General features: G+C 42.6%; 4 protein-coding genes across 11 annotated transcripts in view; 1 reads left to right on the forward strand and 3 right to left on the reverse strand.

Moving 5' to 3' along the window:
• Positions 1–28,842: 28,842 nt before the first annotated feature.
• On the reverse strand, positions 28,843–33,982 carry LOC125552303 (peptidyl-prolyl cis-trans isomerase G-like). 2 transcript variants are annotated; one of them, XM_048715799.1, is made up of 6 exons: positions 33,828–33,982; positions 30,305–31,015; positions 30,105–30,173; positions 29,685–29,785; positions 29,346–29,414; positions 28,843–29,211 (listed from the first exon to the last, which is right to left on the reverse strand). In XM_048715799.1, exons 2-6 carry the CDS (start codon positions 30,996–30,998, stop codon positions 29,047–29,049), a joined length of 1,098 nt encoding a protein of 365 aa, XP_048571756.1. In that variant the 5' UTR covers positions 30,999–31,015; positions 33,828–33,982; the 3' UTR covers positions 28,843–29,046. The 2 variants fall into 2 exon arrangements, with proteins under 2 accessions (XP_048571756.1, XP_048571755.1); XM_048715798.1 differs by having other exon boundaries at positions 28,843–29,239.
• Positions 33,983–61,409: 27,427 nt separating this feature from the next.
• LOC125552304 (vegetative cell wall protein gp1-like) lies at positions 61,410–63,041 on the forward strand. Its single transcript, XM_048715800.1, has one exon. The coding sequence runs from the start codon at positions 61,803–61,805 to the stop codon at positions 62,529–62,531; it is 729 nt and encodes a 242-aa protein (XP_048571757.1). The 5' UTR covers positions 61,410–61,802; the 3' UTR covers positions 62,532–63,041.
• Positions 63,042–64,388: 1,347 nt separating this feature from the next.
• LOC125552307 (small GTPase LIP1-like) lies at positions 64,389–67,941 on the reverse strand. 2 transcript variants are annotated; one of them, XM_048715809.1, is made up of 7 exons: positions 67,566–67,941; positions 66,509–66,600; positions 66,282–66,401; positions 65,615–65,890; positions 65,424–65,477; positions 65,212–65,339; positions 64,389–65,040 (listed from the first exon to the last, which is right to left on the reverse strand). In XM_048715809.1, exons 1-7 carry the CDS (start codon positions 67,669–67,671, stop codon positions 64,848–64,850), a joined length of 969 nt encoding a protein of 322 aa, XP_048571766.1. In that variant the 5' UTR covers positions 67,672–67,941; the 3' UTR covers positions 64,389–64,847. The 2 variants fall into 2 exon arrangements, with proteins under 2 accessions (XP_048571766.1, XP_048571765.1); XM_048715808.1 differs by having other exon boundaries at positions 65,615–65,919; positions 66,282–66,423; positions 67,566–67,934.
• Positions 67,942–68,283: 342 nt separating this feature from the next.
• LOC125552305 (cell cycle checkpoint protein RAD17) overlaps positions 68,284–71,665 on the reverse strand; it is a 10,253-nt gene continuing 6,871 nt past the window's right edge. For all 6 annotated transcript variants that reach the window (XM_048715804.1, XM_048715803.1, XM_048715802.1 and 3 more), the window contains 5 exons: positions 71,386–71,665; positions 70,415–70,540; positions 69,281–69,494; positions 69,148–69,208; positions 68,284–68,769 (listed from right to left, as the gene is read on the reverse strand). The exon at positions 71,386–71,665 is cut by the window's right edge and continues 90 nt beyond it. In XM_048715804.1, coding sequence (XP_048571761.1) covers positions 68,539–68,769; positions 69,148–69,208; positions 69,281–69,494; positions 70,415–70,540; positions 71,386–71,665 — 912 coding nt within the window. In that variant the 3' untranslated portion in view covers positions 68,284–68,538. The remainder of the gene's footprint in view (positions 68,770–69,147; positions 69,209–69,280; positions 69,495–70,414; positions 70,541–71,385) is intronic.

The following is a 71,665-nucleotide window of genomic DNA, read 5'->3' on the forward strand; positions in this document are numbered from 1 at the left end:
ATATTGTAGCAGTGCTTAGGCGAAGCCTTGCGACGGTAGTACATCAAGATCGTCACCACGCCGTCGTGCTGACGGAACTCTTCCCCGACACTTTGCTGGATCGGAGTCCGGGGATCGTCATCGAGCTGAACGTGTGCTAGAACTCGGAGGTGTCGTAGTTTCGGTGCTTGATCGGTCAGGCCGTGAAGACGTACGACTACATCAACCGCGTTGTGCTAACGCTTCCGCTGTCGGTCTACAAGGGTACGTAGATCAGACTCTCCCCTCTCGTTGCTATGCATCACCATGATCTTGCGTGTGCATAGGAAATTTTTTGAAATTACTACGTTCCCCAACAGTGGCATCCGAGCCCAGGTTTTATGTGTTGATGTTATATGCACGAGTAGAACACAAGTGAGTTGTGGGCGATATAAGTCATACTGCTTACCAGCATGTCATACTTTGGTTCAACGGTATTGTTGGACGAAGCAGCCCGGACCGACATTACGCGTACGCTTACGTGAGACCGGTTCTCCCGATGTGCTTTGCACAAAGGTGGCTAGCGGGTGACAGTTTCTCCGACTTTAGTTGAACCGAGTGTGGCTACGCCCGGTCCTTGCGAAGGTTAAAACATCACCAACTTGACAAACTATCGTTGTGGTTTTGATGCGTAGGTAAGATTGGTTCTTGCTTAAGCCCGTAGCAGCCACGTAAAACTTGCAACAACAAAGTAGAGGATGTCTAACTTGTTTTTGCAGGGCATGTTGTGATGTGATATGGTCAAGACATGATGCTAAATTTTATTGTATGAGATGATCATGTTATGTAACCAAGTTATCGGCAACTGGCAGGAGCCATATGGTTGTCGCTTTATTGTATGCAATGCAATTGCGCTGTAATGCTTTACTTTATCACTAAGCGGTAGCGATAGTCGTGGAAGCATAATATTGGCGAGACGACAATGATGCTACGATGGTGATCAAGGTGTCGCGCCGGTGACGATGGTGATCACGACGGTGCTTCGAAGATGGAGATCACAAGCACAAGATGATGATGGCCATATCATATCACTTATATTGATTGCATGTGATGTTTATCTTTTATGCATCTTATCTTGCTTTGATTGACGGTAGCATTTTAAGATGATCTCTCACTAATTATCAAGAAGTGTTCTCCCTGAGTATGCACCGTTGCGAAAGTTCTTCGTGCTGAGACACCACGTGATGATCGGGTGTGACAGGCTCTACGTTCAAATACAACGGGTGCAAAATAGTTGCACACGCGGAATACTCAGGTTATACTTGACGAGCCAAGCATATACAGATATGGCCTCGGAACACGGAGACTGAAAGGTCGAGCGTGAATCATATAGTAGATATGATCAACATAGTGATGTTCACCAATGAAACTACTCCATCTCACGTGATGATCGGACATGGTTTAGTTGATTTGGATCACGTGATCACTTAGAGGATTAGAGGGATGTCTATCTAAGTGGGAGTTCTTAAGTAATATGATTAAATTGAACTTAAATTTATCATGAACTTAGTCCTGGTAGTATTTTGCAAATTATATTATAGATCAATAGCTCGCGTTGTTGCTTCCCTGTGTTTATTTTGATATGTTCCTAGAGAAAATTGTGTTGAAAGATGTTAGTAGCAATGATGCGGATTGGATCCGTGATCTGAGGTTTATCCTCATTGCTGCACAGAAGAATTATGTCCTTGATGCACCGCTAGGTGACAGACCTATTGCAGGAGCAGATGCAGACGTTATGAACGTTTGGCTAGCTCAATATGATGACTACTTGATAGTTTAGTGCACCATGCTTAATGGCTTAGAATCGGGACTTCAAAGACGTTTTGAACGTCATGGACCATATGAGATGTTCCAGGAGTTGAAGTTAATATTTCAAGCAAATACCCGAGTTGAGAGATATGAAGTCTCCAACAAGTTCTATAGCTAAAAGATGGAGGAGAATCACTCAACTAGTGAGCATGTGCTCAGATTGTCTGGTTAATACAATCGCTTGAATCAAGTGGGAGTTAATCTTCCAGATAAGATAGTGATTGATAGAATTCTCTAGTCACCATCACCAAGTTAGTAGAACTTCGTGATGAACTATAATATGCAAGGGATAACGGAAACAACTCCCAAGCTCTTCGTGATGCTGAAATCAACGAAGGTAGAAATCAAGAAAAACATCAAGTGTTGATGGTTGACAAGACCACTAGTTTCGAGAAAAGGGCAAAGGGAAGAAGGGGAACTTCAAGAAGAACGGCAAGCAAGTTGCTGCCCAAGTGAAGAAGCCCAAGTCTGATCCTGAGCCTGAGACTAAGTGCTTCTACTGCAAAGGAACTGGTCACTGGAAGCGGAACTACCCCAAGTATTTGGCGGATAAGAAGGATGGCAAAGTGAACATAGGTATATTTGATATACATGTTATTGATGTGTACTTTACTAGTGTTTATAGCAACCCCTCAGTATTTGATACTAGTTCAGTTGCTAAGAGTAGTAACTCGAAACGGGAGTTGCAGAATAAACAGAAACTAGTAAAAGTCAAGGTGACGATGTGTGTTGGAAGTAGTTCCAAGATTGATATGATCATCATCGCACACTCCCTATACTTTTCGGGATTAGTGTTGAACCTAAATAAGTGTTATTTGGTGTTTGTGTTGAGCATGAATATGATTTGATCATGTTTATTGTAATATAGTTATTCATTTAAGTAAGAGAATAAATTGTTGTTCTGTTTACATGAATAAAACCTTATATGGTTACACACCCAATGAAAATAGTTCGTTGGATCTCGATCGTAGTGATACACATAATCATAATATTGAAACCAAAAGATGCAAAGTTAATAATGATAGTGCAACTTATTTGTGGCACTGCCGTTTAGGTCATATCGGTGCAAAGCGCATGAAGAAACTCCATACTGATGGACTTTTGGAACCACTTGATTATGAATCACTTGGTACTTGCGAACCATGCCTCATGGGCAAGATGACTAAGACTCCATTCTCCGGAACAATGGAGCGAGTAACAAACTTGATTGGAAATAATACATACTGATGTATGTAGTCCAATGAGTGTTGAGGCTCGCGGCGGGTATCGTTATTTTCTGAATTTCACAGATGATTTGAGCAGATATGAGTATATCTACTTGATGAAACATAAGTCTGAAACATTTGAAAAGTTCAAATAATTTCAGGGTGAAGTGGAAAATCATCGTGACAAGAAAATAAGGTTTCTACGATCTGATCGCGGAGACAAATATTTGAGTTACGAGTTTAGTCTTCAATTAAAACATTGTGGAATAGTTTCACAAACTCATGCCACCTGGAACACCACAGCATAATGGTGTGTCCGATCGTCATAACCGTACTTTATTGGATATAGTGCAATCTATGATGTCTCTTACCGATCTACCACTATCGTTTTAGGGTTATGCATTAGAGACAACTGCATTCACGTTAAAAAAGGGCACCATCTAAATCCATTGAGACGACACAATCTGAATTATGGTTTGGCAAGAAACCAAAGTTGTCGCTTCTTAAAGTTTTGGGTTGTAATGCTTATGTGAAAAAATTTCATCCTGATAAGCTCAAACCCAAATCGGAGAAATATGTCTTCATAGGATACCCAAAGGAGACTGTTGGGTACACCTTCTATCACAGATCCGAAGGCAAGACATTCGTTGCTAAGAATGGATCCTTTCTAGAGAAGGAGTTTCTCTCGAAAGAAGTGAGTGGGAGGAAAGTAGAAAACTTGATAAGGTAATTGTACCTTCTCCCTTATTGGAAAGTAGTTCATCACAGAAATCTGTTCTTGTGACTACTACACCAATTAGTGAGGAAGCTAATGATGATGATCATGTAAATTCAGATCAAGTTACTACCGAATCTCGTAGGTAAACCAGAGTGAGATCCGCACCAGAGTGGGACGGTAATCCTGTTCTGGAAGTCATGTTACTAGACCATGACGAACTTGCGAACTATGAGGAAGCAATGATGAGCCCAGATTCCACGAAATGGTTTGAGGCCATGAAATCTGAGATATGATCCATGTATGAGAACAAAGTATGGACTTTGATGGATTTGCCCGATGATCGACAAGCCATAGAAAATAAATGGATCTTAAAGAGGAAGATGGACGCTGATAGTAGTGTTACTATCTACAAAGCTAGACTTGTCGAAAAAGGGTTTTGACAAAGTTCAAGGTGTTGACTACGATGAAATTCTCTCACTCGTAGCGATGCTTAAGTCTGTCCAAATCATGTTAGCAATTGCCGCATTTTTATGAAATCTGGCAAATGGATAAACAAAACTACATTCCTTAATGGATTTAAATAAGAGTTGTATATGATGCAACCAGAAGGTTTTGTCAATCCTAAAGGTGCTAACAAAATATGAAAGCTCCAGCGATCCATCTATGGACTGGTGCAAGCATCTCGGAGTTGGAATATACGCTTTGATAAGTTGATCAAAGCATATAGTTTTATACAGACTTGCGGTGAAGGTTGTATTTACAAGAAAGTGAGTGGGAGCACTACAGCATTTCTGATAAGTATATGTGTATGACATATTGTTGATCGGAAATAATGTAGAATTATTCTGCAAAGCATAAAGGAGTGTTTGAAAGGATTTTTTTCAAAGAAAACCTCGGTGAAGCAGCTTACATATTGAGCATCAAGATCTATAGAGATAGATCAAGATGCTTGATAAGTTTTTTTCAATGAGTACATACCTTGACAAGATTTTGAAGTAGTTCAAAATGGAACAGTCAAAGAAAGAATTCTTGCCTGTGTTACAAGGTGTGAAATTGAGTAAGACTCAAAGCGCGACCACGGCAGAAAATAGAATGAGAATGAAAGTCATTCCCTATGCCTTGGCCATAGGTTCTATAAAGTATGTCATGCTGTGTACCAGACCTATTGTATACCCTACACTAATTTTGGCAAGGGAGTACAATAGTGATCTAGGAGTAGATCACTGGACAGCGGTCAAAATTATCCTTCGTGGAATAAGGATATGTTTCTTGATTATGGAGGTGACAAAAGGTTCGTCGTAAAAGGGTTACGTCGATACAAGTTTTGGCACTGATCCAGATGACTCTTAATCTTCATCTGGATACATATTGAAAGTGGGAGCAATTAGCTAAAGTAGCTCCGTGCAGAGCATTGTAGACATAGAAAATTGCAAAATACTTACGGATCTGAATATGGCAGACCCGTTGACTAAACTTCTCTCACAGGCAAAACATGATCACACCTTAGTACTCTTTGGGTGTTAATCACATAGCAATGTGAACTAGATTACTGACTCTAGTAAACCCTTTGGGTGTTGGTCACATATCGATGTGAACTATGGGTGTTAACCACATAAAGATGTGAACTATTGATGTTAGATCACATGGCGATGTGAACTAGATTATTGACTCTAGTGCAAGTGGGAGACTGAAGGAAATATGCCCTAGAGGCAATAATAAAGTTATTATTTATTTCCTTATTTCATGATAAATGTTTATTATTCATGCTAGAATTGTATTAACCGGAAACATAATACTTGTGTGAATACATAGACAAACGGAGTGTCACTAGTATGCCTCTACTTGACTAGCTCGTTAATCGAAGATGGTTATGTTTCCTAACCATAGACAAAGAGTTGTTATTTGATTAATGGGATCACATCATTAGGAGAATGATGTGATTGACTTGACCCATTCCGTTAGCTTAGCACCCGATCGTTTAGGATGTTGCTATTGCTTTCTTCACGACTTATACATGTTCCTATGACTATGAGATTATGCAACTCCCGTTTGCCGGAGGAACACTTTGTGTGCTACCAAATGTCACAACGTAACTGGGTGATTATAAAGGAGCTCTACAGGTGTCTCCAAAGGTACATGTTGGGTTGGCATATTTCGAGATTAGGATTTGTCACTCCGATTATTGGAGAGGTATCTCTGGGCCCTCTCGGTAATGCACATCACATAAGCCTTGCAAGCATTGCAACTAATGAGTTAGTTGCAAGATGATGTATTACGAAACGAGTAAAGAGACTTGCCGGTAACGAGATTGAACTAGGTATTGAGATACCGACGATCGAATCTCGGGCAAGTAACATACCGATGACAAAGGGAACAACATATGTTGTTATGCGGTCTGACCGATAAAGATCTTCGTAGAATATGTAGGAGCCAATATGAGCATCCAGGTTCCGCTATTGGTTATTGACCGGAGACGTGTCTCGGTCATGTCTACATTGTTCTCGAACCCGTAGGGTCCGCACGCTTAAGGTTTTGATGACAGTTATATTATGAGTTTATGCATTTTGATGTACCGAAGTTTGTTCGGAGTCCCGGATGTGATCACGGACATGACAAGGAGTCTCGAAATGGTCGAGACATAAAGATTGATATATTGGAAGCCTATATTTGGATATCGGAAGTGTTCCGGGTGAAATCGGGATTTTACCGGAGTACCGGGAGGTTACCGGAACCCCCCGGGAGATATATGGGCCTTAGTGGGCTTTAGTGGAAGAGAGGAGAGGTGGCCAGGGCTGGGCCGCGCGCCCCTCCCCCCCTAGTCCGAATAGGACAAGGAGAGGGGGGCGGCGCCCCCCCTTCCTTCTCTCTCTCCTCTTTCCCCCTCCCGAATCCTATTCCAACTAGGAAAGGGGGCGAATCCTACTCCCGGTGGGAGTAGGACTCCTCCTGGCGCGCCCTCCTCCTGGCCGGCCGCACCTCCCCTGCTCCTTTATATACGGGGGCAGGGGGCACCCCTAGACACACAAGTTGATCCATGTGATCATATTCTTAGCCGTGTGCGGTGCCCCCTTCCACCATAATCCTCGATAATATTGTAGCAGTGCTTAGGCGAAGCCCTGCGACGGTAGTACATCAAGATCGTCACCACGCCTTCGTGCTTACGGAACTCTTCCCCGACACTTTGCTGGATCGGAGTCCGGGGATCGTCATCGAGCTGAACGTGTGCTAGAACTCGGAGGTGCCGTAGTTTCGGTGCTTGATCGGTCGGGCCGTGAAGACGTACGACTACATCAACCGCGTTGTGCTAACGCTTCCGCTGTCGGTCTACAAGGGTACGTAGATCACACTCTCCCCTCTTGTTGCTATGCATCACCATGATCTTGCGTGTGCGTAGGAAATTTTTTGAAATTACTACGTTCCCCAACACCTGCTACCTTTCAAAGATGCATGACTGCTATATTCTCTGACTTTTGTGAAAAGATTGTTGAGGTTTTCATGGATGATTTTTCCGTATATGGAACTTCTTTTGATGATTGCTTAAGCAACCTTGATCAAGTTTTGCAGAGTTGTGAAGAAACTAATCTTGTCTTGAATTGAGAGAAGTGCCACTTTATGGTTAATGAAGGTATTGTGTTGGGGCATAAAGTTTCTGAAAGAGGTTTTTTTTAGGAAACACAGTGGGGAAGACCCCCACTGTAACTCATTTTCTATTAATTGATGGAGCAATTACAGATGGTTATACACATACACATCAAGAAGTGTATAAATGGAAAATTACAATGTGTCTAGCCAAGTTTGCCTTCTTAATGATAATGCTGATGTGCTCCTTGAAACAAGATATGCAGTATGCAATGTCTTTGGTCTTGTTGTCAAAGATGATAGCATTCCTGTGCTTCCATATGCTCCAACATCCTGTCATAATGCATTCTTTAAACCCAATTAGATTGGTTCTGTTTTTGGCTTCTATCATCATATCATTTATATTCAGATCAGCGTTCCACTCAAGGCTCAAATTCATCCCAAAAAATTGGCTGAAATCATAGTTGAAAAAAGATGTTAGAGGTATTCATTGGGCTCCTCATCACATAGAACACAACGACTATCTTCAATGAAAAAAATCCTCATCAACATGTCTCTAGTATTGAGTCTATCCAGTAGTAATAACCAAAAGAAGAACCTTTGCTTTGGTAGACAGCATGAATTCCAAATCCATTGGAAAGGTTTAGGAGCCTCAGGTGGGTTTCCAATAAGATGCAGATATATTCTTTTATTAGAGTAGTGCTTAGATTGCCACTTGAACTGCCAGGTATCATTATTGTCTCTACAGATGTCATTTCTCAAGATGTTATACAGAACTTGACTTTGTTGCACTGCAATCGAGGACATTGGTAGGTGAAACATGCTGTAGAAATCATTCTCAGTAGCATTTATTGCATTGGCAATGGTGATGTTATCCTCCTTTGCAAAAGAATGAAGCTGTGGGAAGATGTTAACTAGAGTATCTTCCTGCCAAATATCCTTCCATAACAAAACAGTATTACCTTTAGCTGGTTTACAGATTGCCATCTCTTTGAAATCATCTAGAATAGCACAACAATCCCTCCACCAGAATGATCCTACTCTGGTTGGGTAAGTGGGAACAGTACCATCAGAGTAGTAAGTATCCCATATCATTTCAACCCATGGTATATCATGTTTATTGGAAAATTTATATAGGAATTTAACTAATAAAGTTCTGTTTTCCTTTCCGAGATCAAGAACTCCTAATCCTCCTATTTTTTGGAAGGCATACAGTCTCCCAATTAAACAAGCATTTACCTTGTTTGTTTATTTCATTACCATACCAAAGAAAGCTTCTTCTAGATTTTTCAAAATGATCAAGAATTGTGAATGGGACTTTGATGGAGCACATAGCAAAGATTGGAAGGGCTGCTACAATTGCTTTCAAATGAACCAATCTCCTTGAGTAAGTCATCATACCTGCTATACCAGATAATCTTTTGTCAAGTCTTGACACCATAGGCATGAGATCATCAACTTTTGGTCTAGTTGATCCCATAGGGAGGCCCAAATATGTAAATGGCATATTTTCTTTCTTGCATCCTATGATATTGGCCAAATCATAGGCAATGGTGTCACTGATGTTAATGGGGACAATTGATGATTTGCTATAATTTACCTTAAGACCAGTAAAAGATGAAAAGATCTCAAGTATCTCTCTCATTTTTATCAATTGTGTTGGGTCAGCTGGCATGATAATTAAAGTATCATCAGCATATTGGATGGTATGATATCTTTTGGCCCCAGGATATTCAACTGGTAGATAAATTTCTCCTTGCTGACATGCTTTGTTCACCAGGATTTGCAGGAGTTCTGCAACCATCACATATAGTAGAGGAGAGTATGGGTCACCTTGTCTAACACCTCTTCTACATTTTATAACTTTACCAGGTACACCATTAAGCATAACAGATGAAATGGCAGTGTTGAGCAACATTTTAGTCCATCTGATCCATTTATCACAAAAACCAAGATGTTTCATCATGAAGTAGATTGCATTGTGATCCACTTTGTCAAACGCCTTTTCAAAAACAATCTTGAAAATTATAGCTTGGTTTTTAGATTTGTGGCACATGTGGATATACTCAAAACTCCATGCCAAACAATCCTGGATACTTCTTCCTTTAATGAAACCATATTGATTCTTGCTGATGACAGATAGGATGATATGTTGTGCTCTGTTGGCCAGCGGTTTAATTATGATTTTGGCTGGCATACTGACCAGAGAAATAGACCTAAAATCATTAGTTGTCTCTGGATTGTCATTTTTAGGAACAGGGGAGATGAAAGCGATGGGCTCAAGATTCACATTTTCATCTTGGAAGTCCTTAATCAAACTATAGAAACATTCCTTAATAATGTGCCAACATTTTTTTCATAAAGAGACCATTAAACCCATCAGGTCTAGGTGATTTGTCATTAGGCATGCATTTAATGACATTGTCAATTTCCTCTACTGTGAAAGGATTTGTTATGTTGTCATCAATCTCTTGTAGAGCCATGCTTTGAATATCAAAAAGCTGAACAATATCCTCTGTTTTACCAATTATATCTTTGAAAGATTGCCATAGAATAGCAGCTTTCTGTTCATGTTCATGGACTTCTATGTTATCAGATGACTTGATAAAGGAAATGTAGTTAACTAGAGTAATATGAAAGAAGCTTTCTTTGGTATGGTAATGAAATAAACAAACAAGGTAAATGCTTGGTTAATTGGGAGACTGTATGCCTTCCAAAAAAATCAGGAGGATTAGGAGTTCTTGATCTCAGAAAGCAAAACAGAACTTTATTAGTTAAATTCCTATATAAATTTTTCAATAAACAGGATATACCATGGGTTGAAATGATATGGGGTACTTACTACTCTGATGGTACTGTTCCCACTTACCCAACCAGAGTAGGATCATTATGGTGGAGGGATTGTTGTGCTATTCTAGATGATTTCAAAGAGACGGCAATCTGTAAACCAGCTAAAGGTAATACTATTTTGTTATGGAAGGATATTTGGCAGGAAGATACTCTAGTTAACATCTTCCCACAGCTTCATTCTGAAAGAGGTATTGAAGTTGATAAAGCTAAAGTTGATGATATTGAAAAGATGCCGTGTCCTAAGGACATTAAAGGTATAATAAGTTTCCTTGGTCATGCCGGTTTTTTAGGGGGTTCATTAAAGACTTCTCAAAAATTTCTAGGCCTCTGACTAATCTTTTACAAAAAGATTGTCCTTTTGTCTTCAATGATGATTGTGTAGAAGCATTTGAAATACTTAAGAATGCCTTGATTTCTGCACCCATTGTTCAACCACCTGATTGGAATTTACCCTTTGAAATTATGTGTGATGCTAGCGATTATGATGTAGGTGTTGTTCTAGGACAAAGAGTTGATAAGAAATTAAATGTTATCCAATATGCTAGTAAAACTCTAGATAGCGCCCAGAAAAATTATGCTACTACTGAAAAAGAATTTTTAGCAGTTGTGTTTGCTTGTGATAAGTTCAGACATTATATTGTTGATTCTAAAGTAATTGTTCACACTGATCATGCTGCTATTAAATATCTTATGGAAAAGAAAGATGCTAAACCTAGACTTATTAGATGGGTTCTCCTACTACAAGAATTTGATCTGCATATTATTGATAGAAAGGGAGTTGAGAACCCCGTTGCACACAACTTGTCTAGGTTAGAGAATGTTCTTGATGACCCACTACCTATTGATGATAGCTTTCCTGATGAACAATTAGCTGTCATAAATGCTTCTCGTAATGCTCCATGGTATGCTGATTATGCTAATTACATTGTTGCTAAATGTATACCACCTAGTTTCACCTATCAGCAAAAGAAAAAGTTTTTCTATGATTTAAGACATTACTTCTGGGATGACCCACACCTTTATAAAGAAGGAGTAGATGGTGTTATTAGATGTTGTGTACCTGAGCATGAACAAGAACATATCCTACGCAAGTGTCACTCCGAGGCTTATGGAGGACACCATGCTAGAGATAGAACTACACATAAGGTATTGCAATCCGGTTTTTATTGGCCTTCTCTCTTCAAGGATGTCCATAAGTTTGTCTTGTCTTGTGATGAATGTCAAAGAATTGGTAATATTAGTAGACATCAAGAAATGCCTATGAATTATTCTCTTGTTATTGAACCATTTGATGTTTGGGGCTTTGATTATATGGGACCGTTTCCTTCCTCTAATGGGTATACACATATTTTAGTTGATGTTGATTATGTTACTAAGTGGGTAGAAGCTATTCCAACTAGTAGTGCTGATCATAACACCTCTATTAAGATGCTTAAAGAAGTTATTTTTCCAAGGTTTGGAGTCCCTAGATACTTAATGACTGATGGTGGTTCACATTTTATTCATGGTGCTTTTTGTAAAATGCTTGCTAAGTATGATGTTAAATCATAGAATTGCATCTCCATATCACCCAAAGTCTAGTGGTCAAGTAGAACTGAGCAATAGAGAGCTTAAATTAATTTTACAAAAGACTATTAATAGATCTAGAAAGAATTTGTCCAAGAAACTTGATGATGCATTATGGTCCTATAGAACTGCATATAAAAATCCTATGGGTATGTCTCCGTATAAGATGGTTTACGGAAAAGGATGTCACTTACCTCTCGAACTATAACATAAGGCATATTGGGCCATTAAAGAGCTCAATTATGATTTTAAACTTGCCGATGAGAAGATACTATTTGACATTAGTTCACTTGATGAGTGGAGAACCCACGCCTATGAAAATGCCAAACTGTTTAAAGAAAAAGTTAAGCGATGGCATGACAAAAGGATACAAAAATGTGAGTTTAATGTAGGTGATTATGTATTGTTATACAACTCTCATTTAAGATTTTTTGCAGGAAAACTCCTCTCTAAATGGGAAGGTCCTTACGTTATCGAGGAGGTCTATCGTTCTGGTGCCATAAAAATCAACAACTTCGAAGCCACAAATCTGAGGGTGGTAAACGGTGAAAGAATCAAACATTATATCTCAGGTAATCCTATAAATGTTGAAACTAATGTTATTGAAACCGTAACCCCAGAGGAGTATATAAGGAACACCTTCCAGAATGTTTCAGCCTCCAAAAAGGAAGAGGTATGTGGTACGGTAAGTAAATCGACTCCAAAACAGTTATAATAGCAATTTTTCTCCGTTTTGGAATATTTAAGAAAATAGGAAAATTAGAAGTAGTCTGGAAAGGACACGGGGGTGGAGGGCGCGCCCTACCCCCTGGGCGCGCCCCCTGCCTCGTGGGCACCTCGTGTGCCCTCCGGACTCCATTTTTTTGCACGATACTTCTTTTGGTTTGTAAAAGTTCATTATATAATCTCCCGAAGGTTTTGACCACCGTACCACGCAAATATCTCCTGTTTTTGTTTCGAGATATTTCTAGCAGATTTAGAGCAAGATGTCATCTCAAGACTCCGACGGAGAGAGCTATGTCTCACATCTCATTGCTGACCCAAAGACCTATGGAGACCTATCTCCTTGTGGTCGAACTACGGATGATGATGAGGATGCTCATTTGAGGAGGATCAATGATCCAAGTTCGGAGGAGGAGGATGTTCCTCTACCTCAGCCTGGGGATATGCACGTGAAGTTCAAGAAGTCTAGTCTCCCTAAGAGGGATAAACTATCTAACAACCGATCTATTCCTTCTTGTTTTTGGCAGAAAAGCAAAGGAGATTTATGTGACAAGATCTTGAAGCTGGAATCGGAGGTCGATGATTTGAAGGAGGAGATCGCTCTTCTAAATTACAATATGAAAAATCTAAAGGCACAATTTTCATCATCATCACCATCTCCTTCACCTCCGAAGAAAGATACATAAATACATGGGTATGGACACTCCCCTTGGCTACTGCCAAGCTTGGGGGAGCTGCCCCAGTATCGTATCACCATCACACTTCTATCTTTACCGTTTTTCTTAGTTCGGTCCTTTTGGTTATATCTTGAACTAGTAGAATAAAGTTTAGTATGATCTAGCTTTGAGTTTTAGTGTTGATCCTTATCTATGTAATCGAGTTCGTGAGCTATATATAATAAAGATTAGTTTTGAGTCAAGGGCTTGGTAATCTTGCTATGATCTTGAGGAAATAAAAAATAAAAAAGGGAGAAAGAATAAAAAGAAATAAAGAGATCATATTTATCTTATGGAGAGTAATGACTTCACATATAAAGAGTATGATGAATAAAAGTTGTTGAGAGTTGACAAACATAGTTTTGGTCATCGTTGCAATTAATAGGAAGTAATAAAGAAAGAGAGGTTTTCACATATAAATATACTATCTTGGACATCTTTTATGATTGTGAGCACTCATTAAAATATGATATGCCAAAAAGTTTATGTTGGATGAGGAAGACAACGTAATGGGTTATGTTTTCTTACATCCGAAATAAATTATATTGTCATGGATCATCCAATATGTTGAGCTTGTCTTTCCTCCTCATGCTAGCCACATTCTTTGCACCAAGTAGAGATACTACTTGTGCTTCCAAATATACTTAAACCCAGTTTTGCCACGAGAGTCCACCATATCTACCTATGGATTGAGTAAGATCCTTCAAGTAAGTTGTCATTGTTGCAAGCAATAAAAAATGCTCTCTAAATATGTATGATTTATTAGTGTGGATAAAATAAGCTTTATACGATCTTGTGATATTGAAGAAATAAAAGCGACGGACTGCATAATAAAGGTCCATATCACAAGTGGCAATATAAAGTGACGTTCTTTTGCATTAAGATTTCGTGCATCCAACCATAAAAACATATGACAACCTCTGCTTCCCTCTACGAAGGGCCTATCTTTTATTTTTGTCCTATACTTTATACAAGAATCATGGTGATCTTCACCTTTCCTTTTTACATTTTATCCTTTGTCAAGCACTGTGTGTTGGAAAGATCCTGATATATATAGCTAATTGGATGTGGGTTTTCATAAACTATTATTGTTGATATTACCCTTGAGGTAAAAGGTTGGGAGGCAAAACTATAAGCCCCTATCTTTCTCTGTGTCCGATTAAAACTTCATACCCATAAGTATTGCGTGAGTGTTAGCAATTGTGAAAGACTAAATGATAGTTGAGTATGCGGACTTGCTGAAAAGCTCTTATATTAACTCTTTCCGATGTTATGACAAATGGCAATTGCTTCAATGACTGAGATTATAGTTTGTTAGTTTTCAATGAAGTTTCTGATTCATACTTTACATTGTGAATAGATTGTTACTTTTACATAAGAAATCATATGACAATATATATATATTGTTGTTCTAAGAATGATCATGATGCCCCCATGTCCGTATTTTATTTTATCGACACCTCTATCTCTAAACATGTGGACATATTTTTTGATATCGGCTTCCGCTTGAGGACAAGCGAGGTCTAAGCTTGGGGGAGTTGATACGTCCATTTTGCATCATGCTTTTATATCGATGTTTATTGCATTATGGACTGCTATTACACATTATGTCACAATACTTATGCCTTTTCTCTCTTATTTTATAAGGTTTGCACGAAGAGGGCGAATGTCGGCAGCTGGAATTCTGGGATGGAAAAGGAGAAAATATTAGAGACCTATTATGCACAACTCCAAAAGTCCTGAAACTCCACGGAAGTCAGTTTTGGAATATATATAAAATATTGGGTGAAGAAAGCACCAGAGGGGACCACCCACCATCCTCGAGGGGTAGGGTGTGCCCCCTGTCTCGTGGGCCCCTTGGCAGGCCTCCGGTGCCCATATTTTGCTATATGAAGTCTTTCGACCTGGAAAAATCAGAAGGAAGCTTTTGGGACGAAGTGCCGCCGTCTCGAGGCGGAACCTTGGCGGAACCAATCTAGGGATCCGGCGAAGCTGTTCTGCCAGGGAAATATCCCTCCGGGAGGGGGAAATCATCACCATCGTCATCACCATCGATCCTCTCATCGGGAGGGGGTCAATCTCCATCAACATCTTCACCAGCACCATCTCATCTCAAACCCTAGTTCATCTCTTGTATCCAATCTTTGTCTCAAAACCTCAGATTGGTACCTGTGAGTTGCTAGTAGTGCTGATTACTCCTTGTAGTTGATGCTTATTGGTTTATTTGGTGGAAGATCATATGTTTAGATCCTTTATGCATATTAATACCCCTCTGATTATGAACATGAATATGATTTGTGAGTAGTTACATTTGTTCCTGAGGCCATGGGAGAAGTCTTGCTATAAGTAGTCATGTGAATTTGGTATTTGTTCGATATTTTGATGAGATGTATGTTGTCTCTCCTCTAGTGGTGTCATGTGAACGTCGACTACATGACACTTCACCATTATTTGGGCCTAGGGGAAGGCATTGGGAAGTAATAAGTAGATGATGGGTTGCTAGAGTGATAGAAGTTTAAACCCTAGTTTATGTGTTGCTTCGTAAGGGGCTGATTTGGATCCATATGTTTCATGCTATGGTTAGGTTTACCATAATACTTATTTTGTAGTTGCGGATGCTTTGAGATGGGTTAATCATAAGTGGGATGCTTGTCCAAGGAAGGGCAGTACCCAAGCACCGGTCCACCCACATATCAAATTATCAAAGTAACGAACGCGAATCATATGAGCATGATGAAAATTAGCTTGACGATAATTCCCATGTGTCCCCGGGAGCGCTTTCCTTTATATAAGAGTTTGTCGAGGCTTGTCCTTTGCTAAAAAAAGGATTGGGCCACCTTGATGCACCTTGTTTACTTTTATTACTTGTTACCCGTTACAAATTACCTTATCACAAAACTATCTGTTACTGATAATTTCAGTGCTTGCAGAGAATACCTTACTAAAAACTGCTTATCATTTCCTTCTGCTCCTCGTTGGGTTCGACACTCTTACTTATCGAAAGGACTATGATAGATCACCTATACTTGTGGGTCATCATATGTATCGTTGCTACTAAGGATAAAAAGATGGGATCTATACCTACCGCCATAGATAAACGGATCTCGTCTACATCATGTCATTGTTCTTATTGCATTACTTTGTTTTTCCATGAACTTAATACACTAGATGCATGCTGGATAGCAGTCGATGTGTGGAGTAATAGTAGTAGATGCAGGCAGGAGTCGGTCTACTAATCTTGGACATGATGCCTATGTAATGATCATTGCCTGGATATCGTCATAATTATTTGAGGTTCTATCAATTGCCCAACAGTAATTTGTTCACCCACCGCTTTGCTATTTTTCTTGAGAGAAGCCACTAGTGAAACCTATGGCCCCCGGGTCTCTTTCTCATATTATTTTCCTTTGCGATCTATTTTTATTTGCTTTTATTTTCGGATCTATTAAACCAAAAAAAATACCTTGCTGCAATTTATTTTATTTGGCGTTCGATCTATCAATATTTACAACTCTCTCCTGTCAATGTGCCATTTCTGGCGCCATTACCCGAAAGGGATTGACAACCCCTTTAACACGTTGGGTTGCGAGGATTTGTTACCTGTGTGCAGGGGCTGTTTACGTTGTGTTGCTTGGTTCTCCTACTAGTTTGATAACCTTGGTTTCATATCTGAGGAAAATACCTACTGCCGCTGTGTTGCATCATCCCTTCCTCTTTGGGAAAAAAATCGGCGTAGCTTCAAGCCACATCAGGGCATAATCCGTTGAAGAGGATATCGCAAGCTTGAGCATTGTATTGCAACATCTTCAATTCTTCCGCGGTAGCTTCACGATTCGGTTTCCTTCCATCAAAGAATTCACCTTGCAAGCCAATACACACAATAGCCCAAACGGCAGGGTTATGTCCAAGAATATGCATTTTCATCTTATGCTTCCAACTAGCAAAATTTGTACCATCAAAGTAAGGACCTCTACGGTGGTAACTTCCCTCACTATACACCATACTCTCCTAGGTTGTGAAACCAAGGCTATGATTACCAAAGCTATGGAAATCAAGGCAAATTGAGACCAAAGCTCTAATACCACTTGTAGGATCTAAAGTAGGTCTAGAAGGGGGGTGATTAGACTACTTGACCAAATAAAAATCTAGCCTTTTCCCAATTTTAAGAATCCACCTAGAGACTAGTATGCCTCTACTTGACTAGCTCGTTGATCAAAGATGGTTATGTTTCCTAGCCATTGACATGAATTGTCATTTGATTAACGGGATCACATCATTAGGAGAATGATGTGATTGACTTGGCCCATTCTGTTAGTTTAGCACTCGATCATTTAGTATGTTGCTATTGCTTTCTTCATGACTTATACATGTTCCTATGACTATGAGATATGCAACTCCCGTTTACCGGAGGAACACTATGTGTGCTACCAAATGTCACAACGTAACTGGGTGATTATAAAGGTGCTCTACAGGTGTCTTCGAAGTTACTTGTTGGGTTGGCGTATTTCGAGATTAGGATTTGTCACTCCAATAGTCGGAGAGGTATCTCTGGGCCCACTCGATAAATGCATATCACTTAAGCCTTGCGAGCATTGCAACTAATGAGTTAGTTGCGGGATGATGTATTACGGAACGAGTAAAGAGACTTGCCAATAACGAGATTGAACTAGGTATTAAGATACCGACGATCGAATCTCGAGCAAGTAGCATACCGATGACAAAGGGAACAACGTATGTTATTATGCGGTTTGACCGATAAAGATCTTCATAGAATATGTGGGAGCCAATATGAGCATCCAGATTCCGCTATTGGTTATTGACTGGAGACATGTCTCGGTCATGTCTACATATTTCTCGAACCTGTAGGGTCCGCACACTTAAAGTTTCGATGACGGTTATATTATGAGTTTATGAGTTTTGATGTACCGAAGGTTGTTCGGAGTCCCAGATGTGATCACGAACATGACGAGGAGTCTTGAAATGGTCGAGACATGAAGATTGATATATTGGAAGCCTATATTTGGATATCGGAAGTGTTCCGGGTGAAATCGGGATTTTACCGGAGTACCGAGGGGTTACCGGAACCCCCCGGGGAGTTAATGGGCCATAGTGGGCCTTAGTGGAGAAGAGGGGAGGCGGCCAGGGCAAGGGCCGCGCGCCCCTCCCCCTAGTCCGAATAGGACAAGGAGAGGGGGGCGGCGCCCCCCCTTTTCCTTCTTCTCCTACACTTCCTTTCCCCCCTTCTCCTATTCCAACAATGAAGGGAGGGAGTCCTACTCCCGTTAGGAGTAGGACTCCTCCTTGCGCGCCTCCTCCTAGCCGGCCGCACCTCCCCCCTTGCTCCTTTATATACAGGGGCAGGGGGGCACCCTAGAGACACAACAATTGATCGTTTGATCTTTTAGCCGTGTGCGGTGCCCCCCTCCACCATAGTCCACCTCGATAATACTATAGCGGTGCTTAGGCGAAGCCCTGCATCGGTAGAACATCATCATCGTCACCACGCTGTCGTGCTGACGAAACTCTCCCTCAACACTCGGCTGGATCAGAGTTCGAGGGACATCATCGGGCTGAATGTGTGCTGAACTCGGAGGTGCCGTGCATTCGGTACTTGATCGGTCGGATCGTGAAGACGGACGACTACATCAACCGCGTTGTGCTAACGCTTCCGCTTTCGGTCTACGAGGGTACGTAGACAACACTCTCCCCTCTCGTTGCTATGCATCACCATGATCTTGCGTGTGCGTAGGAATTTTTTTGAAATTACTATGTTCCCCAACAGTGGCATCTGAGCCAGGTTTTATGCGTTGATGTTATGTGCACGAGTAGAACACAAGTGAGTTATGGGCGATATAAGTCATACTGCTTACCAGCATGTCATACTTTGGTTCGGCACTATTGTTGGATGAAGCGACCCGGACCGACATTACGCGTACGCTTACGCAAGACTGGTTCTACCGACGTGCTTTGCACACAGGTGGCTGGCGGGTGTCAGTTTCTCCAACTTTAGTTGAACCGAGTGTGGCTACGCCCGGTCCTTGCGAAGGTTAAAACAGCACCAACTTGACAAACTATCGTTGTGGTTTTGATGCGTAGGTAAGAACGGTTCTTGCTAAGCCCAGTAGCAGCCACGTAAAACTTGCAACAACAAAGTAGAGGACGTCTAACTTGTTTTTTGCAGGGCATGTTGTGATGTGATATGGTCCAGACATGATGCTAAATTTTATTGTATGAGATGATCATGTTTTGTAACCGAGTTATCGGCAACTGGCAGGAGCCATATGGTTGTCGCTTTATTGTATGCAATGCAATCGCCCTGTAATGCTTTACTTTATCACTAAGCGGTAGCGATAGTCGTAGAAGCATAAGATTGGTAAGACGACAACGATGCTACGATGTAGATCAAGGTGTCGCGCCGGTGACGATGGTGATCATGACGGTGCTTCGGAGATGGAGATCACAAGCACAATATGATGATGGCCATATCATATCACTTATATTGATTGCATGTGATGTTTATCTTTTATGCATCTTATCTTGCTTTGATTGACGGTAGCATTATAAGATGATCCCTCACTAAATTATCAAGGTATAAGTGTTCTCCCTGAGTATGCACCATTGTGAAAGTTCTTCGTGCTGAGACACCACGTGATGATCGGGTGTGATAAGCCCTACGTTCAAATACAACGGGTGCAAAACAGTTGCACACGCGGAATACTCAGGTTAAACTTGACGAGCCTAGCATATAACAGATATGGCCTCGGAACACGGAGACTGAAAGGTCGAGCGTGAATCATATAGTAGATATGATCAACATAGTGATGTTCACCATTGAAACTACTCCATCTCACGTGATGATCGGACATGGTTTGGTTGATATGGATCACGTGATCACTTAGAAGATTAGAGGGATGTCTATCTAAGTGGGAGTTCTTAATTAATATGATTAATTGAACTTAAATTTATCATGAACTTAGTACCTGATAGTATCTTGCTTGTCTATGTTGATTGTAGATAGATGGCCCGTGTTGTTGTTCCATTGAATTTTAATGTGTTCCTTGAGAAAGCAAAGTTGAAAGATGATGGTAGCAATTACACGGACTGGGTCCGTAACTTGAGGATTATCCTCATTGCTGCACATAAGAATTACGTCCTGGAAGCACCGCTAGGTGCCAAACCTGCTGCAGGAGCAACACCAGATGTTATGAACGTCTGGCAGAGCAAAGCTGATGACTACTCGATAGTTCGGTGTGCCATGCTTTACGGCTTATAACCGGGACTTCAACGATGTTTTGAACGTCATGGAGCATATGAGATGTTCCAAGAGTTGAAGTTAATATTTCAAGCAAATGCCCGGATTGAGAGATATGAAGTCTCCCATAAGTTCTACAGCTGCAAGATGGAGGAGAATAGTTTTGTCAGTGAGCATATACTCAAAATGTCTGGGTATAACAATCACTTGATTCAACTGGGAGTTAATCTTCCGGATGATAGCGTCATTGACGGAATTCTTCAATCACTGCCACCAAGCTACAAGAGCTTCGTGATGAACTATAACATGCAAGGGATGGATAAGACGATTCCCGAGCTCTTTGCAATGCTAAAGGCTGCGGAGGTAGAAATCAAGAAGGAGCATCAAGTATTGATGGTCAACAAGACCACTAGTTTCAAGAAAAAGGGCAAGGGGAAGAAGAAGGGGAACTTCAAGAAGAACAGCAAGCAAGTTGCTGCTCAGGAGAAGAAACCCAAGTCTGGACCTAAGCATGAGACTGAGTGCTTCTACTGCAAGCAGACTGGTCACTGGAAGCGGAACTGCCCCAAGTATTTGGCGGATAAGAAGGATGGCAAGGTGAACAAAGGTATATGTGATATACATGTTATTGATGTGTACCTTACTAATGCTCGCAGTAGCACCTGGGTATTTGATACTGGTTCTGTTGCTAACATTTGCAACTCGAAACAGGAGCTACGGATTAAGCGAAGATTGGCTAAGGACGAGGTGACGATGCGCGTGGGAAATGGTTCCAAAGTCGATGTGATCGCGGTCGGCGCGCTACCTCTACATCTACCTTCGGGATTAGTTTTAGACCTAAATAATTGTTATTTGGTGCCAGCGTTGAGCATGAACATTATATCTGGATCTTGTTTGATGCGAGACGGTTATTCATTTAAATGTGAGAATAATTGCTGTTCTATTTATATGAGTAATATCTTTTATGGTCATGCACCCTTAAAGAGTGGTCTATTTTTGTTGAATCTCGATAGTAGTGATACACATATTCATAATATTGAAGCCAAAAGATGCAGAGTTGATAATGATAGTGCAACTTATTTGTGGCATTGCCGTTTAAGTCATATCGGTAAAAAGAGCATGAAGAAACTCCATACTGATGGACTTTTGGAACCACTTGATTATGAATCACTTGGTACTTGCGAACCGTGCCTCATGGGCAAGATGACTAAAACGCCATTCTCCGGAACTATGGAGAGAGCAACAGATTTGTTGGAAACCATACATACAGATGTATGTGGTCTGATGAATGTTGAGGCTCGCGGCGGGTATCGTTATTTTCTCACCTTCACAGATGATTTAAGCAGATATGGGTATATCTACTTAATGAAACATAAGTCTGAAACATTTGAAAAGTTCAAAGAATTCCAGAGTGAAGTTGAAAATCATCGTAACAAGAAAATAAAATTTCTACGATCTGATCGTGGAGGAGAATATTTGAGTTACGAGTTTGGTCTACATTTGAAACAATGCGGAATAGTTTCGCAACTCACGCCACCCGGAACACCACAGCGTAATTGTGATCGTACTTTACTAGATATGGTGTGATCTATGATGTCTCTTACTGATTTACCACTATCGTTTTGGGGTTATGCTTTAGAGACGGCTGCATTCACATTAAATAGGGCACCATCAAAATCTGTTGAGACGACGCCTTATGAACTGTGGTTTGGTAAGAAACCAAAGTCGTCGTTTCTTAAAGTTTGGGGCTGCGATGCTTATGTGAAAAAGTTTCAACCTGATAAGCTCGAACCCAAATCGGATAAATGTGTCTTCATAGGATACCCAAAAGAGACTGTTGGGTACACCTTCTATCACAGATCCTAAGGCAAGACTTTTGTTGCTAAATTTGGAGTCTTTCTAGAGAAGGAGTTTCTCTTGAAAGAAGTGAGTGGGAGGAAAGTAGAACTTGATGAGGTAACAATACCTGCTCCCTTATTGGAAAGAAGTTCATCACAGAAACCGGTTCATGTGACGTCTACGCCAATCAGTGAGGAAGTTAATGATGATGATCATGAAACTTCAGATCAAGTTGTTACTGAACCTCGTAGGTCAAACAAAATAAGATCCGCACCAGAGTGGTACGGTAATCCTGTTCTGGAAGTTATGTTACTAGACCATGACGAACCTACGAACTATGAGGAAGCGATGATGAGCCCAGATTCCGCAAAATGGCTTGAAGCCATGAAATCTGAGATGGGATCCATGTATGAGAACAAAGTGTGGACTTTGGTTGACTTGCCTGATGATCAGCAAGCCATTGAGAATAAATGGATCTTCAAGAAGAAGACTGACGCTGACGGTAATGTTATTGTCTATAAAGCTCGACTTGTTGCGAAAGGCTTTCGACAAGTTCAAGGGATTGACTACGATGAGACCTTCTCACCCGTAGCGATGCTTAAGTCAGTCCGAATCATGTTAGCAATTGCCGCGTTTTATGATTATAAAATTTGGCAAATGGATGTAAAGACTGCATTCCTTAATGGATTTCTGGAAGAAGAGTTGTATATGATGCAACCTGAAGGTTTTATCGATCCAAAGGGAACTAACAAAGTGTGCAAGCTCCAGCGATCCATTTATGGACTGGTGCAAGACTCTCGGAGTTGGAATAAACGCTTTGATAGTGTGATCAAAGCATTTGGTTTTATACAGACTTTTGGAGAAGCCTGTATTTACAAGAAAGTGAGTGGGAGCTCTGTAGCATTTCTGATATTATATGTGGATGACATATTGCTGATAGGAAATGATATAGAATTTCTGGATAGCATAAAGGGATACTTGAGAGTTTTTCAATGAAAGACCTCGGTGAAGCTGCTTATATATTGGGCATTAAGATCTATAGAGATAGATCAAGACGCTTAATTGGACTTTCACAAAGCACATACCTTGACAAAGTTTTGAAGAAGTTCAAAATGGATCAATCAAAGAAAGGGTTCTTGCTTGTGTTACAAGGTGTGAAGTTGAGTAAGACTCAATGCCCGACCGCTACAGAAGATAGAGAGAAGATGAAAGATGTTCCCTATGCTTCAGCCACAGGCTCTATCATGTATGCAATGTTGTGTACCGGACCTGATGTGTGCCTTGCTATAAGTTTAGCAGGGAGGTACCAAAGTAATCCGGGAGTGGATCACTGGACAGCGGTCAAGAACATCCTGAAATACCTGAAAAGGACTAAGGATATGTTTCTCGTTTATGGAGGTGACAAAGAGCTAGTCGTAAATAGTTACGTCGATGCAAGCTTTGACACTGATCCGGACGATTCTAAATCGCAAACCGGATACGTGTTTACATTGAACGGTGGAGCTATCAGTTGGTGCAGTTCTAAACAAAGCGTCGTGGCGGGATCTACCTGTGAAGCGGAGTACATAGCTGCTTCGGAAGCAGCGAATGAAGGAGTCTGGATGAAGGAGTTCATATCCGATCTAGGTGTCATACCTAGTGCATGGGGTCCAATGAAAATCTTTCGTGACAATACTGGTGCAATTGCCTTGGCGAAGGAATCCAGATTTCACAAGAGAACCAAGCACATCAAGAGACGCTTCAATCCCATCCGGGATCTAGTCCAGGTGGGAGACATAGAAATTTGCAAGATACATACAGATCTGAATGTTGCAGACCCGTTGATTAAGCCTCTTCTACGAGCAAAACATGATCGGCACCAAGGCTCCATGGGTGTTAGAATCATTACTGTGTAATCTAGATTATTGACAATAGTGCAACTGGGAGACTGAAGGAAATATGCCCTAGAGGCAATAATAAAGTTATTATTTATTTCCTTATATCATGATAAATGTTTATTATTCATGCTAGAATTGTATTAACCGGAAACATAATACTTGTGTGAATGCATAGAAAAACGGAGTGTCACTAGTATGCCTCTACTTGACTAGCTCGTTGATCAAAGATGGTTATATTTCCTAGCCATTGACAGGAGTTGTCATTTGATTAACGGGATCACATCATTAGGAGAATGATGTGATTGACTTGAGCCATTCTGTTAGCTTAGCACTCGATCATTTAGTATGTTGCTATTGCTTTCTTCATGACTTATACATGTTCCTATGACTATGAGATTATGCAACTGCCGTTTACCGGAGGAACACTTTGTGTGCTACCAAACATCACAACGTAACTAGGTGATTATAAAGGTGCTCTACAGGTGTCTCCGAAGGTACTTGTTGGGTTGGCGTATTTCGAGATTAGGATTTGTCACTCCGATAGTCGGAGAGGTATCTCTGGGCCCACTCGGTAAATGCACATCACTTAAGCCTTGCAAGCATTGCAACTAATGAGTTAGTTGCGGGATGATGTATTACGGAACGAGTAAAGAGACTTGCCGGTAACGAGATTGAACTAGGTATTAAGATACCGACGATAGAATCTCGGGCAAGTAACATACCGATGAAAAAGGGAACAACGTATGTTGTTATGCGGTTTGACTGACAAAGATCTTCGTAGAATATGTGGGAGCCAATATGAGCATCCAGGTTCCGCTATTGGTTATTGACTGGAGACGTGTTTCGGTCATGTCTACATAGTTCTCGAACCCATAGGGTCCGCACGCTTAAAGTTTCGATGATGGTTATATTATGAGTTTATGAGTTTTGATGTACCGAAGGTTTTTTGGAGTCCCGGATGTGATCACGGACATGACGAGGAGTCTCAAAATGGTCGAGACATGAAGATTGATATATTGTAAGCCTATATTTGGATATCGGAAGTGTTCCGGGTGAAATCGGGATTTTACCGGAGTACCGAGGGGTTACCGGAACCCCCCGGGGAGTTAATGGGCCATAGTGGGCCTTAGTGGAGAAGAGGAGAGGCGGCCAGGGCAAGGGCCGCGCGCCCCTCCCCCTAGTCCGAATAGGACAAGGAGAGGGGGGCGACGCCCCCCCCTTTTCCTTCTTCTCCTCCACTTCCTTTCCCCCTTTCTCCTATTCCAACAATGAAGGGAGGGAGTCCTACTCCCGTTAGGAGTAGGACTCCTCCTTGCGTGCCTCCTCCTAGCCGGCCGCACCTCCCCCCTTGCTCCTTTATATACAGGGGCAGGGGGGCACCCTAGAGACACAACAATTGATCGTTTGATCTTTTAGCCGTGTGCGGTGCCCCCCTCCACCATAGTCCACCTCGATAATACTATAGTGGTGCTTAGGCGAAGCCTTGCATCGGTAGAACATCATCATCGTCACCACGCCATCATGCTGACGAAACTCTCCCTCAACACTCAGCTGGATCGGAGTTCGAGGGACGTCATCGGGCTGAACGTGTGCTGAACTCAGAGGTGCCGTGTGTTCGGTACTTGATCGGTCGGATCGTGAAGACGTACGACTACATCAACAGCGTTGTGCTAACGCTTTCGCTTTCGGTCTACGAGGGTACGTAGACAACACTCTCCCCTCCCGTTGCTATGCATCACCATGATCTTGCGTGTGCGTAGGAATTTTTTTGAAATTACTACGTTTCCCAACACTGACGGTTTTCCATGTATAAGAACTATATTTTGAATAGTTTCGACAACACTTTCACTTCACTTGAGCTTACCATTTTTGGTATTAGGTTAATTGGCGGCCATATGATGAACGAGAGTGGGGGTTCGAGATGAACGTGATGTGCAAGCAGGACCGGCTTCTCTGGCGGTGCATCGTGCCCATGATTTGTGTCTACGCCATCGAGTACCACTTGCCACATCGCGTTGCCGCGCAATTTGGTAAGGCGCAACATACACCACCAGGCGGTCTCACCGATACCGATGGCTACGACCTACACTTGTGAGTACCACCAGGATACAAGCCTTTGTTTTGATGTTTTACATTCTTTCTAATGGCGTTTTACATTCTTTCTTATGCCTTGCAGGATGAGCAGGCAGAAGAATCAGTCGATCACAGACTGGGAGAGCAACATGCCAGATATGTGAAGGAATGGAATGAGTGGAAAACTCGCAAAGATGTGGAGAGGAAAGTGATGGACTGGAGTGAGTACAAGGATCACATGATGTGGTACGACAATAGCATCAAGCATCATCTGCGCCTGAGGCCCTAGTGGACGACAGCAGATGCCGAAGAACTGTACGATGACGACTCCGAGAATGAAGCCTACAATGACATCATCAAAGAGCTAAAAGGCGGATTTAGGGAGTATGGACCCCTCATGAACAAAGTGGTAAGTTGTTTTTATCTGTTTTCAACCGACGGTTGGATGAAATCTAATTTAGTGAGTGTGATTAATTTATTGTTTTGTAGTCTTCAAAGCTGAACAAAAGCATTTTTGAAGCCTCGGATGCGCTAAGTTCTATCCCCGGGACTTGAGATAGTGAGAACAAGTTGAGGGGAACGATGAAGGTAACATCGAGACTCCTACAATTACATTCTTTCTTAAGTTCATTTTAGTTTTTAACCATAAGCTTGATCCATATTATGTTCTCGTTTCATTCTTATTGCAAAAGTTCATCAACAAATGTCGCAAGCTGGTAGGCCTGCTTGGGTGCGCTACCTTCTCCGTTGATGCTTATGCTCCTAAAGCCCCGATGCATAGGCTCGCTTCAACGAGCCACGCCGCCTCATCGTCTAGGGTGGCTAAAGAGGACGAGAAGGAGGACGAGGACGAAGAAGGTGAAGATGAAGAAGAGGACGAGGAGGGAGCAGAAAATGAACAAGAGGAAGAAGAGCAACAGAGCGATGAGGAGGAGGAGTACGACGACGATGGCGCACCTCCACCAACTCAGACAACCTAGCTTGAGATGAGGCATGTGCCGAAGAGGGATTGGGCAAGTCCATCCCCGTTTCAGAGAGCGCGTCCTCCTCGGCGCAAGAAGAAGGCGGCTGAGAACCGTTCAAAGAACAACGAGGATTGTACCTCGAAGAGGGGAAGGAGGAAGTGAAGTTGTTGCGGTTGAACTAGTCCGTTGAACTAGTTAGTTAAACTTTTTATGCGGCTTCGTGAAACTATTTGGTATTTGTTGAACTTGCTATGTAAAACTTTGTGCTACATGTGTGGATGTGTGCTATGTAAAACTTTTTATGTTGGCTTCGTGAACTATTATGTTTCTTAGTTTATACATGTGTGGATGTGTGCTATTTGGTATTATTGTTTTTAAGTGTATGAAATTGTTGTGGCAAAAATATTGAAGACAAAATCAAAATTGTGTGAAAAAAATGCACTATGATCAGGCCCTACCGCCGGGGCTCGCGGCAGTAGGGTTGCACAACCTACCGCCAGGGCCTCCGACGGTAGGGAGCCTCACTCCACGGCCCTAGACATTGTGACCAGAAGTGACAGTTGTTCTACGGCAGGGTTGCACACCCTACCACCGGGGCTCGTGGCGGTAGGGTTGCACATCCTACCGCCGAGGCCTCTGGCGGTAGGCCGTCTGCCAGATCAGCATCTGACCGTTGGCAGGATGGCGGCTGCCATTACCCTACCACCAAAGGTGCTGGCGGTAGGCTAGGTAATCCTACCGCCGGGTTCCCTGACGGTAGGAAAATGGTCAAATGTAAAAAAATGAACCGGGTCAGATCGTGCTAAACTTGACCAAAAGGGTCAAAACATGAAATTTGGCCCCCTATTCTCGACTCACCGCACCCGCGCTTCAGGTGCACATGCACCCTGCCCGTATGACCTCTCATCCATGGCCGACATTATTTTTCTTCAGCAGCCTCGACAAAGGCTACAAGAGCCGGCGACGGCAACTAGCCGCACTTCAAACCGATGGTGGGGCGGCCACGGATGCTGCGACGGATGACCATGGTCCCTTGGGATCGGCCGCACCCGTGATGCATGCACCACCGACGACCAAGAGCTGATGGGGCACTAATGCTATTACCGGCATGTCACTTTGCTGGAACGGGTCGCCGGGAAGCTGCAACAACACTGACAATTGTTGGAAGCAAACGACCGTCGACTTGTTTTTTGCTGGCACTTTCATTCTTTTTTGCTGGAACCGGTTGTCGGAGAAGCTGCAACCGCGCTGTGAATTGTTGGAACCAACTATCATCAACTCGTTTTTGCTGGCACCGTCATTTTGTTTTGATGGAACCGACACTAAATCTTGCTGGACTTGCAGGAGGCTTTGTTGCACCCCCAACGGCGGTGAGATATGTTTTGTTGGAACCGGTTGATTTTGTTGGGAGTGGCATTTTTTCTTGCTACAGCCCAGATGAAGAGCCGACGACGGCAATCAGCCACACTTCAAACCGATGGTGGGACGACCACGGATGCTGCGACGGGTGACCATGGTCCCTTGGGATCGGCCGCGTGAGTGAAGGCCCAGCCTTTTCCCCTTTTTCTGTGCTTTTTTATCCGCCTAGCTCCTTTGTAACTCTCATTACAGCCTCTATCGATAGCTTATTTTTTTTAATCCGGAAACTCATATTGACATCAAAGGGCAAGCAAAGCAGACATCTAAGTGCACAAGTCCTCCCGGGTGAGAAGATACAAGTGTCAAGCAGACATAAACTGTTTATGAGACACACGATGACAATATAATAACACGTTTCTACAGTCGATGCAAAACAGGCAGCCAAAGCCAACGAAGCGTGTACATCGGAGGCACTTGACACTTGCAGGCAGAGTTCCCTACAGGCCGAGACCAACGGTTCGGCCATCTCTCCGGCGCAGGCCTGCTACATAGAGTTTCTCCAGGTCGGTGTCGAGTTCCTCTTGTTTCTTGACTTCCGCCGGACCCTCCTCGTTGCCAGCCTTGCTCTCTTGAACTGAGGCAGAGGCATTGCTCTTCACACCCTGCATTAGGCCAAGGCATCCTCAGACTCTAAAAAAGTGTTAGTGCATCGCAGAGTAATGGGGTATATATGTTGTTGCTCAGCAGAATTCAGATCAGTATTATATTTCAAAATTACACATCTTGAAGGAATTACCATGAGTTTGTTGAATTTCTCTTGGCGCTCCCGATCAGAAAACAGATTTGAGTCCCAGTGAGTACTTGTCTGAAGCATTAGGACGAAGGTAAAAATATGTTGCAAAAGTATGGTATACAGGAATAGTGGAATGGAAAGAAGCAAGTTGAAAATAAATACTTCCTCCGTTCCTAAATATTTGTCTTTTTAGAGATATCAAATGGTTACCACATACAGATGTATATAGACATACTTTAGAGTGTAGATTCACTCATTTTGCTTCGTATGTAGTCACTTGTTGAAATCTCTAGAAAGACAAATATATAGGAACGGAGAGAGTAGATGCTATCCAAGATATACCTCTGGAGGGTTACTCTTTTTGTTACCCCAGAGCAGCTTCTTCTTCTGGTCAGTGGATAGCCGCCCAGTTCCGACTCCAAATCCTACAATGTTCTTATTCACTGCAACAGAACATGCAAGGAGGTGGTCAGTCATGCATGCAAGTGGAAGATTGCATAGCTCTGATCTACCATGGAAGAGATTAACATCATAGTCATATCACTGGACCATCATGGAACCAAATTCTTGTGCTAACCAAGAAATGTTCAGCCCAACAAATATACTATACCTACTTTATTTCACACAAAACCATATTTTTAATAGGTCCACGCATCACATTCAAGAAATAGCACAGAAGAAACTAAACTAATGAAGACATGGATCCTTGAGATGGTGCAAAAATGGAAGAAAAAATATTGATAACAAACTGAGGGAACTCACCTAATTCAGCAGCTTTCATTGCTGCAACTTTTGCTGCATTCAGATCATTCATGGTTTCCTCTTTAATTCCTGATGCAGAATTAGCAGAAACTATGTTTAAGGTCAAGAAGTCCATAATCACATCTCAGTAGAATAATGCATCAGTGTGTCAGTACAAGAAATTTTCAGAACTAACAAAAAAAATCAAAATATCAACCAACCTCCTGAAGTATCCATTTCCTTGTGCTGTTCATTTTCAACATCTGGACCAACAGAACTGAATAAGCTTCTTCTCTTCTGCCTAGTTTCTAACTCAGGTTCTGCTGCGCAGCTGCTTTTCTCAATTTCCTTGCCACTTCTCTTCTTTACAGCCTCGTCCTGCTTGAACTTTTCCTTGTTTTTACTTTCACTTTCTTCTGGATACCTTCTGGAAGAGTGGGTTTCCTTTCTTAAATTAGCATCTTTCTCGTACTCTGCGACATCATGTCTATGGTATTCACGTGGGGACTCATGTTTTTCCTGATTCTTACTCCTCTGCTCTCGCTTAACAGATTTATCCCCATACCTGCTGTCGGCATTTCTCCAATCACCATGTGATCTATCAGATGTGCCATCACGCTTTGAATGATCATAGTAAGTGTCAGCCCTTGACTCCCGATCTGGCCGAGAAGTTCTAGGACGGCTCCTTTCATCATCAGCACGTTTATCATGATACCTCCTATAATCATCATGCCTCCTGGATTCACGTGATGCTCCGTAGGAATGCCTAACAAATTCATGACCTCTGCCTGGTCTGGTTTGACTATCATTCTGTAGATCTCTCACGTACTCTTTCCTTCCATAACCCTCACTCCCCTTAGAGTGGTCATCCTTGACTTCAACTGGACTACGGCTCCTCCCACGGTTACTGCTCATCTTGCACTCAGCAGTATCTATATCAATTAAACAGCAATTCAACAGTTCAATAACAGGCAGATTTACTAGATCACACTAAGGGGCAAATCTTTCTTAGCATTGATCATTATACACACTAGGGGACACTGGGTTCATACTGTATGGACCAAGGGCTTGGGTGCAATTGTGGTCACTGAAACTAACACAAGTCACAAAAATATATGGATTTTGTTTATGCAAAATGTACTTCATGGTCCAATTACATATGTATAAAATTTCAAGCTCAAATCCATTCTATGATTCTGTCTTTAGAGTGAAAAAGGTGAAAAATCTGTCAATTTGAGTTCTTACAAATGCTACTCCCTCTGTCCCACATTATAAGAGCGTTTTTGACACTTGTGTAGTGTCAAAAACGTTATTATATTATGGGGCGGAGGGAGTAGAATTTTCTCATTTTGTTACCCTGAACACATAATAAATTGGAATTCGAAATGATAATTAGGTGGAGTAAATTCAGAAGTACATCAAGATTTTAACCAGGATTTTTTCCACCATGGCAACTGCATCCTAAAGCCTTGGTTATACAATACAGCCCCTGGGATACCTTCTAGTAAAGACTCAAAGTAAAAATTATTACATCCATTGGCCATCACACTTGAGTTCAGTTGATATGCTAGGGTTTCACATGCCTGCGAAACAAGTGATATGCATATCATGTGGATTTGAAAAAGACTAACTAGGCGCTGCTTCTTACACTTAGAATGAAAATAACGTGATTGGGTGTTGTACTCCCTCAAATCTTCTTCCTCAAACTAAGTGGACCAATCCAAGTTGGAGAATCATATAAGAAAGGAAGCAAGAGTTCTGTGCTTGGGTGGTAAGAGTCCAAGGACCAAGGATAGGGAACTCGCCCTTAGTGTAACCACCAGCATGTGCTAATTCTAAGGTGGAAGAGGCCATGACGCTTACTGGGAGCTTTGATTACTCATTGGTTGATCCAAACAAGATACTAGCAGCAGAGCAGCAGCCATTTATAATGCGCTTAGCTTAAGAAAACTGTCCCTATCTTAAACTTACCCAGACTCCTCTTTATGATTCGATGGAAGGACACTACGCATAGCACACAAATCTAACAACATAGTTATATGGATAAATAAAAATGGGAATCCTATCCTAGTGTGTGTTTCAGAATAGATAGAGATTGTAATGCCATTAGATTTGTCATGAAAGACAGTTCGTGTGTGTTTCAATGTCTTCAATTTGATGTACTCTCTTTAGTTATTCAAAATAAAGTTGGGTCGTTTAGTAAAAGAAAAAACTAGTACATAGCTAATATTTCATGTACTGGCTTTGCTAGAAACTAGATAGCAATGTGTGGTGCACTTGGTCTTAGCTTATTCTGTGATGAAGAATATCTGAGTTTGTGTGCATGTATAAGCTCATGTGTTCTCTGTATAAACTCATGTGTTCTGTATGATATATGTAAATAGAAAATTACTTTTGGATCTCATGTGTGAATGTGGGTGAGAATGCTCACTTTCTAACATTATTTCTAGATGTGCAACAATCTAAAAATCAACTAGCATGCTTACAAAGTTCTGAATCTAAGTTTTTTGTGCTTGCAGATCATATGAATCAGATCAGGGACCTCCTGTTCATGGTAGATAGTGTGGTAGTAGTGTACTAAAATGACCACCCTTTAGTAATGTAAATGTACCATGGACCTCCTAAGTATGTGTAGTTTGTGTACAAAACGCCTGGGCAGTAGTAGCCACTGTACCTCGTGCTCACAGACACTCTTCAGCTGAAGCAGGTGAAATTCAGTGTGAAACTCAGTTGACAGAAGCGCACACACAGAAAACGAAATCAAAAATTATTTTCTCTTTTTTCTTCTGGTACTCACAACTTACTTGATATTGTTGTTTGTCAATTTTGTTCATTTGTGGTCGTTCAGTACACTCAAATGGTTCATTGTGTGATAATATATCCATTGCAACTTAGATGATCTCATGGTGGTCATGTTTTGTCCAGTGTGGAATCAGCTTGGTATAATTCTTGTTAACACCATCATCTTTTCTTTCATAAGGGAGGACAATTAAACATTGTCGATTGGATCAGTAGTCATGTGGCCTCATAGCTGAGGACTGTAGAATCTCTATCTTTAAATGATGTTTTTATGACTGGCAATAATGTGTTCGCCATGAAATCCTTTTGCGGCACATACGCTACTAATACATTATATGTTTACAATTGTGAAGCATGGGTCGTTTGCTGGTATGCCTGCCTGAGTAGATGTCGAATTTAGTCTGCACTAGAGATTGACTATTCTAAACAACATTTTCTTGCATCCACGTAGTTAGTTTGATATAGTCTGGACTCATTGAATCATTGTTGTTGATAGGTTCCAACACTACCTTTTACTCTAAATAAAGTTGCAAATAGGTACTCTAGTTCTTATTGAGTACTGTAATCAATAAAGTTCGCTATTTTTTCTATTGTTTGCTAGGGTGCTCTGTATAGCTGAAAGCTGCGTAAATAAATCCTGTTTAATGCAAAAACAGTATTTGGTTCAGCTGCAATCTGCTCGTAAGATTTCTGTGTTATTCTCATGTTATCCAAAGAAAGAGGGGGGAAGAGATTAGATGAGACGGGGATTGGGTGGCTCCCGTGGTCTAAGGTATGCTCTGAGTGGGCGACTGCAAGGGAAGAGAGGGAGCAGCCTGAGCGGAGGCTGCAGGTCGCGGCAGGCGACGGAAGAAGAGCAGGGGGGAGACGGAGGGAGCCGCCGCCGTCGGGGCTAGGGCGGCAGGGCTGGATGGAGAGAGGGAGGAGAAGGAGGAGGTGAGTTACCTGGGGGAAGTCCTTCGTCGTCTTCGGACTAGTCGCCGGAGGCACCGAGTCCGTCCGCTCGTGCGCCGTCACCCCGTCGCCTCGATCGGTAGGGTTCCTTCGCCTCAAGACGCAGACCCAAATCCCGGCCGATCCCTCTCCTTTTTTCTTTTTCTTTTTGGAACGGCCAATCGTTCTGTAATACTCCCTCCGTTCAAAATTACTTGTCGCGGATATAGATGTATCTAGAACTAAAATATATTTAGATACATCCATTTCTGCGATAAGTAATTCCGAACAGAACAGAGGGAGTACTCGAGAGCTGTATCTCGCGTTTAAGTCTCGACTGAAGTTTTCCTTACAGCCACAGTATTGGCCCAGCCCATACTCGTATATACCTCGCTCGCTTTCGCTTCGGCTTCCTATGGTTTTTTCGTTTCTTTTCTTCTGGTTTTTTGTTTCATCACCAGATTTTTGGTTTGCTGTTTTTTCATTGTTTTTCAATCGGGTTATTCCGATTCTTTTCTCTGTTTTACAGGTTTTCTCTTTATCTTTTTTTCTCTTTTTTGGTTTTTTGTTTTTATCCTTTTCATTGATTTATATGTTTCCTGTTTCTTGTATTTTTCTTTCATTTTCTTTGTTTCTTTCTTGGCTTTCATCGGTTTTCTTTGTTTTTATTGTTTCTTTTTTGGTTTTCACTATTTCTATTCTTTTTCATTGGTTTCTTTAATCTGTTGTTTCTTCGGTCCATTTTTATTGGTTTGTTCTTTCTCTTTCCGTACATAACAAGAATGTATTTTTATAAATGTTTCACATTTTTTCCAATTACAGAAAGATTTTTCTTATACATTTAAAACATTTTTCTGTACACATTAACATTTTCCAAATAGATGATTAACATTTTTTAAAATATATATACTTTGATGTCAACCTTTTACATATGCATCTAACATTTTTTGTATACATCACAAACATTTTTTATATACAAGTTTATCATTTTCCAAATACATGATCGATATTTTTTAAAACATATACTCCCTCTGATCCAAAACAAGTGTCATGGTCTTAGTTCAACTTTGAACTAAAATCATGAAACTTCTTTTGGATTTGTGGTTTTAGTTCAAATTTGAAAACTAAAACCACGTCACTTAATTTGGATCGGAAGTAGTGTTTTTTACACCTACCTTTTCCATACGCATTGTACATTTTTCATATACACCTGTAGCATTTTTTAAAACATATATATTGTATGTATATTTTTTTTCATATACATCAGGAACCTTTTTTTATACACATGTACCATTTTCCAAATACATGATTAATTTTTTTTGAACAAATATATATTTATGTCTACTTTTTTGCATACATATTGTGCATTTTTGTATAAATCAGGAACATATTTTATATACACCTTTAATATTTTTTGACTACATGATTAAGATTTTTGAAACATATATTTTTTATGTCTACTTTTCCCATAAACATTGTACATTTTTTGTATATATCAGGAACATTTTTTACAGACAGGTTTAACATTTTCCAAATACATGATAACCATCTTTTTTGTGGGAAATAAAAATTTCATATATACATTTTGATTTCTATTTTTTCATACACATTCTACAATTTGTTATACATTAGAACATTTTTTATACAAGTTTAATATTTTTTTCTAATGTGTGATAATCATTTTTCTAATTTTGTATATAAACTTATATAGATATATTCAGACTATTTTGAAATACAAGCAAATGTAAGAAAACGAAACGCAAAAAAAAGTGAATTAAAAAAATCGCTGAAGGCATGTCCGTGTTGGGCCGTCCCAATCGGGCGTCTGGCTGAAGCAAGACGTCCTACTATCTCATGTCAAGCTAGACATAGGCGCGCCACTATAATACATTTTTTGTCGTTGTGCACGAGCGTGATGCGGTCCCGGCCCATGGTGGTGTCTTGTGGGTGAGCTCTCCTTCCCTCTGGCTACATGGGCCGGCTGCATGCTGGCCCGCGTTGCTTTTCGGTTTTGTACCATTTTGGGCTTTTGTTTTTTGCTATTTTTGTCACCATTTCACCCCTTGAAATTTCAAATTTAAGGTTAAAATGCCAAAATAGCCCCAACTTGCCCAATCAGTTTTAAATAAAAAGGGTGACTTGGGCGCGTATCATGTCGGGCCTTAAGCCCACAATGAAAGGGTCATGTTGTGTCCGGCCTGGCTTTCGGGGTCGGCCTTATGGGAGCTCCTAACTGGCGCTTTTAGCGCCGCCAGACGAACCCGGCGCTCACGCGCTCTCTTGGGTGGGCCGGCCCATCAACGCTGCCGTGCTAACACGAGTTGGTTTTGTTCACAAAAAAACCCCAGTTTGCTCCTGTGAGGACTCGAGCTGCCACCGTTTAGGTCATGCGCATGTTGCGTAACCACTAGAGCTACTACAAGCTTGTGAATGTTTTCGTTACAAAAAGTTAAAATATTGCTGCACTATTTCTTCCACATACATTTCAATAAAAAACGTGATTTGTTTGGGAAAAAATCAGAACAAAATATTAAAAACAATCATGACTTAGAAAAGAGTTCATGTATTCAAAACAAATTTATGAATTAGGAAAAAGTTCATTTATTTTTAGAAAAAGTTCACAAAATTTCAAAAAGTTTGTTGATTTTGGGAAAAAGTTCATCGATTTTCAAAAATAAGTTCATTGAATTTCGAAAAAAAGTTAACCGACTTTGAAAAAAGTTCATCTATTTTGAAAAAGGTTCACAAACTTCGAAAAAAGTTTATTGAACTTGATAAAAAGTTCATTGAATTAAAAAAAGACCATATAATTTGAAAAAAGTTCATTGAATTTAAAAAATAGTTCACGGATTTGGAAAAAAAGTTCGCCGAATTTGAAAAAAATCATGAATTTTGAAAAAAGTTCATCAATTTTGAAAAAACGTTCATATAATCCGGTGAACTTTTTATATCGAATTAGAAAAAAAAGGAAGAAAGAAAACAGAAAAAGGAAAAGAATAAATAAAAGAAAGAAGAAAAAAGAAAAAGGAAAACAAAAGAATACAAGAAAGAAGAAGCTGCACATGATCACATGACTGACCAGGCTCAGGTGGTTAGCGAGTGTTGCGCTGTAACCTAGCGGCCCGGGATCGAATCCTTATTCTGTGGCAGGGCGAAGGTTGCCTGACCCTGTTAATTGTGTGTCATGGCGGACACATGTTGGGCCGAAAATTTGTGTTGCAGGCCAGGGTTGTCTAGCACCGTGCCTGAATTGTAAAAGGACGGGTCTAGCTGGCGGCCGGGCGCTAGCTAGCGTTCGCTAGCGGCTGGCCGGCCAAATAAAGTAAGTGCAAACTAGTATAATCTAAAAATGTTAAAAATGACACTGTTAATTAATTATTCTGTGTGGTCTCTTCTCACGTGATGGATGCCTGCATGCCATTACATTAATTTTCCTCATGTTCATCCCTTCTGCATCAATTTTTAGTTTTCAAAATTATAAAAGACATATACTCTAAACCGCGCGCCGAAATTTAGATCCGTTTTCACTGTTGAAATCCTCGCGACGTGCTCTTCAAAAGTAGATCCTGCATGGGCATGTTTCGGCGAACTAGTCTTCCTGCCAACTAAACATCAATGTATGTGCAACTAAACTACATTGTCGCGCCAACTGAGCATATGTGTGTGTGCCAAAATAGTCCTCCCAACTAAACATCAATGTATGTGCAACTAGACTACATTACCGTGCCAACTGAGTATATTTGTGTGTGCCAAATAGTCATGCCAACTAAACATCAATGTCTGTGCAACTAGACTACATTGCCGTGCCAACTGAGCATATGTGTGTGTCAATAGTCCTGCCAATTAAACATCAATATGTGTGCAACTAAACTATATTGCCGCGCCAACTAAGCATATGTGTGTGTAAATAGTCCTGTCAACTAAATATCAATGTATGAACTAGACTACATTATCGCGCCAACTGAGCATGTGTGTGTGGCAATAGTCCTGTCAACTAAATATCAAAGTTGTCATGGTTGCTAGAATGCAATCTCATAGGAAGTTGAATTATGCAGATCCAAAAATTGGTTTTGCAAAAAGTTGCACAATATAGTACTAAAGTTGCACCATATAGCACCAAAGTTGGCATCAAAAAAATTTCATCGAAACATACTCATGCGGGATCTAGTTTCAAAAATCTCGTCGCAAGAGTTTCAGCAGTGAAAACGGATTTGAATTCCGACACGCGGTTTGAAAGATATGACTTTTTAAAATTTAAAACTCTAAAATGAATATACGTGGATATGTTCTGTTCGGAATGGCGTAATTAGTGTGAACGCATTTAATACTAACAACCACATGCATTAGAAGACAAAAAATTAACAACCATATGCATGCGAGACGTGGCCGCTCAATGCAACCAAATAGTGCGTATGCACTTTTTAGATTTTAGGATTCTAAAAAGGAGAGAGAAAACTAGCACTGCTTGTGAGAGAGTTCGGGTGTCGTGGGACTTTTGTAACACGGTAAAATCATACATACTCACATACATGCACTTACATTCACCCCTATTTCTCAAAAAAAAACTTATATTCACTCCTACGAGTGCACACACACAGACACCTACTCCTATGAGCACCTTTGAGAAACTGAGCTGACACAACATTTTGAGAGAGTTCGAGGTAACCACAGACACTTCTTGAGAAACTGAGTTGACACAACATTTTGAGATTACCGAAGTAACCATAGACACCTCGTAATCGATGGAAAGTCTCCTCCCACTTAACGGATATCGTTGAAAAGTTCGAAATAAATCTTGAGACTGGTTCCATTACAAGGAAGCTAAACATCTGAGGTGTGCTTGGTTCGCTGGTGCCCTCGGACTTGCCCATTCCCCCCAGACCACGAACTGGTGTGACTTACCCCGGCAATGGAGGTGTCCGCAACTAAGAACAGCAATGGAGGTGTCAGACAAGGATTTTGCGACACAAAAGTGCGGGGGCACTCGGTCCCTCGTGTCAGCTTTTTATTTTGGCTTTCGACTTTCAAAGTCCTATATATTTTGAACGACCAAATTAAGTTATGCTTTCGTATTCGTGTTTCTCGTGACTAGCGCTTGGAAATAAGATCCATTTTGAATATATTTTGACGACTTTTAAAAGAATGTGTTAAGTTCTAGTGTTGAAACTTAGTATGAGCTACCGATAAAATTCAATTACATTTTGCCTAGGACCTACGAAAAAATTGCTTAAAAGTATATCTCTGAAACTTGTTGAAACTTGGCATTTTTAGATGCAAAAACTATAAGTTTTATCGTTGAAACTTAAAGCTTTTTGAGAGATTTCTTGAGGTGTCCATGCCACACTACCCAGTAACGTGGCCATTGTACATAGTAGTACGTTTTTTCGCTGTCATGAAGGGGTCGGGACTTGGGAACATACTTCTTCCGTCCGGAAAAACTTGTCTCAAGGTTATCTTTTAAATGGATGTATCTAGCACTAATTTGATGCTAGATTCATCCATTTGAGGAACAAGCTTTTTTGAACAGAGAGAGTACCTCATAGCGGTGGTTCTATTCTCCTCTTGTTAGCCTTAAAGTATAGTGAGTCGAGTGTTCTACGTCCGATTAACACCATTTTCCAACAAGTGATAACCACAAAGAAGGCCTGAAAACTACACAATAAACATGTGTCTATGGCGATCACGCAAGAGGTAGGACGGCAGAAGCGGAGCCTGCCGCCCGCAGACGCTGGACCGGAAGCCCGGAGCGGCGTGCTGGGGCGGCATAAAAATTGGAAAACCGAGCAGGACCCGCCAAACCGCCATGTCTTTTTCCCTTCTGAACTGGCGGCTGCTTTGCTCATAGGCTATAGCGCAACTGGACCAAGGATGTGGACGTGGTGCAACGGTCGGCGCTCAAGAAAACGCCGAAACGCCGACCCCCGGGCTACGCACGCTATTCTATTCCCCCGTGAGATAGCTAGATCTAGATGCATCCATAGTACAGTAGTAAACGCCAACATGGAAATTGTGACAGGATTAGTCAAATGCGAGTTAGGTGATGCGATGCAACCGAAGGAAAAGGGGCGACCTCCGTTGTAGACCTCTAGTTTACCTTGAGGCTTAAGGTTCAGATATCTCAAGCGTGCTGTTGACTGCAACTAATCAACAGAGTTACAGAGACTCCTTGTACATATCCAGTTAGATCATCTCAAGCCGCGCCCCCAAGACGCCCTCGCAGGCCGGGTTTTTTAGCGTCGGCGTTAAAAAAACGGTCCAGTCGCGCTCCCAAGACGCCGAAATCCGCCGGATCGGCCCGTTTTCTGACCCGGCGCGCCCAGGCCGAACCCGGCGCACTAGGGGCGCTTGGGGGCGCCGGCGGAAGGAAAAATCGCCCGGGTCCCCACTGTCATGCGAAAAGTCACACTGATTCGCCCCGTTTTCCCTCTCCTTCCCCGACACCTTGCCGATCCCGGCGTCGCCAGCCACCTCTCCGCCGCCGCCGCCGCTATCTCACCATTCCTCGCTGTGAAGACTATCTCAAGCCCTGTGCCAGGAGGCAAGAACTCCCACTTTTCAAAGGTTCAGGAGGCTTGCAGGAATGATGTCGAGCGAGCATTTGACGTGCTCCAATCTCGATTTGCTGTTGTCCGGTACCCCGCTAAGACTTGGTCGAAAGATCAAATGTGGGAAATCATGACTTGTTGTGTCATTTTGCACAACATGATCATTGAGAGCGAGCAGGAAAAGCCAGTGTTTGACACTGAACCATATTACAACCAGGATCCTCTTGCCCAAGTGGATCACGAGCTCCCTGCAACATGGACGACCTTCCTCAACATGCGCCAGGAGATCCGAGACCACAGGTGCATCATCAGCTGCAGCAGGATCTAGTGGAGCACCTATGGAGGCTCAAGGGCAACGCCTAGCTGGACGTGCAATGAAATATGAGTGTTTTTATTATTTGTGATGATTTTATTGATGATTTTATTTGAATGAGAGCCGAAACACGTCGAGCGTGGGCCGTTTTGCGCTGGAAATTGGGCCAATCCAGCGCCGAAAATGGGCTGAAAGCGCCGATACTGGTCCGATATCGGCGCCTGGGGCGACCTGGGGGGCGGTGGCTGGGAACGCACTAGCACCCAAGCCTAAAATAGCGTCGGCTCGCCCCCAAGCGGCGGTTTTCGGCGCGTCTTGGGGGCGCAACGACCGGAGATGCTCTTAGCGATATTACATGAAAGTGGACGTGGATGTACGTAATGTGTGCTCGATGTCAGCATGTGCATATCCTTACAAGTCTAACCACGATATTATACTGTGACTATTAAAGAAAAGGGTGTGGTTAGTGTCGTGGTTCTAAGTCTGGCAGTAGAATGGTGGGGGGGGGGGGTTAGGAATGTAGAGGCAAAATCTCAACTATGGAGGAGTTGTACACGCGAGTTTTATGAGTTCAGTCCCTTCTCGGAGGAAGTAACAGCCGTCTCGAAGCCCGGAGGCGGTCGACTGGATTATATGCGTGTGAGTTACAGGGGGTGCGAACCCTTGTCCCTGAGGAGGGGGTGGCTTATATAGAGTTCGCCAGACCCCTCCCGCCCTCAGTTACAAAGGGTTTAAGGTACATAAAGATGGGGACGTTACTGGTAATGCCTGCAATAAAGATACATAATGACCATTAAAGCTATGGCTTAATTCTCGACCATTGCAGAGTGGAGTTGCTCTAGATCTTCTGGTAGTCGAGTGATTGTCCATACGGTCGAGTGTCTTCAAGACTACCGAATGGAACATAGCTTCATGGTCGAGTGGATGATGATTTTTCTTCGAATGCTCCTGGTTCTTTTAGAGATGTCCTTGGGGAGGGTATCTTGGACACATCCATGACCCTACCCTAGGTACATAGCTTCATCAGTTAGGTCTTAGTCCACTGAGATTTAATCAAGTCTAAGAGCATCTCCCACAGGCGCGGCAAAAGGCGCGCCCGCGCGGTAATTTTGGTTTTAGCGCGCGCCGGCTGGTTCCGTGAGCTCCAGCGGTGGCGGGAACTTACCGCGCGCGGGAGAAAGTGGCACATGGCACGGTAGATTTGGCGCGCCGCTTCGCGCGCGCCTATAAAATCCCGTGCTCGTCACGCGCACAGAACACAGCCACGCGCCCTCCCCTCGCAACCTCGCCACTTCGCAACCTCGGCGCTTCGCCACCTCGCCGCTTCGCCGCTTTCCGCGCCGCCGGGTGAAAGAACATGTGGTGCCCCCATGTTTGGTTTTGGTAATTGATGACAATCTCTATGGACTAGTGGTTGCCTTGAGTTATATTTGAAGGTTTTGTCCATAGGCTTTTCTTGGAGTACATGTGTTGGTTTCAAGGAGAGTTTGTATTGACCAAGGTGCTATTAAGGAATTATCCAAAGCTTGGTCATGTGAGAGTTGAGCTTATTGCAAGCATGTCTTGAAGAAGAAGATTGTGTGATCATTCATGTTTACCTTCAAGACATAATCCAAATGAAGAGAGTTGGAAAGATTTAAGGTTGATCAAGACTAAGTCAAGAGTGAATCAAGTTGATCAACTCACAAAGCGTAGAAGATGTACCGAGAGGGATCAAGTGATCCCATGGTTTGGTAAGCATTGTCCATTGTGCTTTGTGTACTAACCCATGGTCTATGTGAGAGTTCTACGTGGGGTTAGGTACGTGTTCATGGGCTTGTGTCAAGAGGAAGATATCACTCAACCCATGGAGAGGATGACATCAAGTGGTGATCGTCATCAAGATTGTCGTGTGCAAGTTCAAGTGGATCATCGCGAAGAGATCAAGTGCTTGAAGCTTTCCGTCCATTGTGGTGACAATGGACTTGTGAAGATGTGCCGAAGAGTGGCTCACCCATAGTGGACTATGGGGGAGCAATCATCTAGTCTTCATCGAGCCAACGCAATCAAGAAAGGTGGTCCAACTTGAGGGAGTCAAGATCATCATCATCTAGCTCAAGTGGACCATGTGCAAGGCAAAGGTTTGTCCTTGATAGGTTTTCTATTTTACCGGTCTCATGGTGGTAGTTTGGAGACCGGGTTATAGGATCGTTTGCCGTAATATTAAGGGGGGCTCTCAAGTTGGTAGCTTGATCGTATCGTTAGTAGAGAGCTCAAACCATCGCATCCTTGCATCATCTTTCTTGGTTCTTTTTTGGTTCTCTTTGTGAGTCTTAGAGCTTATGGTCATCTTGATGACAAGCTTGAGTTCATCGAAAACGGAGTTCGCATGCATCTTCTATGATGTTTTCGGTGTTGGAGGTTTTACCGGTCTTTTTCGAGAAAGGGTTCTCACCATTTTCTTATGGGCCTTTTCTCATTTGCATCTTATTGATATTTCTTTAAATATTGTGTTAGCCCTTGTCGCTAGCTTTCCAACAAACTTGGTTTCATCGAATTCGGAGTCCGTTTGCAAAAGTTGTGGCTGTTTTGGTGTTGTGACAAGGCTGCAGCGGTACTACCGCGAATTGGAGCAGATGTAATTTTTACTACCGCTCCAGAGCAGTACTACCGCGGCTCCTACAGCGGTAGTACCGCTCTGGACCAAAAACTCGTCCCAAGTCTTGCGGTGGTAGGCCCGGATGCATTTTTTTAGTACCGCTCGCAAGCAGTAGTACCGCTACCATTTGCGGTAGTACCGTGAGATCGAGCGGTAGTACCGTGAGGACGAGCGGTAGTACCGCTCCGGTGGTTCTTCTGGCCTTTTGCCTCCTCGCTGTTGTTTTTCAAAGGGGTACTTCCGCCCTAGCGTTAGTACCGCTCTGTGCGGGCTGTGAGCATAACGGTTGGATTTTTTCCCACCTATAAAAGGGGGTCTTCTTCCCCAATGAACCTTATCCTTTGAGCTCGTGTTCTTCCCCCATTGTTGACCTTCTTCGAGCTTGCTAACTCTCAATCCCTCCATGGATTCTTTCTAGTTTTTGAGGGAAAAGAGAGAGGAGATGAAAGGACATGCGATGTCCCCATGTGTGGTTTTGGTAATTGATGACAATCTCTATGGACTAACGGTTGCCTTGAGTTATATTTGAAGAATTTGTCCATAGGATTGTCTTCAAGTCCATGTGTTGGTTTCAAGGAGTTTATGAGATGGCCAAAGTGCTTTTCAAGGAATTATCCAAAGATTGGTCATGTGTGAGTTGAGATGGCCAAAGTGCTTTTCAAGGAATTATCCAAAGATTAGTCATGTGTGAGTTGAGCTTATTGCAAGCATGTCTTGAAGAAGAAGATTGTGTGATCATTCATGGTTACCTTCAAGACATCATTCAAATGAGAGTTGGAAAGATTCAATGTTGATCAAGACTAAGTCAAGAGTGAATCAAGTTGATCAACTCACAAAGCGTAGAAGAAGTATCGAGAGGGATCAAGTGATCCCATGGTATGGTAAGCATTGTCCATTACGCTTTGTGTACTAACCCATGGTCTACGTGAGAGTTCTTTGTGGGGTTAGGTATGTTTCCATGGTCTTGCGTCAAGAGGAAGATCTCATACAACCCATGGAGGATGACATCAAGTGGTGATCGTCATCAAGTTTGCAGTGTGCAAGTTCAAGTGGAGCAACTCGAAGAGTGGCTAACCCATAATGGAGTATGGGGGAGCAATCAAGCTTGAAGCTTGTTGTCCATTGTGGTGTCAATGGAATTGTGAAGATGTGCCAAAGAGTGGCTCACCCACAGTGGAGTATGGGGGAGCAATCAACTAGTCTTCATCGAGCCAACACAATCAAGAAAGGTGGTCCAACTTGAGGAAGTCAAGATCGTCATCATCTAGCTCAAGTGGACTATGTGCAAGGCAAAGTTTTTCCCTTGATAGGTTTTCTATTTTACCGGTCTCATAGTGGTAGTTGGGAGACCGGGTTGTAGGATCGATTGCCGTACTATCAAGGGGGGCTCTCTAGGGAGTAGCTTGATCGTATCATTAGTCGAGAGCTCAAACCATTGCATCCTTGCATCATATTTCTTGGTTCTTGTTTGGTTCCATTTGTGTTTCTTAGAGCTTATGGTCATCTTTATGACAAGCTTGAGTTCATCAAAAATGGAGTTCGCATGCATCTTCTATGATGTTTTCGGTGTTGGAGGTTTTACCGGTCTTATCCGAGAAAGGGTTCTCACCATTTTATTATGGTACTTTTCTCATTTGCTTCTTATTGATATTTCTCTCAAGATTGTGTTAGCCCTTGTCGTTAGCTTTCCAACAAACTTGGTTTCCTTGAATTCGTAGTTCGTATGCGAAAGTTGTGGCTATTTTGATATTGCCTGTTTTACACAGAGAGGTTGTACCGCCCCATGGAGAGGTTGTACCGCTTGACCGGTACAACCGGTGTTTGGAGCGGTTGTACCGCTCCAGAATTGGTCCGGAGGTTGTACCGGTCATGTACCGCTCTACCACCGGACTGGTCTCTGTTGTGGTGCGGTTGTTGGGCGGTTGTGGGCCGGTTGTACCGCTTATTGCCTGTTACCGGTTGTACCGGTGCTCACAGAGGTTGTACCGCTCCTATGTTGTTTTGTACATAACGGGCAGATTCGTGGGGACCTATTTAAGGGGGTCTTCTTCTCCAATGGTTCCCTATCTCTTGAGCTTGTTTTTGCCCCCATTGTTGACCTTCTTTGAGCTTGCTAACTCTCACTCCCTCCATGGATTCTTGCTAGTTTTTGAGGGAAAAGAGAGAGGAGATCTAGATCCACATTTCCACCAATCACTTTCTCCTTTATGTGAGGGGAACCCCTTGGATCTAGATCTTGGAGTTCTTGGTGTTCTCCGTCTTGTTCTTCCTCTCATTTTCCTCCCTAGCATTAGTTGCTCCGGTGGGATTTGAGAGAGAAGGACTTGGGCACTCCGTGTGCCCTTGCCATTGCATTTGGTGCATCGGTTTGAGTTCTCCACGGTGATACGTGGAAGTGAAGTTTGAGAAGCTTATTACTCTTGGGTATTTGGGCACCCTAGAGCTTGTTCCTCTTGGGTGCATTGGCGCCCTAGACGGTTGGTGTTGTTCGGAGCTCAATCATTGTGGTGTAAAGCTCCGGGCAAGCATCGGGGTCTCCAATTAGGTTGTGGAGATCGCCCCGAGTAATTTGACGGGTACCGGTGACCGCCCCCAAGGGTTGCCAAAGTGTACGGGTTCGGTGACCGCCCCCAAGGGTTGCCATTTGTACGGGTTTGGCGACCGCCCTCAAGGGTCCCTTAGTGGAATCACGGCATCTTGCATTGTGCGAGGGCGTGAGGAGATTACGGTGGCCCTAGTGGCTTCTTGGGGAGCATTGTGCCTCCACACCGCTCCAAACGGAGATTAGCATCCGCAAGGGTGTGAACTTCGGGATACATCATCTTCTCCGCGTGCCTCGGTTATCTCTTACCCGAGCTCTTTACTTATGCACTTTACTTTGTGATAGCCATATTGTTTCTTGTCATATATCTTGCTATCACATAGTTGCTTATCTTGATTAGCATAAGTTGTTGGTGCACATAGGTGAGCCTAGTTGTTTTAGGTTTTGTGCTTGACAAATTAACCGCTAGGTTTATTCCGCATTTATTCAAGCCTAAATCGTAATTATTTTAAAATGCCTATTCACCCCCCCCCCTCTAGGCAACATCCATGATCTTTCAATTGGTATCAGAGCCCCGTCTCTCTTTATAGGGATTAACCGCCTAGAGAGTAAGGATGTCGACTAGGGGATTAGGATTCTCTGACACTCTTAGTTTCGATGGCACAAATTTTGATGTTTGGGTAATTCGCATGCTTAATCTCTTTAGGGTCATGGACCCAAATTTAGAGCGAATTGTAGATATGGGTTTTTCTCCTCCAAAGGATCCCCAAAGATTATCTTTAGAGGATGAGAAAAACTCTTATCTCAATGCTCAAGCTTCGAATGTGCTTTTCGATGCTTTGAGCAATGTAGTTATATTTCAACTCATGCCATTCTGGGATGCTCATGAGTTGTGGACGAAGTTTCAAGAAAAATATGGTGTGTCCAAGATTTGTGGGGATGATTGTTCTCCCTCCACCTCCGGCCGTATAGTCTTCTCAACTTCTTCTACTTCACCTACATGTGGTTTGCCACAAGGTAATGATATGGTGAGTAGTGTTGGTCATTGCAATGATGATAGTATGCTTATTGTGGATAATCCTTCATCACTATCTTATTGCAATGCTCCTTCTTTGGGCTTTAACACTTCGAGAACTCGAAATGCTTCATATGCTTGTGTTGATAGTCCTTTCATATCATGTAGAAATTGCTTGACTAAATCTCATGATGATATGTTTACTATGCCTTGTTGCCATGATAAAAATGCATATATTTCCTCGAATTGTTGTGCTAACAATGTAGAGGAAACCCAACACCCCATGGAACAAGATGTGGTCTTGAATGGTCCTTCAACGGATCCTACATCATCATCTATTGCATTTTGCCTTATGGCCAAGGCTTCAAAGGTATCTCCCACTTTGAATGCCAATATATCTTGTGATGATATTGATGATGGCAAGAGTGATGATGATGTTGATTATGATGAAGAGAATGATGATGTTGCCTTCTTAAAAATTAAGGGGGAAATGATTTTTAAAGCTCTTCTTAAGAATAAAATTGCTCGTTTCAACTTCATGGAAATCATGTCTATTGCTATTGAGGGCAAGAAATATATTGATGAGGTGGAATCTCATTTTGAGGAGCATGAGGTCACCATTGATCAAATGGAAGGTCATGAGCGTGATTACGCTAATGAGATTGCGGACCTCTCTCAAGCTCTTGAACTTGAACAAACCACCAAGGAATCTCTTGAGGAGACTTTTGCTCTAGAATTATCTAGAGTGAGGGAATCTCGTGATAGAGCTCTTGAGGTGGCCTATGATTTTGAAACTAAAAATGAGGAGCTTGAAGTTGCGCATGCTAAACTCCTTGAGGACTTTGAGCACCTCGAAAATGGCTCAATGGTCATTAAGAGTGAGCTCATCAAACTCACCGAGTCTCATGCTCAACTTAAAGCTTCATATTCAAAAGAGCTTGCCAAGTTGTCTTCTCCTCTTGTTTCTAATGATGATGCTTGTGCCACTAACTCTATCTCTTGTGAAGCATCCATATTGAAGGAGAATGTTGAGCTAAGGGCTCAACTTGAGTTGCTATCTAGCAATTATGGGATGTTGGAAGAAAATCATGTAAAGCTCACAAGCTCTCATGATGATCTTCTAGTATCCCATAATGTGCTAAAGTTAGCTCATGAGGCCATGCTTGCTAAGGTAACATCTAGTGAGCCTCATGTGGATACTAGCACCACTTTTATTCAAAATGCTATATTGCCTTGTGCTAGTCCTCGCGATTCATCCATGCATAACATTGGTACATCTTGTGATGAATTGCTTTCCTTGCCTTGTTGCTCTAAAGATGAATCTTATACTTCCTCTAGTTCTTGTGTTGAGACTAACCATGTAGAGGAAATCAAAGAGCTCAAGGACCAAGTCACTTCTTTGAAGAAAGACTTGGAAAAGAGTCATGAAGGGAAATTCACAATCAACAATATCTTGAGTGTGCAAAAATCCCCCAATGACAAAGGTGGACTTGGATTCAACTCCAACAAGAAGAAGAAGTCCAAGGTGAACAAAAGAAGGGCCAAGAACAAGTCAAGAATTCGGCCAAGATTGTTTGCTTCAAGTGCAAAGTAGAAGGGCATCATGTTAGATCTTGCCCATTGAAGAAGAAGCCCATTAGTGACAAGCAACAAGGGAAGCGGCCACAAGTACACTCTCATTCTCAACCTCAAGTTGAAGAAAAGCCTCTTCCCAAGAAGACTCAAGCTTATGCTTCTCAAGTTGAGAAATCAAGTGAGAAGAAAGTGAAGAGTAGACGTTGCTACCTATGTCGCGAGAAAGGTCACCTCGCCTCTTCATGCACTAGTGGTAACTTATCCAACCCAATTATTATTGATGATGTCTATTCTCTTGGGAAGGATAAGGTTGGCAATGTGGTTGCCAAGTTTGTTGGTACTCAAACTGGTTTGAAGCAAAGAACCATTTGGGTAGCCAAGCCTATTGTGACTAACCTCTTAGGACCCAACTTGGTTGGGGACCAACAAGCTCAAACTTGATCAATAGGTGATGATGGAGGTCATTGGAGACTTGGCTACATTATGAAGAATTAAGGGGACTTCATCATTCTTATTGTCTGAAGCCAAGTCAATTGAATCATCAAGATTATATCGTATATCCAATGTGCCTCCTTGCAGTAACTTGTACCTCAATTGCTTACATTGAAAGTTACTTGCCCCCTTGCATGTTTTGGTTTTGTTCCTTGCATGTGTTTGTATATGTTGTGCTTCCAACTTGATTATCTTGAGCAATCAAGTATGTGTGTGTTGGTTTGCACATCATGTACGTGTGTGTCATGCGTTGAGCCTTTTGCATCTTGTTTATTTCTCAGTTGGCTCTTGTGAGAGATTAATGGAATATCCCATTATGGGGGAGTGATGTGCTTTGTGCACTTCACAATCCTATAAAGGTGGGTACATGGGGAATACCACTTAGTATTGATATTACAAGCTTATCTAGTCACTATGTGGTATGTCTTCTCATGAGAAATTCAAATTCTAAATAGTCCATTAATTATCTCTTGTTGGATCCTTTAACTGCCTCTTGTCTATCTTTAATTGGTATCACATTATGGGGGAGTAATATGCTATGTGTATATTACTAGCCTAGAAAATGTGTACATTTGAGATATTGTCATCTAGAGTTGATATTGTAAATTATCTTGTTCCTAGGTGGCATGTTAGCTCTACAAGTTGCAATTTGCTTGTTGTTTGGTGTGAAGATGATGTCGGATATCCTTGATATCTACCACCAGGAACTATTTCCATTTACTTCTTGTCTTTTTATAATTGGTACTCACTTTTGTGGTAGAATTTATTGATCATCTTTACATTGACTTTTTCCTTTTATTTGCCTTTTCTCTTGCCAAGGATTGTATCAACTCCCTTTGTCTTCCATACCACTTGTGAATCTTTTTTTCTTGATCTTGTCTAGTGTTTTCTAGATATAGTGAAAGTGGTGATCCCACCTTGTGCATTTTGTATTCAAATGCAATTTCTCTAATGCACTAGTCTTGGGGGAGCTATCCTATTTTCTATAAAACACTCACCTTGTGATCCTTTTCAAGTGTGTGTTGGTGGAATGCAAATCGTTTCTTTTGGTACTTGTGCCATCATGAAACTTTGTAGAGCACTTGGTTTGTTTGGAACCATTCTCTCTTTTGGGAGTTTGACATCTTTGTTTTTGTGTATCAATGGATATCTCATTCCTTGATGTATCGTTTAATGATATCCTCCAAGTGATGATTTATTCATTTGGTATCCTTTCTTCACTTGGTATTTCTTTTTTCTTTTGGTATCGGTTCTTGAAAGTCTTGAGCATGCATATTAACTTCGTGTAGTATCTTTGGCATGCTTTCTTTCTTTGACCAAATATATAGGGGAAGCTCCACCAAGTCTCAAATTGGATGAGATGTGCATGAAATTTATTTTCGTATCTATATGCACATTTTTATGTGGAGTTTGTCCTATGTATTGTCGGTTCTCTAACTCTTTGGTCCCAATGAGTTTGGGTACCATTTTGTTTGTGTTGTTGTTCTAGGAACAATTGGAGATACATTGGAAGCTCGGCTCACTCACAAGGAAGGTGTTGTCATCATGTGCTTATTGGAGTCGAGCTAGGATGATCAATGAACTACTATCTACCTTCAATTGGTATCTACTACATCCGTCCAATGTTAACTCGGTAACAAGTATCTTCATATTCTTCATGCACACATTTCTTGTATCAACCTTGTGTAGGTTGTATCATGGCATGTTATTCATTCATTCTTGTGATACTTGTTTTCTTTCTCAAAGCATCCCAACAATGATCTCTTGTTGCTAGTTGTGATGTCTTTGTTGTTTGTGTGTGGACTTCATTTATATACAATAAGACCATATCTAGCCATGAGCTATGCTTCCAAGCAAATATCTTATTGGTATATGTATGACCTCCCTTTGGATATCTTGTTCCTTGTGTTGTAACTATTTCGGGTGTACATCCTTCTTTGTAGATATATATCATCATGATTTCGTCTACCTAGAATCTTATACACTTGAGAGAAGTTGCATATCTAGTTGATATCCTTTCTTTCACGGCCACCTTGTCTTTCTTATGTTATTTCTTTGGTGGCTCCGAAAGCTTTTGCCTTGAGTGCGTGTCTTCTATCGTTGCATCTTGATGCACTCTTGTGTGTGGTGAAGATTATTTTCCTCATGCTTATCTTTACGAGGCTTTTGCCATCTTAATTGGTATCCCTCGTCTTGATGAGGCTTTCATATTCTATCTTCACCATGGGTTGTCACAAGCATAGGTTCTTAACATGCTTATTAGTAAGCTTGTGAACCCATTTGCTAGTTGTGTGTGGGAATGATAGGCCTTGCACCGTGCGCCTCATTCTTTCAAGACTTTATTGATGCCTAATGCTCATCCATACATTAGTCTTCTCAAGTGCATTGCCTTGACTCACACACATCATTTTGGTTGAGCCCATTCTTAAGTTGCCTCTTTTATTACTTGTTGCTCAACCATGTGTGTGTTGCAAGTACTAGGCTTTGTTTCCTATATGCTCACTTGCACTTGTTGTAAGTTTCTATTGATTTTGGGGGAGCTATGATCCTATTTTGTGCACTTTGTATCCAAATACAAATATTCTTATGTGTGCACAAATCATGGGGAGCTTCTCTAGTTTCTTTAGAACACTCCTTTGCTCATATCATAATATCCTTTATTCATGTGGCTCGTAGGATCTTTGGTCTAGTTGGTTCAATTGATATCCGTTGATTGCTTGCTTCAATTGGTACCTTTTGATTGCTTGATTGCTTGTGTCTCTCTTTGTTATGTCCTTGTGGCATATCATTCCTTTAGCAATCTTGGTGCCTCAATATAGTTGGTCTTCCTCCTAGTATTACCGTTGGATATCTGTATTGCATTCCACTCTCTTGTTGAGAAATACACAACTTATGGAGGAACACAATATATATTGGCCTTCTAAGCTTTTCGCCCAATTTGGCAATCAATGCCAATGGGGGAGAAGTTTCACAGAGTTTTGTGGATAAGTTTAGAGAGTTTTTTTCTTCTTGCTTTGGTTTCGTACCTAAGCATTTGCATCTCATACACATGCATTATTGGTTGTTGCATTGCATGGTGATAAATAATTCCTTATATAAACTCTCTTGAAAATGATTGTCATCAATTACCAAAATGGGGGAGATTAAAGGACATGCGGTGCCCCCATGTGTGGTTTTGGTAATTGATGACAATCTCTATGGACTAACGGTTTCCTTGAGTTATATTTGAAGGATTTGTCCATAGGATTGTCTTCAAGTCCATGTGTTGGTTTCAAGGAGTTTATGAGATGGCCAAAGTGCTTTTCAAGGAATTATCCAAAGATTGGTCATGTGTGAGTTGAGATGGCCAAAGTGCTTTTCAAGGAATTATCCAAAGATTGGTCATGTGTGAGTTGAGCTTATTGCAAGCATGTCTTGAAGAAGAAGATTGTGTGATCATTCATGGTTACCTTCAAGACATCATCCAAATGAGAGTTGGAAAGATTCAATGTTGATCAAGACTAAGTCAAGAGTGAATCAAGTTGATCAACTCACAAAGCGTAGAAGAAGTACCGAGAGGGATCAAGTGATCCCATGGTATGGTAAGCATTGTCCATTACGCTTTGTGTACCAACCCATGGTCTACGTGAGAGTTCTTTGTGGGGTTAGGTATGTTTCCATGGTCTTGCGTCAAGAGGAAGATCTCATACAACCCATGGAGGATGACATCAAGTGGTGATCGTCATCAAGTTTGCAGTGTGCAAGTTCAAGTGGAGCAACTCGAAGAGTGGCTCACCCATAATGGAGTATGGGGGAGCAATCAAGCTTGAAGCTTGATGTCCATTGTGGTGTCAATGGAATTGTGAAGATGTGCCAAAGAGTGGCTCACCCATAGTGGACTATGGGGGAGCAATCAACTAGTCTTCATCGAGCCAACACAACCAAGAAAGGTGGTCCAACTTGAGGAAGTCAAGATCGTCATCATCTAGCTCAAGTGGACTAGTGCAAGGCAAAGGTTTGCCCTTGATAGGTTTTCTATTTTACCGGTCTCATAGTGGTAGTTGGGAGACCGGGTTGTAGGATCGATTGCCGTACTATCAAGGGGGGCTCTCTAGGGAGTAGCTTGATCGTATCATTAGTCAAGAGCTCAAACCATTGCATCCTTGCATCATCTTTCTTGGTTCTTGTTTGGTTCCATTTGTGTTTCTTAGAGCTTATGGTCATCTTTATGACAAGCTTGAGTTCATCGAAAACGGAGTTCGCATGCATCTTCTATGATGTTTTCGGTATTGGAGGTTTTACCGGTCTTATCCGAGAAAGGGTTCTCATCATTTTATTATGGTATTTTTCTCATTTGCTTCTTATTGATATTTCTCTCAAGATTGTGTTAGCCCTTGTCGTTAGCTTTTCAACAAACTTGGTTTCGTTGAATTCGGAGCTCGTATGCGAAAGTTGTGGCTATTTTGATATTGCCTGTTTTACACAGAGAGGTTGTACCGCCCCATGGAGAGGTTGTACCGCTTGACCGGTACAACCGGTGTTTGGAGCGGTTGTACCGCTCCAGAATTGGTCCGGAGGTTGTACCGGTCATGTACCACTCTACCACCGGACTGGTCTCTGTTGTGGTACGGTTGTTGGGCGGTTGTGGGCCGGTTGTACCGCTTATTGCCTGTTACCGGTTGTACCGGTGCTCACAGAGGTTGTACCGCTCCTATGTTGTTTTGTACATAACGGGCAGATTCGTGGGGACCTATTTAAGGGGGTCTTCTTCCCCAATGGTTCCCTATCTCTTGAGCTTGTTTTTGCCCCCATTGTTGACCTTCTTTGAGCTTGCTAACTCTCACTCCCTCCATGGATTCTTGCTAGTTTTTGAGGGAAAAGAGAGAGGAGATCTAGATCCACATTTCCACCAATCACTTTCTCCTCTATGTGAGGGGAACCCCTTGGATCTAGATCTTGGAGTTATTGGTGTTTTCCGTCTTGTTCTTCCTCTCATTTCCCTCCGTAGCATTAGTTGCTCCGGTGGGATTTGAGAGAGAAGGACTTGGGCACTCCGTGTGCCCTTGCCATTGCATTTGGTGCATCGGTTTGAGTTCTCCACGGTGATACGTGGAAGTAAAGTTTGAGAAGCTTATTACTCTTGGGTGTTTGGGCACCCTAGAGCTTGTTCCTCTTGGGTGGCTTGGCGCCCTAGACGGTTGGTGTTGTTCGGAGCTCAATCATTGTGGTGTAAAGCTCCGGGCAAGCGTCGGGGTCTCCAATTAGGTTGTGGAGATCGCCCCGAGCAATTTGACGGGTACCGGTGACCGCCCCCAAGGGTTGCCAAAGTGTACGGGTTCGGTGACCGCCCCCAAGGGTTGCCATTTGTATGGGTTCGGTGACCGCCCTCAAGGGTCCCTTAGTGGAATCACGGCATCTTGCATTGTGCGAGGGCGTGAGGAGATTATGGTGGCCCTAGTGGCTTCTTGGGGAGCATTGTGCCTCCACACCGCTCCAAACGGAGATTAGCATCCGCAAGGGTGTGAACTTCGGGATACATCGTCGTCTCCGCGTGCCTCGGTTATCTCTTACCCGAGCTCTTTACTTATGCACTTTACTTTGTGATAGCCATATTGTTTCTTGTTATATATCTTGCTATCACATAGTTGCTTATCTTGATTAGCATAAGTTGTTGGTGCACATAGGTGAGCCTAGTTGTTTTAGGTTTTGTGCTTGACAAATTAACCGCTAGGTTTATTCCGCATTTGTTCAAGCCTAAATTGTAATTATTTTAAAACGCCTATTCACCCCCCTCTAGGCGACATCCACGATCTTTCAGGAGATCTAGATCCACATTTCCACCAATCACTTTCTCCTCTATGTGAGGGTAACCCCTTGGATCTAGATCTTGGAGTTCTTTGTGTTCTCTTTCTTGTTCTTCTCTCATTTTCCTCCCTAGCATTAGTTGCTTCGGTGAGATTTGAGAGAGAAGGACTTGGGCACTCCGTGTGCCCTTGCCATTGCATTTGGTGCATCGGTTTGAGTTTTCCACGGTGATACGTGGAAGTTACAAGTTGAGAAGTTTATTACTCTTGGGTGCTTGGTATCTTTGAGCTTGTTCCTCTTGGGTGCTTGGGCGCCCTAGATGGTTGGTAGTGTTTGGAGCTCAATCATTGTGGTGTAAAACTCCAGACAAGCGTCGGGGTCTCCAATTAGGTTGTGGAGATCGCCCCGAGCAATTTGACGGGTACCGGTGACCGCCCCCAAGGGTTGCCAAAGTGTACGGGTTCGGTGACCGCCCCCAAGGGTTGCCATTTTTACGGGTTCGGTGACCGCCCTCAAGGGTCCCTTAGTGGAATCACGGCATCTTGCATTGTGCGAGGGCGTGAGGAGATTACGGTGGCCCTAGTGGCTTCTTGGGGAGCATTGTGCCTCCACACCACTCCAAACGAAGATTAGCATCCGCAAGGATGTGAACTTCGGGATACATCGTCGTCTCCGCGTGCCTCGGTTATCTCTTACCCGAACCCTTTACTTATGCACTTTACTTTGTGATAGCCATATTGTTTCTTGTCATATGTCTTGCTATCACATAGTTGTTTATCTTACTTAGTATAAGTTGTTGGTGCACATAGGTGAGCCTAGTTGTTGTAGGTTTTGTGTTTGACAAATTAACCGCTAGGTTTATTCCACATTTGTTCAAGCCTAAATCGTAATTATTTTACAGCGCCTATTCACCCCCCTCTAGGCGACATCCACGATCTTTCACCGGGGTTCTTCAGGCTACCGCGGCGTCCGCGAGCGCCCCAACGGCTGGTAATCGGTCGAGATCCGGTCCGGCGACATCCGGCTCGGCCTCGGGTCGTTCCAGAGCGCGCACGAGGCGGCCCGCGCGTACAACGCGGCGGCGTGGCGCTTGGACAGGCCCCGGTCAGAGATGAACTTCTGGGACGTCTTCACGCGCGAGCAGGCGCAGCGCGTCGCCCCTCCGCCGCGTCTCATCACCGACATGGACCGTGCCGACCACGCTCGGCGGCAACGCCGCCTCCTCATCGCCGAGGAGGACAAGCGAGCCATGGCGGAGTGGTGCAGTCGCCACCTGGAGAACGTCGCCGACGAGCATGCCTACTGGGCGGAGATGACGGCAAGGCGCCGCTCGAAGCGGGCGGACCGGGCGTTGGCGGAAGGCATTGGCGAATGCGCAGTCCGATATCGTTGCAGCAGGTGGGAGGTTCATTCACATCAGACGAAACGTTGGTTGGACATGTGGCTCGGTACCTCGGACGACACCAACGAGGATGATGATGATGATGATGGTAGCGACTTGGAGTATTTTCTACCTATATATGCCGCAGTAGTTTCTATATAGTTGCACCGTAGTTTTATCTATCTATGCTTTCGAACTATCTATCTAGTTGTACCGATGTAAAATACCTTTATATCATTTTTTATTATTTATGCAATCTATGGTTTTATCTATGTAAATTTATCGTTTTTTTTTATTATCTATGCTTCTGAAAATGTTGTAAAAAATAAGCGCGCGCTGCTGGAGCGGCGCGCGCGCTGCATTTTAGCGCGGCTGCTGGAGCCAGCGCTGCGCGCCGCGTCAAACCAGGCGATGGGCGCGCGGCAAAGCTGTTTTTTGCGCGCGCCGCGTTCGTCGCCTGTTGAAGATGCTCTAAGTCAAGTGATAAAACATGCAAGAAAAAAACTGAAGAAAAAAATTACACGGATCTCAATGTAAAATCTTATGGATATAGCACCGACTGAGACCGAAGTTTTAGTCGACTGAGATTTAACAAGACTGTAAAGAAAAAACGATACCTTTTTTATGAGGATAAAGAAAAACGATATTGCACTGTGCGTTACGGCCAACCTACAACGACCAACGAGAACAACACGGCATGTCGATCGACCTGCCGCGACCAGTACAGCAGCGCCGCGCCATTTTCAATGTACCATGCCCCCGTCGCACGCTCGCCAGGAAAGCCACGCGCGGTACGTTGGACCCTTCTTCCCGCGTCACGGCACGCCACACGACACGCGCATTGCATTTCCCTTTCCTGACAAGATCTGAGCCCTCTCCCGCCTCAGGAACCAGTGCCGACAGCGAGAGCAAAGAGGAACGCGAGGCTGCCGTTCCACCCCGCGAGATTTAGCCGGCAGCCCGGCTGACGTTGATCTCCTGCACAAGTACCCCGCCGACTTCTCCATTATTCTTCACATCCGATAGCGAAACCCGCCGCGCCGGTGCAGCCTACGTATGGCTCTCCGTCGACCGTCCTGCCAGCGGGTTATGGCACATACAGTAGATATTCCTACAAATAATCTGGTCGCATTCTGTCACTCTGTGCCGATGCTTACGTTTTCCTTTGTGAGTACGTGGTGCCGTCAGTGCTGCTAGTAGTGGTGCTGCCGATTGGTTAGAAGTAGTTGTCGGAGCTAGCTGTTGTATTCATGGCGAGCAAGTGGCTACCTCAGAAGCTCAGCTAACATTCTAGAGTAGACGCCATGGGTGGTTGGTTGCTACTACTAAGAATGATCGACGTGCTTCGAGATTGTTCCAGAGATTTATTAACTGTGTTTGGAACGGGCCGGAAGCTAATGATGGCCGCCCGGTTTGTTTATCTGGTGGGGAAGCAGTTGGTTGCCCTGATGGATTGAACTCGTCATTGGCAGAAAAAAGAAGTGCAACTTGTGTGTAAGAAATTCACGGGCCGCCGCCCATTGAAGCTCTACGACCTGCATATGTTTTCTTTCTTTCTTTGTGCGAGTGACATTTGGTGTTTGTCTATATGTATGCCCACTTGGAGAAGCTAAGATAATATCTACCCACTTATTGCTATTGCAAAAGCTAACTTCCTCCACAAAAAAAACATCAGAACTTATTCTCTGGTGTAAATTGTTGCCCTTCTTGATCTTTTAATTTCAATCTAATAATTTTGTTTCTTAGTTCATTACCTTTTCTAAATTCACATGACTACGTGATATAGTTGCAGTGTTACTCTGTAATCTGTATGAAATGCTAGTATGAACTATAGTATATCGACGACATTTTCGCCGTGTATCCTGTTCTTTTTATGTTACATGGCTACATAAGTATTTCTGAAACTTTAATTGTAGCATGTGCATCAACTACGAAGATTGTGGGAAATTATCCTTTGTCTAAGAAAAACGAGTTGCGCCTAACTACTAGCTATAAAAATTAGTTTAGTAAATCAAACTTAGGTAAGATTTCAGCAATGACTACACCTTCTGTAGTCCAACAATAATCATTACCATAGCGAGCAACACACGTTAAGCATTTCTTTTCATAATGAAGTAGGCTTAGCCTAATTGGTCATACTATCGTACCTAACCATTATACTTTACCTTAGCTTTTCCACTTATGTTTTACAGGTTCATGTAAAACCACGTGGTAAGTTTCAAGTTGATCTTCTCCTTTAACAAAAGTTCAAATACCACACCTACTTACTTTTCCCCTTTTTACTCTAACCTTTCTCGCCTCGCATCCTCGCACCCATTACTCATTCAGCATCACAGTACTATCTTGCTAAGATAAAACATAATTTTCCCTTTGCAAAAAATATATTTACTTTCATCCTAAGAATATTTTCTTATACTTTTACACTTGGTCAGTGCTTACCAAATCTTCAACATCCCTGTCATAAAATAAAAGAAGAGATATTCATCACATAGCGAGCCCACGTGCTTCCCATGATGCTTAGATGAATTCCAGTCAGGGGAACAGCACCCTAAATAATAACAGGCTTGTGTCTTTCTTGAATAAAACCTATCCTTTACCCAAACCTGAATAAAAGAGGTAGTGCATGAGATGCTTGGGCCTCAAGGTTAGTGATAACATTGCAATATTCTTCTCTTTTTTGATGAGTAACTACATGGACGTACTCTCTAAGCATAAAGTTGGCACTTGCACATGACATATGTATCTTCTTATCTTCTTATGTCGGGTTTTTCCAAAGAACATTGTCTAATTTAGTATGTGTAGTTACAATAAAAATGACTTTAATGACAAAACCAAGTGTGGATTTCAAAAAACCAGTTGTGAAGACATAATGTCTGAGTGAGATGTTTCCAGTTGTAAACCCAAAGAACTTAAGTATTAATTTTTTTAAATAGTACTCCAAGGACTTTGTTGCAATCTAGAATTTTTTGTGAGGCACATTCTCTGCTAAGTTCTTTCTGTGTTGCGTTCTTGAGTTAAACCCTAGTGATAAATGTCCAATACATCATTGCATTTATGATACAAAACACAAATGGACATAAATAAACTAATTGAAACCATCTAACTTCGTCGTGTCTAAGGCTAGCTAGCATACCTAGATCTTTACGGACCATTGCATGCTACAACCTTCCTCGTGCCTGGGTGCAACACTTGTTCTGAAATCGTAGATGACCCTTGGGTTTCAAATAATTTTGGAGAATCGTAATCCTTTGTAATAATAAAAATCTATGTGGGTTGTCTACTTGTAAGATTATAACACATACTAGTTGTTTCTCCCAAGATTACTCTTTTTTGTGGCATACCCTAAAGATTACTTAATTACTTTGCACTACGTATCACTTTTTTTTTTGCGAAAGGCACTTACATATCACTTGATGCAAATTCAAGATAATGCAAAAACTATACCCTTTTAAAAAGTTCATGTTTTTTGAAGGGGTCATGAGTTGACGAAGCCCTGCAATTTCAGGACAGGTGTTGCATTGTTGCCGGTGAGCACCCCCCCCCCCCCCCCCCCCCCCCCCCCCCCCCCCCCAAGGCAACCCCGAGGCTTGGTTTGCAAGGGCCGTGACCAGCTAGTAGGTTTCATGAGGTCATGCTTGCAACTGATCATCAGGAATCATCCGCGGCGATCTGCACCGCCCATTGGTTGTCGATCGCATCCGACGGCACGCAAGCGCTGGATCGTTAGGCGAAAAGTCGCTCGCCCATTGACGCACGCACGCGGGTCTTTGAAAAAGGCCAGCCAGCCAGCCAGCCAGGCAAGGCTACGGAAATCCCCGGGCGGCGCTGGCGCGGGCGCCGGCCGGTGGACCCTGTCTATCGCCTATACGGCCCGGGCAGGAAAGGAAAGGCGGGTGGAGGAAAGAAGAAGAAGAAAGCAGGTCGGCGGCGTCGCTTTCCGGATCGGACGGACGGGCCGATGCGGCCCATCGGACGGCCGGCGCCGGTCTGGCGGTTGCCGGCCTAGCCGCAGTTGGTCCCTGTCCTCCGGATTCGCGCTACGGCAGCGAGGACGAGACCGGCCAGAAAGGCGGTCTGGCAGATCTTTATGGGTGGGCTGGCTGGCTTCGGGCGTACCGCCGTACGTTGCGGGGCCGCGTTGCCCATGGAGACCTTCGGGGCCCACCGTCATTGACGCGCAGTTGTTTTCGTAATCTATAGTGCTTAAGATTATATCAGGTGGCAGCGGTTGCCTGAACTGCGCATGTCGGCATTTTTGTTTTGCAGAACCACCCCCACTTGCACTTCTTTTTTCGGTCCTCGGCCAAAACAAATCGAACAAGGTAAACGCACACTATTTAATTAGTTACCGGCCGGCACTGCATAGTGAGTGGCAGGATAGATTTTCTCCCATCTATCTATGACGTTTTCAAATAATTGTGATCGGTTGGATAGAAAAAATTATGTCAAGCGGTAAAATGAAACGGTTAGGGCTCATTCGGTCTACATCATTTCAAATCACAGAAATGGTGCGAGTAGCTTAACGCTAAGAATCCTGTCAAAACGAATGCTAGTAAACATGGATGAAAATGCCTTAGGAGCATTCCAAAAATCCTCCAATGTGAATGAGCCATTAAGAAGCAGCCAGTGACATAGCATAATTGAAAGGCATGATTTTTTTAGGCCATATAACCGAAAGACATAATTTGGTAACATCGTAGTCGAAATCTAATGTCATGATGTATAGATACTTAAATGTATTCCATGGAAATAATACATTTTCATGATCGCATTTTTACCCTCACTTGGCCAAGGGACAAGTCTCAATCAAAAAACATCTTAAAACCCCAAGACACAGATAAATGAGTACAATGTGCATGTACTATAAGGCTTGGTCAGCGGATTGCACTATGCTGTACTAATTTTAAAATCTTTTATGAAAATCAAGGAATATGCTAGAATAGTTGGAACCACCTCCCATACCGAACGCAACCTAAAGCTAGAAATATATAAAGATGAGGTTCTTTTCCCCGCAAAAATAAAAAGACGAGGTTCTTTTGCCAAGAATAAGACATCTATCCATGAATGCCATTCTCCGAATAATGCTCCGGGAGAGGCAAGGAATCAGTAATTACCATCCTCTAGAGGGGCATCAGCAAAAGTTTCTAACCCCCATGCCATAGTAAAATTAACACGTGCAAACCTGCCATTAGTAACACACAAGAAAGTTCGAGGAAGATAGTTTATGTGAGGTCAAATCACCCCCCACAGTACTCAACCAACCAACCAGCCCATCTCATCAGCCTTGCTCTATAAAAGAGAGGGCGTTGCACCCCCTAGAGCTGTAGCCCGGAGGCCAGGGTGGGCTTAGTGCATGCATTGGCTAGCTGCTCCCTCCTCTCCCCTCCTCTCCTCTCCACCGTAGATAGAGCGCCGGCCGGCCTTTTCTTCGGTTCTTCATCACTGATATAGATAGCTTCCATCTTTTTGGTCCACTTCCCCTTCTTGCATGTTCTTGATCTCTTCTCGATCTAAAACCCCCGATCGATCGATCGATCCTAGCTAGCATCCTTGTTGTTTTTCTTCCCAAGGATCTACGAGTAGCTAGCTTCTTCTTGCAGATTTCATGCAAAACTAATACAAGTTCTTCCACTTCATTCCCATCCTTCTTTATTTCTTGTTGCTCTCTTAATTCTTCTCCTCCTACTCCTATCTAGTTTGACATGGAGAACGTTCTGCTGGATCGTTCTTCCGGAAGCTTCGAGTACCCGAAGAGGGGCGTCTATGGCGGGAGGCCGGCGAGGCCGCACGGCGCGTACGGCTCCTCCCGCACGTGCCCGCAGTACCATCACTTCCAGAAAAGCGGCGCATGGAACTCCGCCCCCGCCCCCGCTCTCCCGTATGCGTACGCCAGGCCGCCGATATACTCGTCGCCGTCTCTCCCTCTCCTGCCGTCCAACCAGCCACCGCTCCTGCCGCTCCCGCCCACCGCCACCAAGTACGCCACTTTCCCCTACCCACCACCTCCGACACCGCCACGTGCCGTCAGGCCGGCACCGCCCACGACCGTCGCGCCGGCAGCGGCGCCCCCTGCGGCCTCACGCCAGCTGAGCCAGAGAGACAGGAGGAGGAGGCCGGCCAAGCCGCCGACCGCAGAACCGGCAAGGGAGCAGAAGAAGAAGAAGCCGCTGGAGCGGGCGGCGCCACTGCCGCCCGCGCCGGCGGTGACCGAGGCGCTGGACGACCTCGAGCAGGAGCTGGCCCGGAGCTGCGTGCAGGACCTGCTGCACGCGCTGGCGCCGCCGCCCAGCAGCCTGCCGCTGCCCAGGTTCTCCCTCGTCGTCAAAGCGTCTCCCCACTCCGCCACGGCCGGCAAGGTGGTGCCGCCTGCCCCGTCCTGCAACGCTGAGGCGGCCGCCGCCGACGGCCTCCGCCGCCTCCTCCGCCTCTAGTATCGTGACAATCACCCCGCCGCGCCGCGTACGCACGTACGTGATCCCGGCGTGCCGTTGCTACTGTTAATTATTTCCCTCCAATACTATTATTTCCTGGCTGGGAAAATACGTACCACTACTAGAAGACAAAGGAAGAAGAGTTGTGTGATGCTGGAGCGATGGTCGGTGGCGTGACCGTGATGTGGCCGTCAGATCGATGGACGCGGTGCGAGATGGGGTCCAGCCGTCGACCGATTCAGGTGAAGAAGATGATGTTGATTAAGCTTTAATTGTGTGGTCCTACTAGATATATATCTAGGGTTTACGTACTGTACGTTACGTGCCTGCGTGCGCGCGTATGCTCTTGTTCTTGATGGGGTGTTTTTTGAATTACCTTGTATCAAGAGATTAATTACTCTAGTAAGTATAATGTATGTGGTAACTTAAAAAAAAGAGTATAATGTATGTGGTGATGTTTATGTGTTACTTAAATTAAATCTCGTGCTTGGCGAGATATTGGCGCGTGTACACATTGTTTTTCTTGTGATCTTTGTATGCATGTATGTATCCGGTGGACACTATTAGCTAGACATCAGTTATGAATGGACAGTTTTATCTCTTTTTTTTTGCGGGGTTAAAAGGATTTCATTTTTCTTCCAAGTCCCTTTACCCCATCTCGATGTTTTAATTCTGAAGACAAACAGTAGCATTTGAACTGAAATTTGGTAGTGGAAACTATATAGATGCACACATGTAAGCTCAATCTGAGTTGTTTCATGTGATAAAAGAAATGCCCCTTGTTCCACTAACAAGATCAATGTCTCCAGGACATTTTTCTTTTCTTGAACAAGCATCCGTTTCTAAATGTAAGGTGTATTATTCTTTCAAAGGTCAAACTTCTCTAACTTTGACCAAGTTTATAGACAAAAATATCAATGTCTAAAATACCAAATCATTATCACTAGATTCACGATGAAAATATATATTTTTATTTTATTTATTTAGTATGGTAGATCGTTATATATTTTGCTATAAACTTGGTCAAACATAGACAATGTTTGACATTTTGAAAAACTAATACACCTTATATTTAGGAACAGAGCGAGTATATACAAACATGCGCAGAAAAAAAAAACATGCACACAAAAAAGAGGGAGTATATAAGAAGAAGGTCTTCTCATCGAAGAGGCATGCATACCTGTGTTAGGGGCATTATGAATTTGCCTTGTGGATATAATTTTCTTTTGACAAAGTTTATAGGTTAAAAAACAATAGCAACTCAATTCCAGTAGATGCATCATGAAATGCTGTTATACTACTATATTTATTTGGTATTATAGGCGTTGGTCTATTTTTCATATAAACTTGAATAAACTTTAAAAGATTGACTTAGAAAAAAACTAATATTCCTTGTGTTTGGGGAAGGAATGAATGGAGTACTCCAAGGAGTAATTACCAGAGTCTGAGCACGGGCCTTCTCAGTTAAGACATTCTTGTGTTTAGGGGCATTATGAATTCGCGTTGGGAGCACACACAGAAAATGAAGGAAAAAAAAAGTGAAACACAAATAATGGATATATTGATCATGTGGATTGAAGGATGGTAGACACGCACACACCTTTATTTTTTATGTAAACTAGCTAGCTAAATTAAACTCAAAGTGCTATTGCAGATGCAATCAGGCAATCAACAAACAATGTCATATTTTCCTCGAGAAAAACCGAGTATTATAAGGTGCATACGCGCGCCACCACATGTGAGGAAACATTCAAATAAATGATACTCCCTCCGTCCCAAAATAAGTGTCTCAACTTTGTACTAGCTCTAGTACAAATTTGCACTAAGCTCAAGACACTTATTTTAAGACGGAGGGAGTATATTATTACTATGTTTTTCCTGTTCCCACCTTTTAAAATCTTGCATCGGCCCTAAGAAGTTTCAGGCCACTCCAATTCCTAATTTATAAGTTACAGAAAATGCAACACTAAAGATATTTTTATCCTATATCACTGTATAGTCCATTGTCCCCTGCTCTTTTGCTATGTATTTCTCGAACCGGGGTGCCATTTTCCAGTTACTTGCATTATGGAAATGACAAGTAATCACTATATTGAATGAACAGGTATGGAGGAAAAAGAATACAGGAGTCGCCACTAGCAATCAGCTAGAGACTAGGCCAACAAAGAAGACCAACTGGGCACCTTCCGTATGCTGCAAAGGAAGGCATCGGATGGTTCATGATACCAGCTGGAATCCAACACCACCAAGGCAGCAGATGCCATATGCTTCCCAGGTAGCAGGTGATGCCCTTTAAGCCTTTTGACATCCGCTGCATTATACATTAAAATTTTCACGGCTTGTTCTATTGCTGCTCATCTCAGTAAGCGATGGCGAGGAGAATCTGTGATATCTGTAGTTATCTGAAGAAAACACCGGCAGCTGTGGGTCGAGAGTTGGTGGTGGTGGGAGGTTCCTTTGTGCCGGCAGTGGTGGTACCCCATTGAACATGAAGTCCTCGCCGCTATAGCTGCAAAAATGTGTGCATAAGTGCAACTATACAACATGTTTAATATGGGCTCACAGTTATGCTTGGGGTGACAAAAAAGTTCTCCTTTATACTTTGCTTTCCATTTATTTGTATGCGTTGTGATTTCTTTGAGTGGGGGAGTTGAATTTTTTTCATGTTAGGCATGCTCACCTTTTCCTTTGAAAGCTATCGGCATCATCTTTGCGAGTCACTACAGGAAGGATGCTATCTTCCCTTGGAGTAAGAGACCAGGGACTTGGCACAGCAGGTTCGTTCGAGAAATATCTTCTCCTGATCAACTGAAAGATGCATCCCAACAGCATTAGCAGATGAAAAAAAAAGGAAGTATGAAAAAGCAAATCAATGAAATAGTTGAAACAAACCATGCGGAAAAACTTGGTCACAGCTTCTTTGTCATATCTTGCTTCTTTGGCAGCCTGCAATCAAAGGTTAGCATGTTATGCAAAAAATAACTGAAATGACAAAGAACGAAAAAAGATGGCTGTTCCATAAAAGAACGTAAATTGAATGTAGAGCAAGAGATGAGCAGAAGGTATTCAACAAGAAACCTAACCGAGATGAGACCAGAGTTCCCAGGAAAGCTCTCTGTGAGCGGAAGTTCTTCACTGCGAGGAAGAAGACCCCGCTTTTCAATCCATTGACGAGCAAGATCAACAATACTTCCACTTCTGACTCTAGAGCCATCGCTTGGAACAATATCCACTTTGTTAGCAATTACAAGGTAAGGCACTGGAAGTCCTCCTGGTCCACCAGATCCAAGTATGGCTGAAAAGGTGCCTGTTTCCGCAACTTCAACTGCCCATTTATTCAAATTTGTCTTGGTCTTCCTCTGGGAGAGGTCATAAACAAAAATGACACCTGACGGACAATGTTGGGAACAGTGAATGTTGTATTTGAAAGAAAAAAAACTGTTGTAATAAGTATTTCTCTATGGATCTAAAGAAGAACGAGTGTTTCTAAGAGGTTTCATCAGCTGAAGCTGCTGAACTAAGTGGAGCAAGAACAACAAATACAAAAGAGCTGTTACAATCTCAGGACTTAGGCATTAGCAGCTGCAAATATAAAAACAAATCCTTCCCTTGAAGGGTTTTTGGGTCAAATAACAACTAAAATAGATCAGCTTGCTCATACAGTACGAAACTACTAAAGATAGGCCGTGCTGGGTACCAAGATGTATAGAGCAGTAACACGCTGGTAATTAAGAGAAAAACGTCATTTACCATTGATTTGTGTATAGAAAATCGAACGACAAGCTTTGTAGCGGTCATGCCCTGAGACATCCCAAAGCTCAACAAAGAAATTCCTTTCAGCATCATTACTGATGTTATTAGAAGACCCCCCTGCACTTCCACAAGTAACATGCTGAAATAATAACAGTGACAATGTAAGTGGATTTAAAAAAGTGCAAATGGTACAAGCTGGGAAAGCACAGAGCAAGAGCACCTACTTTAATGCCCACCGCACATCCTACTGTCTGAGCTGGTCGAGCAATAGCAGATCCTTCTAAGATGAGATGCACCAGTGAAGATTTACCAACACCTGAGAGAAATAAGAGCAATATTAAAATTTAATACAACTGAAGAACCACCATATTCAGAAGAGTACAACAGCATGCAATTATGGTGTGGTTTTTTGACTACCGATTCTCAGGCGCATACAAAAGGTTCAGCCACTGTTGGTGTAACAGAGTAACTTGTATGGGCAGTTGAGCACAGTTCAGAAAATACAGTAGAAGGTTGCATTGAATATATTTTTTCTGTGTTTCTAAGGGCGGCGGATGCAATAAGGAGCTTATAACAAATAAATAACCAGGTTCCACGCATGGCCCTAGTTCAGATTTTACTTGGCATTGCTTCATGTTGTAGTCCAGATCATGGCGTGACGCATAGCAGGACAACATCACAAATTGCAGACACCACAATACTTGTTTCAGAAAAAAGAGAGAAAATCCTTCTATACCACTGAATACGGCTATAGTCCGTAGTTGCCACAGCAAAACTCCCTATTGTAGTTATCTCCCCTCCAAGACCCAAATATTAAGTGCATTGAAGCATATGTGAAACGAAGGTTGCACTTGGTGATCTTTCGGTCAGATTTTTTTTGCGCCCAAGGAAAGGATTTTCTAAAATTGATTGGCGTGCTTACTGAATGATTTGTACATACAAAAAGTAAACAAATGTAGTGGTACAAGGGCAAAGGGACGAGTGTCTCCCACTCCATTAGGCCTCCCAATCACCCACATCCAAGCAGGAAAAGTTCAGAAGGATGGACCATTGTCCCGACCCAACTCACAACACTCCTTTCTGTACTCGATTTGTTCACCATGTGTGATCCGAGGACGAAGGCGGAACCGGACACTGACGAACAGGCTCTCAATAGGCAATTCACGATCATCAATAACACATGCCTATTCTACGTTCTCCCAATCTCACGCCATTCGCCGACCACCAGAGGTTCCAGGGAGTCACAGACGGGACGGGAGGCACGGGGAGGAGAGGACGGACCTGAATCGCCGACGACGAGGACGCGCACCTGGCCGAAGGGCCCGACGCCGCTCTGCTCCCGGCCGCTGCTGCTGCTGCTCCGGGCGCTGCTGTCCTTCCAGAACATGGCCGCCGGCGCCGGCGCCCGGCACGGCCGCGCCCTCAACGAGGCTAGATCACGAGAGCGGTGGGCGCGATTCGAGCCGCCGGGCGGGCAGGAGGCGGAGGCGACGGAAGGAATCTCAGGCGAGGAGGGCTGAAGCACCAGCCGCGAAGGAGCATTCCAGTTTTCAGGGGGGTCGTGGCGGGTGCGAACGATGGCCTGACGCTGACGGGAGAGACGAGAGTTGCGTTTGGCGTGCGTGTCGGTCGATGCTCTGCTCTTCTCTTCTCTTCTCTTTTCTTCCTTTTTTATCGGTTGGCGGATTGTGATGGCGATGTGAATCTTACGCGCAGGATTGACCTTGGATTAAAGAATGCACGCTTGGATCCTCTTGGCCGTGTGGCACATGACGCCGTACAGTAAGTCAACATCTGAGATCTCCTGCATCTGATCTGACACTGGGGCGCATGATCTAGCTCGGGATTGTTCTTTCCTTTGACACGGGATTTGCTGCGCGTATCGGCCAAACGCGCACTGATTGCTTGCGTCACACATACGCACGGCGTCGGCGAGCATGCAACTTGCTGTGCTGACCGAGGAAATGGAAGCGAGCCAAACAGTAGTAGGCAGTTGGACTGCGCAGAAATAACGAACATGGCCAAAAACACACTCAGAGGTACTTCTGACGTTTTACATGTTGCTCTACTATACTAGCTCCGTAACTAAATATAAGATGTTTTTGCAGTTCAATTTAAACTTCAAAAGCGTCTTATAGTACTTAGTTACAGAGGTAGTAGTTCCTAAAGATCTCTACCAAAACCCCTCAAAAGAAAAATCTCTCTACCAAACTAGATTACATCTGATATGAGATAGATCAGCATGGTTATACTTTTACCATTCTTCTATCTCATCTTCATCTTCTTCACAGTTACTCCCTTCAGCACCAAGCATATCAATGGAGTTTGGGCCACCTGCGACGTCGTGGCGCGAGGGGTTGTTTCTGGCCATATCATTGTGGGGGCTTATCCATCTCTCGAAAGGCCTGAAGTCAGTGACCACGTCGGAGAAGTTGCGAGAACCAGACGTGCTGGACGGATCAAATCTTTCTTTAAGAATCAGACCCTGCATTGTTGTTTCCAGCAAAACGAAATTACTGATCATCAGATGCCAGCTGACAAACATGAATAGAATGAAAATGGAAAACTGATCAGCGCCACACTGATCTAAGTACAGCTATGAACTTTCATCAGCACGGTACAACATTAAAGTAAAATGAGATTTATATATTCAAATGAAGAGCACCTGGATGTCTCAAAAGCCTAGAACGAAATTTTATACATGATGACTTCAATCAAAAAGAAGAAAAATGTGATATCAGCATACAGTGACGCTCACGATGTATTTTCTTTATTACAGAAGACAACGTGCACAAAGATGGATACATAACTCATTTTTCAAGATCAAGTTAAATGCATGAAAGGTAGCATGGTGTCAAATTACCTTTGTGGATCGAAATGTACGCTCAATTTGCCAGACCTTCGGGCTGCGTATTGTATGCCATCTGCTTAGGTCAAATCAGAGAAAAAATTATTAGCCCAGGATCCTTAAAAGAATTGTATTGATAAGCAGGTACCTTGAGGGTGAGGGATGTGCATTTCCAAAAAGAACTCCTCGTGCTGCAACAGAAGCAGCAATAAGTTGTGACATGTTTTCTGACTCATTTGATTCATTTACAGTCCAACGAGCCGATGCGATTGGACTGCCAGCAAGAAGGCAGTCTGCCTCACTCAAATATGACATCACAACCCATGCATCATCAACAGCATCATCGTCGATGAAATCAACAACTGTAAAACATCAATACGAATTCATTAACAACTAAAAAATAGTGAGAACGTACTGTCAATAGTTGAGCACACTATTTCCTATAAAGAAGCTAGAGTCAGGGTACAAAACTAGAATTTAGTCATATTAGAATATACCAATTATATGGCTCATTGATTCATGTTCATGTGACCGGCAGTGATGCATGACAGAAGTTAACATAAATACAGCATGTTTAGTTAAAGCAGCAACTTGTCTATAGCGCCCTACATCCACATGAGTATTTTTGGTAGTTCTAGAATCACTGTTTCACAAATGAGCATGAGATCAACTGGCAGCTGTGAGCCTCTGACAAGCATAATTGTGCAGTATACAGTATATCGCGCGAAACCAGATTGATGTTAAAACTATCATAAAACTACAGGTTTAAGGACCAATTTCCCAGAACTAGATATTTAGGGGTCGATTGTATCTCAAAAACTACGATGCTCTGGGGTGCACCTATATCGTCACCTGGTCTGACCATCCGGGCCCATATGTTGCTCTCAAATTCTTGATCATTTCCATGCTGAAAATTGCCATGTTGGATCAGAGGTCAAGTGATTTGGCTTACTAGATGGAACCAGTCCAGGATTAGTGAGCATGACGTGTGAGTTTGGGCAGGAATTTAGTAGTTTTGCAATAGCATTGATCCCTAAATTTGCAGCTTTGTGGAATCAATCCTTATCTCTGCAGGTTTATGTTTTCACCTGGTGTTTTCATGAAATTTACTCCATAATACATGATGTTGCCCGACATGTACAATCAAGTAAAACTCATATGATGTAGCCCGCCATGTACAATCAAGTAAACTCATATTCAAGAGCGAGCATAAGATAAAAAGAACAAAAGCAAACTCATATTCATAATGCTCCTTATATAAGTAGAGCTCTCTACTGTTTACCATTTTCATGTAGAAAGTCAGCAACAGTCCGTACTTTTCCGTGTGCTTGAGAAAGAATCATCTCTGGAACATCCATTTTTAGTGGATTCCTTCTTAGCTGTTCTTTGAGAGAAAATGAATCCAGATCTACAACACAAAATATGACAAAGGTTCAGAGACCAAAAGCTAAGTTATATATAAATGATGAACACCGCTCTCCCACACATGCTGAAAAACACAACCTTCCATCCCATAGTCCAGTAAAAAAACTGTTAACCCAGGCAAAAGGTACAAAGTAGACTGTACTGGTGTGTAGCCAGTAACCACGATTCATTATCGAAAATGTGGAATTCAAGACATGGAAATCAAGTAAGTACTCCCTCCGTCCCAAAATAAGTGTCGTTGATTTAGTAAAACTTTGTACTAAGTCAGCGACACTTATTTTGAGACGACAAAGTAAATTAAGGAAAATGAAGGTAATATAAATCAAGCACAAATTCCAACCATGATAAATGCTGCAAAAACAGACAGGAATAGCCAAACGAAGAAAATATTCTACAATAAACAATAAAGGTACATCACTATAGAACTTATATGTTAAAGTTAGATCAGATAGACTGAAAAGGATGTGTGGTCATTGTTCAATAAACGACTGTATAGGTACAAAAGAAACTAGCATAGAAAATGAACTACTCCCTCCGTTCCAAAATAAGTGTTGTGGTTTCAGTTCAAATAAAACCACGACACTTATTTTGGAACTGAGGGACTAGCATATAAGATGGAATTCTGTCTAGTTCAAACAAGTCAATTAGAAAAATGTGAATAAATATGTTCCACGAAACAACCTTCAGAAAAATAAAGAATATATAGACATTTCAATTTAAATCAATATATGCTGTTTTAATTAACCACACCGCGAAATGAAGATCTATTTGAAAAGGAACCAAAGTAAAGAAGACAATTGTACAGAAGATGGTATAATCACTACGTACCAATGTTGACATCACCATGTGTTTCCCTTTTATTGTGCAAAAACTTCCCTAATGCATGAAATAATGTAAGTGTCTCATCCCTTCCGCATGGAGAATGAATTACAGAGCCAAGGCCATAACAGTCCTGCGCTGGAGCTAGAGTAGCATGACCCTTTAAATCCGACAAAGAAGCACTTATTGCCAATGCAGAATCTAGCCTTCGTGGATTAAGACAATAGTATTGAAGAGACATTATCGCATGTCTGATATCACCTCCACAAGATGTAGCAATTTGATGCAC

Source organism: Triticum urartu, chromosome 4 (genome assembly GCF_003073215.2).
Source record: "Triticum urartu cultivar G1812 chromosome 4, Tu2.1, whole genome shotgun sequence".
Classification (NCBI taxonomy): Eukaryota; Viridiplantae; Streptophyta; class Magnoliopsida; order Poales; family Poaceae; genus Triticum; species Triticum urartu.

Excerpts from the sequence above, each read along its gene's own strand:
- LOC125552307 (XM_048715808.1), bottom strand. The coding sequence starts at position 67,671 with ATGTTCTGGAAGGACAGCAGCGCCCGGAGCAGCAGCAGCAGCGGCCGG. Across the intron at positions 65,920-66,281 it reads TTTCTATACACAAATCAATG|GTGTCATTTTTGTTTATGAC; the intron begins GTAAATGACGTT and ends ATTGTCCGTCAG. Across the intron at positions 65,041-65,211 it reads GATAGCTTTCAAAGGAAAAG|CTATAGCGGCGAGGACTTCA; the intron begins GTGAGCATGCCT and ends ACATTTTTGCAG.
- LOC125552303 (XM_048715798.1), bottom strand. The coding sequence starts at position 30,998 with ATGAGCAGTAACCGTGGGAGGAGCCGTAGTCCAGTTGAAGTCAAGGAT. Across the intron at positions 29,786-30,104 it reads AATGAAAGCTGCTGAATTAG|TGAATAAGAACATTGTAGGA; the intron begins GTGAGTTCCCTC and ends GTTCTGTTGCAG. Across the intron at positions 29,415-29,684 it reads AAAAGAGTAACCCTCCAGAG|ACAAGTACTCACTGGGACTC; the intron begins GTATATCTTGGA and ends CTAATGCTTCAG.
- LOC125552304 (XM_048715800.1), top strand. The coding sequence starts at position 61,803 with ATGGAGAACGTTCTGCTGGATCGTTCTTCCGGAAGCTTCGAGTACCCG.